Source organism: Ruditapes philippinarum, unplaced genomic scaffold (assembly GCF_026571515.1).
Source record: "Ruditapes philippinarum isolate M1 unplaced genomic scaffold, ASM2657151v2 ctg3835_1_1_1_1, whole genome shotgun sequence".
NCBI classification, from domain to species: Eukaryota; Metazoa; Mollusca; class Bivalvia; order Venerida; family Veneridae; genus Ruditapes; species Ruditapes philippinarum.
This window is the reverse complement of record NW_026853110.1, coordinates 188,355-260,443: the sequence shown is the minus strand read 5'-3', so window position 1 is coordinate 260,443 and position 72,089 is coordinate 188,355. Positions and strand designations below refer to the sequence as shown.

Sequence of the window (72,089 nt, the reverse complement as noted above, 5' to 3'; positions counted from 1 at the left end):
AATGTGAACTTGACCTTTGACCCCTTGACCCAAAAATCAAAAGGGGTCATCTGCTGGTCATGACCAATCATCATACCAAGTTTGAAGTTTCTAGGCCTAAGCGTTCTTAAGTTATTGATCGGAAACCCGTTTTTACCTACAAGGTCAATGTGATCTTGACCTTTTTACCTACAAGGTCAATGTGACCTTGACCTTTGACCCCTTGACCCAAAAATCAAAAGGGGTCATCTGCTGGTCATGACCAATCATCATACCAAGTTCCTAGGCCTAAGCATTCTTAAGTTATTGATCGGAAACCGTTTTTACCTACAAGGTCAATGTGACCTTGACCTTTGACCCCTTGACCGCAAAATCAATAGGGGTCATCTGCTGGTCATGACCAATCACCATACCAAGTTTGAAGTTCCTAGGCTTAAGCGTTCTTTAGTTATTGATCGGAAACCGTTTTTACTTAAAAGGTCAATGTGACCTTGACGTTTGACCCCTTGACCCCAAAATCAATAGGGGTCATCTACTGGTCATGACCAATCACCATACCAAGTTTGAAGTTCCTAGGCCTAAGGGTACTTTAGTTATCACTCGGAAACCATTTGGTCTACAGACCGACGGACCGACAGACCGACGGACCGACAAATGCAAAGCAATATACCCCCTCTTCTTTGAAGTTGGGGCATAATAAATGATTAAAATTCCAGTGATGCATCACATTTAAAACAAGCAATTATCATAGTATTGCAAGCAATCCATAAGTCCCCTACCGGTAAGAGCCCAAGCAACATTCTGAAGGGCCATTCACTGAGGTTCGTATTTTAAGTAAATTTGTTGAAAAAGTTCTTTAAAAGTGATCACAGGAAACAGTTTTTATGTACAGACAGACGGACTGAAGGACACTCTAAAGTAATTTTTTAAACATCCCTGTTATCAAAATATAACATTTTTAAAATCCTATCATGATTGCAGAAGTTGGAGTAAAAATTACCAATTTCTCAAAAAAAAGTCTAAGTTCAAAAGGGGCATAATTCTGGAAATAGTCTTGCTAGAGTATTGAACACTCACAAATGTTGAGTGACAATAAGAAACATTTATATGAAGTTTGAAGTAGATACATTCAGAAAAAGAAGTTATTAAAAAAAAACAATGTTTTTTTCATGAAAATTTTAAGTTCAAGGGAGGTAATTCTGATAAATTTTGTACTAGAGTTGTAAACCTTGCCACATATGATATGGTTGATGACAAGCAACTTATATTTAAAGTTTGAAGAAAATACCTTAAGAAATAAAGAACTTATAGTGAAAAAACTTAAAAACTAGAATAAGAAATCTTGAAATTCAGTCTATTTGTTGCCATATCAACCAGAATTTTCAACATAGGAAGATAAGAAAAGGATGTGCATAATTTCCATACTGTCATCTACCCATATGTCAAGTTTCATAAACATATTTTCAGTACTTTTTGTGTTACCACTGGATCCAGGTTATGTGTAAAATTTGCCATATTTTCAGTCTATTTGTTGCCATAGCAACCAGAATTTTCAACATAGGAAGAAAAGAAAAAGACGTGCATAATCTCCATACTGCCATCTATCCATATATCAAGTTTCATAAAAATATTTTCAGTACTTTTTGCGTTATCGCGGGATCCAGTTTATGTGTAAAATTTGTCATATTTTCAGTCTATTTGTTGCCATAGCAACCAGAATTTTCAACATAGGAAGAAAAGAAAAAGATGTGCATAATCTCCATACTGCCATCTATCCATATATCAAGTTTCATTAAAATATTTTCAGTACTTTTTGCGTTGTCGCGGGATCCAGTTTTGTGGACGGACGGACTGACGGACGGACAGACGGACGGACGGACAGACAGACAGACGGACGGAGGGTAAACCTAAAGTCCCCTCCGGTAAACCGGCGGGGGCAAGGCTCGGCTTTTTACTTTTTCTAAAAGCAAACAAAGAAACGTTTGAACAAATCTTAACGTTTCCTTTTTATAATTTTAATAAGTCTGTCTTAGAAAATATGATCAAAATTCAGTAGTATATATATAGGTAAAGGTCTATCTGGTTAATTTAAAGGGCTATCCTTGAAGATTATTATGTTCAAGTCTGAAGACAATTCATTCAAAAATAACAAAGTTGTAGCCAATTATAGCAAGAACAAGCAAAATTTGAACACTTGACCTTGAAGGTCAAGATAATTTATGGATGAAGGTCAAAGTTAGTCTGGTCTACTGAAAGGTCTTGTCTAAAGGGTTGTTGTGGCTAAGTATGAAGACAATACACCAAGAACTTAAAAAGTTATGATCCAGGTACAAGTTATGCTGACTGCAACGAGAACGCAGCCAGGACTATAACAATATCTCTACTTTTTTTTTTTCAAAAAAAAAAAGTAGAGCTAATAAAAATAAAAGTAGAAATTGCAATTAACTAGAACTCCACGAGTCGGATGTGTCGCCTTGTGAACAATGTAGTTTAGGAGAAATGGCCAGTACAAAAATGAAATATGAAAAATAACAAAGGGCAATAACTAAAAAATAATAAGTGCAGAGCAGCAGTTTCTGTGCACTGCACTTCTTATCAATAAGATCTATCATTCTATGATGTTTCAAGTCCATAGCTTTCATACTTGAGGAGAAATGACCAGGACAAAAATAAAGTAAGAAAATCAACAAAGGGCAATAACTCAAAAAATAAGAAATGCAGAGTATCAGTTCTTATGCACTGCACTTTTTCTTAATGAGATCTATCATCCTATGAAGTTTCAAGTCCATAACTTTTATACTTTCGGAGAAATGGCCTGGACAAAAATTAAGTATGAAAATTAACAAAGGGCCATAACTCAAAAATTAAGAAATGCAGAGTACTGATTCTTGTGCACTGCACTTCTTCTTGATGAGATCTATCATCCTATGAAGTTTCAAGTCCATAGCTTTTATACTTAAGGAGAAATAGCCCAATAACTCAAAAAATAAGAACTGCAGAGTACCGGTCCTTGTGCACTTATCTTTAAACAAAATAATTGAACTTGTTCCTTATTTACTGAAATTAACAATGTCTGGAAAAAGGTGACAATACCATTAATAAAACACAAGTGGTCTGAGAAAAATATATACAGTATGATTACTTGACAGATCTAGCCATTTGAGAAAATAGAATAGAATTAGTCTCAATACCAGTATTTCAGTGTTATTTGAAAATGCAATTTACACTGCAAGTATAGGTGTTTTGTTTGTAAAATCAATGATTACCACATTTTTTGATGACCACCTAAGTTTTTATTTACTGGTCCTGACTTGTCAGATTCTAAATGCACAAAGAAGGGAGGGGTGTAGCAAATCCATTTCTCATAACTATTGAATACAAGAACCGGTTGAACCGGGTGATGCTCCCCGAGAAGGTTCTGGACACAGGAAAGTATAAAAAAAATGAACAAAGGGCAAAAAACTCCAAAATTAGGCAAAGCGGAGTTATGTTTTTTTGCACTGCACTTCTATTCAATGAGATCTATCTATCTATAAAGTTTCCTGATGATATCAGAGTTATGTCCCAGGTAAAATTCAAAGTGTAAAAATGAACAAAGGGCAATAACTCCAAAATTAGACCAGGCTTTGTTTAGGTTCTTTAAGCATTGCAGTTCTATCCTATTATATCTAGCTACCTACAAAGTTTCATGTTGATATCTCTAATAGTTTTAAAGTTATGTCACGGACAAAAGTCAAAAAGTAAAAATAAACAAAGGGCAATTACTTCAAAATAAGGCAAGGCAGAGTAATGATTCTTAAGCAATGCACTTCCACCCAATGAGACCTATCTATCTACAAAGTTTCATGTTGATATCTCTTATAATTTTAGAGTAATGTCCCGGACAAAGTTCAAAGTGTCAAAATGAACAAAAAGCAATAACTCCAAAAGTAGGCAAGACAGTGTTACAGTTCTTGTTCACTGCAAACTTACTCAATGAGATCTATCTACCTACAAAGTTTCATGTTGATATCTCTTATACATTTAGAGTTAAGTCCCAGAAAAAGTTCAAAGTGTAAAAATAAACAAAGGGGGATAATTCAAAAATTAGGCAAGGCAGAGTTAAGGTTCTTGTTCACTGCACACCTACTCAATGAGATCTATCTCCCTACAAAGTTTCAGGTTGATACCTATTATAGTTTTAGAGTTATGTCCTGGACAAAGTTCAAAGTGTAAAATAAACAAAGGGGGATAATTCAAAAATTAGGCAAGGCAAAGTTTCGGTTCTTTAGCAATGCACACCTACTCAATGAGATCTATCTACCTACAAAGTTTCATGTTGATACCTCTTGTTGTTTCAAAGTTATGTCCCGGACAAATTTCAAAGTGTAAAATAAACAAAGGGGGATAATTCAAAAATTAGGCAAGGCAGAGTTACGGTTCTTGTGCACTGCACACCTACTCAATGAGATCTATCTACCTACAAAGTTTCATGTTGATACCTCTTGTTTTTTCAAAGTTATGTCCCGGACAAATTTCAAAGTGTAAAATAAACAAAGGAGAATAATTCAAGAATTAGGCAAGGCAGAGTTACGGTTCTTGTGCACTGCACACCTACTCTATGAGATCTATCTACCTACAAAGTTTCATGTTGATACCTCTTATACTTTTAGAGTTATGTCCCGGACAAACTTCAAAGTGTAAAAATAAATAAAGGGGAATAATTCAAAAATTAGGCAAGGCAGAGTTAAGGTTCTTGTGCATTGCACACCTACTCAATGAGATATATCTACCTACAAAGTTTCATGTTGATACCTCTTATACTTTTAGAGTTATGTCCTGGACAAACTTCAATGTGTAAAAATAAACAAAGGGGGATAATTCAAAAATTAGGCAAGGCAGAGTTACGGTTCTTGTGCACTGCACACCTACTCAATGAAATCTATCTACCTACAAAGTTTCATGTTGATACCTCTTATACTTTTAGAATTATGTCCCGGACAAATTTCAAAGTGTAAAAATAAACAAAGGGGAATAATTCAAAAATTGAGCAAGGCAGAGTTACGGTTCTTGTGCACTGCACACCTACTCAATGAGATCTATCTACCTACAAAGTTTCATGTTGATACCTCTTATACTTTTAGAGTTATGTCCTGGACAAACTTCAAAGTGTAAAAATAAACAAAGGGGAATAATTCAAAAATTAGGCAAGGCAGAGTTACAGTTCTTGTGCACTGCACACCTTCTGAATGAGATCTATCTACCTACAAAGTTTCATGTTGATACCTCTTATACTTTTAGAGTTATGTCCCGGACAAGAAAAGGGGACGGACGGACGGAAAGACAGACGGACGGACGGACAAGGCGGCGACTATATGCTCCCCCGAAATTTTTCGGGGAGCATAAAAAGGAATTATCCTGCAAATAATATTAATCTGGTTAGAATATAAATATTTGAAATTAAATGACTAACAGCAGAATTTTTCTAGCTTTGATTTTTTTTGTTATGTTTGTTTTTGTTTGTTTCTTTTTTTCTTTTTTGTTTGTTTGTTTTTTATTAGATTTTAGGGGTACACTTGAAAATTTAGATTACCTTGCCACTTAACCAACAAACCATACTGTATTAACCCAGTTAATTTACTCCATTCACTAGCCAGCATAATAATAGATCATTATGTATGTTACACCTGTCACACAGTCGTGTGTACTTACCATATATGGCAGTTTCACCGTATGGAACGTGTTACAGTATCGCGTTTTTCGGTTACAGTATAGAATTTTCAAGATGGAGGATTTTTTATGGAAAGAGAGGTAGGCGATTTTTATTCAGGTCCATACTACAAGTAGTTTAGTTTCTAAAAGATGTTTTTATGCTTTGCTTGTAAGGAACAGAATCCGATATCTAGTCATATATTTCTTCAGACCCTGCACCGCAGATTTATCTCTATATTGTCTCTTAAATGTGCAGATTTGACGGTTTGAAAATTTGAATCGAGAGACCAACGCATTTTTCTCCCATTCCGACATTATTTAAGCATGCCTTGATAAAGTAAATCTACAAAACGTTAGTCCTTTGTGTTTAGAAACGTTTATAAAAGTAAATGACCAGTTGAACCTATTTTCCTGTTGGTAAAATGCGTTTGAAAAAGTAAACAATGTTACAGTATAGAACGAGGTTAATTTTGAAGGGTTACAGCATAGACCTAGCGACTTTGATCCAATTTGTTACAGTTTATACCCAGATTTCCGTTACAGTTTAGATACTTGCCAAATTTCAAACAAAGTTAGTGTATCCATTATTTTTATGAAGTAACTCATACATTTCTATTTAATACATTCTTGAAAGGTTGTATAACTTTTTTTCTTCAGCAGAAAAGTTTTAATTTGCTTTTTTTCATCCTTTAAGTTTCAGATTGAGACTTTTTGCAGAATAAGTAATGTCCTAAGTAAGGACTGTTTTCACGACAACAACAGTAACTTTTATCGAATTGTATTGAGAGAAGAAAGATTATTGCTTGATTTCATTACACATTATAATGCCTATTTGTAATAAAATAGAGAAAAAATAATCCTAAATAGAAGTCCAACACGGAAAGCATGAAAATGTTGCAGGCTGAGTTTGATTAAACCTGTTCATGGACGGTAGTGGTAACTGCATGCTACCATCCACGCCTCCTAGCACCGGCTTCAGCAGAATTCACATTAAACATGAACTGGTACACTTTAGATTTTTTAACATCTGTGGATATGTTCATATGGCGGTTATCATGGAACCTTCAATGTGACACGTTATTGCCATTCTATGAAAAGCGGCATATTACCCCAATATTAAAAATTGCATGTGCCCTAAACGAGAATACAATGAGTGAAACTAAATAAAATGAATTTTGAGAGGGGATCGGAGGTTATGAAGCCTGCATACCATAGATAAGCTGTCAAGACACAATTAACAAGCAGGCAATACCCTAAGAATGATTAAACAGTATTTAAGTGAGCAATACTGCAACCTTGTATCATAGTTTGGGGACCTTTCTGTTGAAAATGTGTCCGAGTTAAATCGCATACATGCACTGTGAGTTAACTGCAGGTATTAGTTACCCGCACTCCAGAGCATGCCCATTGATTGGCTCATTTTTGCTGGGGTTTACTTATTGTGACAGCAGAGAAAGGGAAAGCGACAGCAATTTCATATCTAGATGCTCGTTCATTGGTTACTTTTCTCCGGGGTTTCATATTGTGACAACAGGGAACATGTTTTTGTGTTCGACTATGATACAAAAGAGAAAGAACATCAAAACAATCGGCAATCTGATTTATTCTCGGTGGCTGTGCCCCCTCGTATAAATCAGATAGCCTCGTGTTTCGATGCTCTTTCTATTACTTAATTACTTAAATCTTATTTTAAGCTGCAATTTCCATCTACCATAATGTATTTTATTAGTATTTAAAAGGGTTTGTTACGTTTGGCTTTCTTGGATTTTAAGTTTCAACGACACTGAGGTCATGTGAAAACATTCCTGCTTTAGTGTAAAGGAAGACCCCAGATACCCTTTGTGAAACATTTCAGACACGGGCACCTGGCTAGAACCACCGACCTTCCGTAAATTAGCTTGATAGATTCCTCACATACAAAGAATTGGATTTCAACTACAGCAGTAAAGGAAAGATGATTTGAAGTCGACGGCCTTATCCCGATTTTGGCACTATTATGTACCTCCATCAGACTCACTAGAGAAGATATTGTAGTTGTCTGACCTTAATTTATACTCTATAACTTTCAATAATCAATATTATTTTCTTTTGCAGAAACATGAAAACTGCTATACAGGATGTCTGAAATTAAAAGAAAACGACTTTTAATGTAATAATGATAAAATAATCGTTACTTCAACATAGAAGCATTCGAAATGACGCCATGATCATGATTTGATTTTTTTAATATGAATGCTTTTGGTTCGAGATGAGAAGGGTCTTTAAGCATTGCTTTTTTTCGAAATCTATGTTTTTGGTTTTCGTATTCCCGATTGCAACCGAAACCATTTGAAAATTAAATTGGTCATGTAAATATCATCACATTTAGTCAAGTACTGAGCAGATGAGATTGCACACATTTTTGTACGACAGACGGACGAATAGCCATCGGGCCAATAAGCTCACAGAGATTTAAAAGTCTATGTAACATTTATACATTATACATAGTATATATAGAAAATATCGAAGTCTAAACTGTAACCGAAATCTGGGTATAAACTGTAACAAAATCGGATAAAAATCGCTAGGTCTATGCTGTAACCCTGCACAAATCACCTCGCTCTATACTGTAACATTGTTTATTTTTTCAAACGCATTTAACCAACAGGAAAATAGGTTCAACTGGTCATTTACTTTTATAAACGTTTCATAACATAAAGGACTAACGTTTTGCAGATTTACTTTTTCTAGGCATTCATAAATAATGTCGAAATTGGAGAAAAATGCGTTGGTCTCTCGTTTCAAATTTTCAAACAGTCAAATCTGCATATTTATGAGACAATATAGCGATAAATCTGCGGTGTAGAATCTGAAGAAATATATGACTAGATACCGGATTATGTTCCTTACAAGCAAAGCACAAAAACTTCTTTTAGAAACTAAACTACTTGTAGTATGGATTGGAATAAAAATCACCTACCTGTCCTCCAAACAAATAATCCTCCATCTTGAAAATTCTATACTGTAACCGAAAAACGCGATACTGTAACATGTTCCCTACGGTGAGTTTAGTATGTAGAAAAATCTACGTCACCTGCTGTATACATGTATAGTGTGTAATCAACAGGCCCTGTAGCCTGGAGTTTGTTTTGAAAGTTGGATTAAAGAGAGCAACCATTAATAAACCCATTTGGGTGTTTAAAAGGGAATATAGTATGGACAATTACAAAGGAGAAAAAAGGAACAAAAACAAAAGAAAAAATAAACAGTGCATGACTTGTAAAATTGTTTGCATCAAAGATTAAAAAATATGGCTATTAAATTACAATTTAGGAAAAGGTAAAATTAATGAATAATTATCATTCTTATAAAGAAAACACAGGTATAACTTATACAAGAGGGCCATGATGGCCCTGAGGTCGCTCACCTGTATATAGGCCCCCCAAAACCCCCACAACCCCCCCCTCCCCAACGTTGCAGGGCCAATTTAACCAAGGGCTTTTATTTGCACAAACTTGGTAGACACCCATAAGAAGATGTTTCATGCTAAACATCTAAGCTCTAGCTCATTGGGCTTTTTTAAAAGAAGATTTTTTTTTAAGTTTTTTTACTATACACATATAGTTAAAAACAATGACACCCCTGGGGCCGGGCCAGTTTTGACCCCAGGGCTTTTATTTGAACAAACTTTGTAGACACTTACTAGAAGATGTTTCATGCTTAATATCTAAACTCTAGCTATTTGGGTTTTTTTCAAAAGAAGATTTAAAGTTTTGCTAAAACACATATAAAAGAAAATCAATGACCCCTGGGCGGGGCCAATTTTGACCCCAGGTCTTTTATTTGAACAAACTTTGTAGACACTCACTAAAAGATGTTTTCATGCTTAATATCTTAACTCTAGCTATTTGGGTTTTTTCAAAAGAAGATTTTTAAGTTTTTGCTATACACAAATAAGGAAAATCAATGACCCCCGGGGCAGTGCCAATTTTGACCCCAGGGCTTTTATTTGAACAAACTTGGTAGACACCTATTAGAACATGTTTGATGCCTCAATATCTTAGCCATAGCTCTTTGAGTTCTTTAAAAGAAGATTTTTTTAGGTTTTTTACTATATGCATATAGGGAAAATCAATGACCCCCGGGGCGGGGCCAATTATGACCCCAGGGCTTTTATTTGAACAAACTTGGTAGACACCCATTAGAACATGTTTCATGCTAAAATATCTTAGCTCTAGCTCTTTGGGTTCTTTAAAAGAAGATTTTTTAAGTTTTTACTATATGCATATAGGGAAATCAATGACCCCCTGGGGCCGGGCCAATTTTGACCCCAGGGCTTTTATTTGAACAAACTTGGTAGACACTCACTAGAAGATGTTTCATGCCAAATATCTAAGCTCTAGCTCTTTGAGTTCTTTAAAAGAAGATTTTTTAAGTTTTTACTATATGCATATAGGGAAAATCAATGACCCCCCGGGGCGGGGCCAATTTTGACCCCAGGGCTTTTATTTGAACAAACTTGGTAGACACCTATTAGAACATGTTTCATGCTAAATATCTTAGCTCTAGCTCTTTGGGTTCTTTAAAAGAAGATTTTTTAAGTTTTTACAATATGCATAATTATAGGGAAAAATCAATGACCCCCGGGGCGGGGCCAATTTTGACCCCAGGGCTTTTATTTGAACAAACTTGGTAGACACTCACTAGAAGATGTTTCATGCCAAATATCTAAGCTCTAGCTCTTATGGTTTTTTAAAAGAAGATATTTAAAGTTTTTTCTTTCGGTTGCCATGGCAACCAGAGTTCTGCATGGAATTAAATTCTTTGAACAATTTTTAAAGGTGACCACCAAAGGAACATTCCTGTGAAGTTTGGATGAAATTGGCTTAGTGGTTTATGAGAAGATGTCATTTAAAGTAAAAGTTTACGGACGGACGGACGACGGACGAACGACGGCCGGACGCCGGACGGACGGACGCCGTACGAAAAGCGATCACAAAAGCTCTCCCTGTCACTTTGTGACAGTTGAGGTAATAAAAGTATCGGGAAAAGACCCATTAATTTCCAGCGATTTTCACGCGAAAATTTTATCAATTAGCTTGTTTTTTCAACAAGTTTTAGTGAAACCTCATTTTCTGACAATCATGAATGGCAAAATGATTTAAAAATCTAAATTAATTTATGTCAACAATAAAGTTTTTCTGGTATTATTTTGTGTAAAAATATATGTATACAGTGGTGGCCTATGGTTACGGAGGATAATCCATTTTAACATTCAGTGATGTAAAAAAAAAAAAGGTAAAGGTCTTGTTTATTATAGTGTCACCCCTACTGAAAGGGCCAGCCATTTTGACTTATGAGACACCTTTTGCTTGCATACCATGTACCTCCCGATTCCTACCACTATGCCAGGCGCCAGGCGGATAGAAATCGGTAACCATTCATTTTAACTACCTCGTGGCTCACGAAGCGGCCATTTCGGAACGAGTCCCACGAGAAACATTCATCCTTCAATTAACGCTCCCCGTGGGGCTCGAACCTTCGACCTCCCGATCCGAAGGCGGACGCCTTAACCACTAGGCCAACGGTACCGGTTGATGTATGTATATTATCTTTGAAGCAAGGTTGCAATCTTTTTTTTTTTCACCTATAAACCAAAAAAAAAATCAAATTGTATTCAAGTTAGATATGTCAACTCATGTAAAAAAAAATTCATGAGGGTACCATTTCTGTCCATTTTCACATAACAAAGTTGCAATCGTTTTTTTCACTTTTATATCAAAAATAAATCGAATTTTAGTCTGGTTATATATGTCCAGACGAATACTTTATATTTGTGAGGGCATCATTTCCATAAACTGTACCGTGTACGTATATATATGCAGCATTTAGTGGAATGAATAGGAAAATCGAGTACAGCTTCACACAGTGTGTAAGAGATTCATCCAATCGGCAATTATTTTAGCTAATATCTTCAAAAGGGGATCAACTTTTATAAGAATTAATGTTAAATAATTAACAAAAGAACTATTCATTGACATATTTGGCTTGGAAACTGTGAATTTTTATGCCCTTTGCGAAATTTTAAGGTTTCTGGCAAATGTGAAATCGCCGATGTTCGGGGTCGAAGTTTGGAAAAGCGTGCGTTTATTTTGGAATAAAATTCTTTTACTCTTCTACTTCTCAGTTCAAAATTTGTCTGAAAAGTTATTGGAGAAAGATCTTTTTAACAGAATGGGTACATAATGATCTCAAAAAAAAAAAAAAAAAATTCATCGAAGGTGTAAAAAATTTTTAGAGTCGGGGCCATTTTCATGGGTTGGTCGGAGCACTACAAACAAACAATTTTTTATGGATGGCCTAAGTGCAAGATAGAATTATGGATCTTTGTCAGTGACCTACAATTCTGACCCTAAATGCATATGTGAAGTTTTAAATAAATATCTTTAATAGTTATTGAGATATGTAAAACTTGCAAGTAAACATTAACCAAGAGACTAAGTAGAAAAGGGGATATGAATCAGCCTTAATGCAAGATAGAGTTATGGAACTTGGTCAGTGACATACAATTATGACCCTCAAATTATGACCCTAAGTACATGTGTAAAGTTTCAAGTAAATATCTTTGAAGACCTTTAACCTTTAACCAAAATCTCTAAGTTTCAAAGGGGCAAATAATTCTGCAAATATTGCAGACAGAGTTATGCAATTTTGCAAAATGATGTACATTGTTACTATAAAAAAGTATTGTAAATTTCAATTGAATATCTCAAGCAACAATTGAGATATTTGACTTTACAAAAACTTTAACCAAAATTTCTAAGTTAACTAGAAATGTGTCCATAGGACACGGGTGCCCCCACCGCGCCACTGTTCTGTCAATCTTTTTACTAAGTCAAGGGAAATAACTCTACAAATACTTGATAAATCCACAAGCGAATCCCCAGGTGCAAATCTAAATATGCTGAGCAACCTGCCCATAAGGTTTAATGACTATGTCAAATCCTTTTGAGTAACTTGCGACACAAGTTGAAAATTGCAAAATTTTACTAAGTCAAGGACAATAACTCTGAAAATACTAAAAATATCCAGACGAAAATACCCTGGTGCACAACTGCACATGCTGATCAATATTCCTGTAAAGTTACATGACTCTAGGTCAAATACTTTTTGAGTTACGTGGGACACATGTTGAAAATTGCAAAATTTTACAAAGTCAAGGGCAATAACTCTGAAAATACTAAAAATATCCAGACGAAAATACCCAGGTGCGCAACTACACATGCTGATCAACATTCCTGTAAAGTTTCATGACTCTAGGTCAAATACTTTTTGAGTTACGTGCGACACAAGTTGAAAATTGCAAAATTTTACTATGTCAAGGGCAATAACTCTGAAAATACTAAATATATCCACACGAAAATACCCAGGTACACAACTAAACATGCTGATCAACATTCCTGTAAAGTTTCATGACTCTAGGTCAAATACTTTTTGAGTTACGTGCAACACAAAAGTGAACTGACGAACGGAAGGACGGACGGACGGACAAGGGTAAATCTAAATGCCCGCCACTAACGTGGGGGCACAAAAAGGGGCATAATTCTGTCAATATTGTAGGCAGAGTTATCCAACTTGTCAATCTGATGTACCTTGTTACTATAAATAAGTATTGTAAGTTTCAATTGAATATCTCAAGCAATAATTGAGATATTTGACTTTACAAAAAACTTTAACCAAGGCAGACGCCGACGCTGACCCGACGCCGACGCCGGGGCGACTACAATAGCTCTCATATTCTTCGAATAGTCGAGCTAAAAATCACTGGCACACAATACACGAATGACTTCACATACCCAAGGTATACTATTTTTCCATGATTGCTAAAAGAAGTACACAGTTTAATGGGCCAGTTACACAGACAGTCGTCCCAATCTTCTTTTAAATTTTTTAAATTAACGCGTTATAATCGGTTGTCATGTGTAAATTTTAAATTTCGGTTTTTTTGTGTAAACGGCCCCTTCCGGGGCTAAAAGAAATCCAAAACCCCGGGGTTGGATCGTAAAAATTTGCTAAAATACCCAACCCTTTTTTATGTTTAAAAATTTGGAAAGCAAAATCGGCGTAAGCTGATTAATCACTTTTTTGATACTGGGTAAATAAAGTGGTTTAAAAACCCCTTCCCGTCAATAGGGCCCGGGGGTTTCAAAATTTCTTTAAATTTTTGTTCAAAATCGGGCGATTTTAGGGATAAAAAGGGGCTCCAAAATTTTTGTTGATATGGGTTGGTGTGGGTTATTTGTAAATATTTTAAACCGTTCGGGGTTTTTAAAACCATGTTTAAAAATCCCAATTGGTTTTTTTTCCCCGGGGCCAAAATTGTTTTTCCCCCAAAAATACCCTTTGAAAAGGAAAAACCCCAGGTAAAATTAAAGGTTGGGAAAATCCGTAAAAATAAACGTTGTCATCGGTTCACCATAATTTGGCAAAAAAAACCTACTGATAAATTCCCCGAGGGGTTGTGTAACGGGGGTGTTTATATAAAATTTTCCCTTTTTTCTCAGTTTCTTGTTCCTGGTGTTTATCCTAGCTTAGACTGATAGGATGTAATTTAACCCCTTTCATTGTCTGAGTTATAAAACTCTCACTGATCACACGGGAAATACACGGGCATGCTTTAAAAATTTTATAAAAAATCTTTACTTTACAACATTACACTTTGAAACTTTCTAAATCCAGCACTTTTTTCCAATTTTTATTTCCCAAATTTGGGAAAATCATCAATATGACATCCAGAAGCCAAATATACAATATCTAACTTATGACTTGTAAAAATGTGACTCCAATATGTGTAATGTTCAATATGTGATATCCAATATACTATCTCTAAAATGTGACTTTTAATATCATCCCAATATTTATATATGTACTCTCTTATATGTGTTCTACCATATGCTCTCTCTAACATGTGCTCTCCAACATGTTCCCTATTAATATGAAAGTTCTCCATTATGAATACTTTAAAATATGTGATCTCCAGTATGTGTTCATGTATAAATTTACTTAAAATAGCTTTAAGAATAAACATACTTCATAGTGATATTTGTAAACTTTTATCAATATCATAACTGTAATATTATTCAATTTAATAGTAAACTCCCAGTAGTAAGACTTCTTATTACAAGATTGCAGAATCAATTTGATCAATTTAATTTTCAATTTAAACATTTCCTTAAGTTCTGACTATATAACTGTATTTTAAAGCCCCCCCCCCCCCCGAAGTAAGATTAAATTTTTTTTGGGAATGTTGGTCGGTCTGGCGTCGGGAGACCACAAAGGTTTTCCCTGATTAATTTTAAAAAAAATTTACCAAAAATCTTCAAAATTTCAAATTGATCATAACTAAAAAAATACCCCTATTGATTTTTACCTTTTTAGGTCAAGGGTTTTTGGAGCCTTAAAAGTCAGAAGGTTTTTTGCTGAATTTTTTTGGAAACTACAAAACTCATACCACTTCTATTATAAAAGTGATATGCCATAACACCCATGAGTCGCTATTTTCTTTTTTGGTCACTAGGGCTAAGGGATAGGTACAGGGGGTTTAAATTTTCAAAATGGTTTTCCCAAAAATTTTCTTTGGAAAATATTTATTCCCGAGTCCCCAAATATTTCACATATTGATTGATCATAACTAGTAGATGACCCCTATTGATTTTGGGGTCACTGTGTCATGGTCATGGTCACATGGGCATTAAATGTCAGAATTGTTTCTGCTGATTATCTTGAAAACTATTGATCATAAAGTTTGTATATGTCACATAGTGATTTGTCATAAATAGTAGATAACCCCTATTGATTTTGGGATCTATTGGTCAAAGGTCAAGATCTCAGGGGCCTTAAATGTGAGAATGGTTTCCGCTGATTATCTTGAAAATTATTCATTACAACATCTTCATATTTCACATACTGCTTGGTCATAACTTGTAGATGACCATTATTGATTTTGGGGTCACTAGATCAAAGGTCAAAGTCACAAGGGTCTCAAATGTTAAAATTGTTTCTGCTCAATATCTTGGAAACTGTTCTTCATATTTCACATACTGATTGTGCAGCAACTCCTTGAAGGGCGTTTCCCAGCACTCCATTCTCCATTCGAGCCAGGTCTAACAAAGCTTGTCCATAACAGAAGTAGGCATCTGCATACACTATTAATTTTAGGCTCACTAGGTCAAAGGTCAAGGTCACTGGGGCCTTGATTTGTAGTAAGGCTTCCACTCATTATCGTAAAAGCAATTTATCATGTTTCACATAGTGATTGGTCATGACTAGTAGAAGACTTCTATTGGTATTAGGGTCACAAGGTCAAAGGTCAAGATCAGAGGGGCTTTAAATGTCAGAATGGTTACAGCATATTACCTCAAACATTGTTCGTTACAAACTTTTCTAATTTTTCATACTGACTGCTCATAACTAGTACATGACCCCTAGAGATTTTAGGGTCACTAGGTCAAAGTCAAGGTTACTGGGGTTTAAAATGTCAGATTGGTTTCCCCTTATTATCTTGAAAACAATTTATCACAAAATCTTCATATTTCACATATTGATTTGTCATAACCATTAGATGACCCTTATTGACTTTGGGTTAACTAAGTAAGAAAAAGGTCAAGGTCACAGGTCCCTTAAATGTCAGACTGGTTTCCACTTATTATCTTGAAAACCATTGATCAATTTATCACAAAGTCTTCATATTTCACATATTGATTAGTCAGATCTAGATGATGTCCCCTATTGATATTGGGATAACTATAGCAAAGGTCAAGGTCACAGGGGCCTTAAATGTCAGAATGGTATTTTCTTATCCTCATGAAAACTATCATTAAATCTTCATATTTCACATATTGAATAGTCATATGTAGCAGATGACCCCTATTGATTTTGGGATCACTAGTTAAAAGGTCAAGGTCACAGGGGCATGTAAATATGGTTTCTGCTTATGACTGTAGCAGATGTGAATTTTAACAAGTTATTAAATTCTAACTTTTCACTATTTATCATTTTTTAAACATGATGGGTCTCTAAATCATTTATTGAATCCCATGTGGTGGGTCTTTAAAGTTCGTAAAGGTGAACTGTAATCAATATTTCCCACAGACTTTCCTTATTGTTGATTGGATCTTTCGTTTCATCTCGTCTAGTCGGAACTTGTGTTTCAATTGCTTGTGGTCACATGGTTTAACATGTTTAACTTGAATTGAGTTGTTGTAAATGGTGTTGATTAATTTAAGTTTGTAAGGATTTGATATAAATTTAATAGGTTGGATATAGGATTGAGGTTGGTATAAGCACAGTAGTTATCCACAGTGTGACAGTTGACAGTGGAGTGTTTTTGTCAGGGTACTTGTTTTACAAACAAGATCCAGACATTATGACAGTATTATATCATATTGTACAGTCTTATACAGTGATATACTGACCTGTGTATAAATATTTGTATTAGTCTTTGAGTGGACCCACTGGTAAATAAAGCAGAAATATATGTGAACCATATCAAGCCTTGGTTTTATGTAAACCCCCAATCTGCTAGATTACCTTGAAAACTTTTTATCATAAAGTCTTCTTCATACTTTACATATTTATTAGTCATAACAGGGTCACTTGTTCAAAGGTCAAGGTCTTTACATTTCACATATTGATTGGTTATAACCAGTAGGTCATTATTTTTCTTTTTTTCCATAACTGAACTCTTCCATTTACCCATTTATGGCAAGTTGCTATAACAAAATTACCAATAATGGAAATCCAGGGTTGGAAAGGGGAGCATAGGTGTTGTTCTACATTTCTTGTTTCCAGTATGAAGTCATACGGGCAAACAAGGAATAACCTTGACCTTTAAACTAGTGACCCCATTATGACTAATAAATATGTGAAATAAGAAGACTTTGTAATAAAAAAATTTGCAAGATACAGTGTTCGAAATTAGCAGTAGTCCGATAGCCCCTGACTACTAAATTTCTCCTTGGGCTACCAACTTTTCACAGTAACAAGCCCGACAAGGCTTCTGTATTTTTAGAGGCAATATAGACAACTGTTTTGAACAAATGAAACGTGCTAGTGAAATGTCTTTTGGGCTAGTGAATATTCCAATCTGGTAGTCCGACCAGCCTAGTTGATTCAAATCCTAATTTCTTACACTGAAGATAATAAGCGGAAACAGTATTTACATTTAAAGTTACATTTAATAAATTTCATGAAAACAGAAATAGCGACATTTCATTAATAAATTGGGTTTCATATCGACTCCAGATCTTATTTTGGTGTCCAGACGACCAAAATGAGTTTTATGTGCATAAAATGTGCAACCTCATTTTGGCGAATTCGGAAGTACAATATCAGTTTGCATGAGAAACTCCGCCTTCAGATCATCCGTATATCAATGTTAAATCAACAAACATGACTATAGGTAGCAGTCCTAATTTAACGGTATATTTCCGCATTGTAACGGATGTTTTCATACAAATTTAATCTTTTTTATGGGATGATTATTTTTTCTAAAACCCAGGTCTAGTGCACCGTGAAGCTTAAACGGTTAAAGTGTGTTTGCACAAGATAATCATATATTTTCTGTGTTCCGAATAGCAACCATAACAACACTGTGACGTAGCGCATACACAAGCTAATTATAGTCTTCATTTGCATGTTAAAATTCGTATACGAACTTTAGTGTTACCGTGGGGTTTTCCATTTAAAACCATAATTTATGAACAATATTTGATGAGATTTACAACGATACTGTTTCAAAGGTTAATGAAACTATAGAATGCTTGGTTTTTAGGCCGACGGCAAAAATATGTTTGCATATTTATTTAATGTAGCTTTAAGGCCCCTGTGACCTTGATTTTTTAACTAGTGATCCTAAAATCAATATTGGACATCTACTACTTATGACCAATCAATATGTTGGGCGTCCTTGGCTGAGTGTTTAAGCTCGTTGACTTCAAACCACTTGCCCCTTACCGCTGTGGGTTCAAATTCCCACAGGAACTTTTGGATTCTTTCATGTGAGGAAGCTATGTGAAAGTATGTGAAATATGAAGACTTTGTGATAAATAGCTTTCAAGATAATAAGCAGAAACCATTCTAACATTTAGAGCCTGTGTAACCTTGACCTTTGACCCAGTGACCCCAAAATCAATAGGGGTCATCTACTAGTAATGTCAACCAGTATGTGAAATATGAAGATTTTGTGAGAAATAGTTTCCAACATAATCAGAGGAAACCATTCTGACATTCAAGGCCCGTTAAACCTTGACTTTTGACCGAGTCAACCAAAATCAAAAGGGGTCATCTACAAATCATGACAAATCAGTATGTGAAATGTGAAGATTTTGTGATAAGAAGTTTCCTAGATAATCAGCAAAAAATGTTTTGACATTTATGGCCCCTTAAACCTTGACCTCTGTTCTAGTGGCCCCAAAATCAATAGGGGTCATCTAATAGGTATGACCAATCAGTATGTGAATTTTAAAACTTTCTGATGAATAAATTTGAAGATAATCAGCAGAAAACATTATGACATTTAAGGCACCAGTGACCTTGACATGTAGGGTTGATTTTGGAGTCATCTTAATGAGTTATCACCAATCAATATGTGAAATATGAAGACTTTGTGATAGTTTTCAAGGTAGTAATAAGAGGAAACCATTCTGACATTTAACGCCCCTGTAACCTTGACCTTTGACCTAGTGACCCTAAATAGGAATCATCTATTAGTTATGACTAATCACTATGCAAAATATGAAGACTTTGTGATAAATATTTTTTCAAGATAATAAGGGTAAACCATACTACAATAATGGAGAAAGGTCAAGGTCTTAGGGGCCTTGAATTGTGATCATGATCTTTCTCCAAGTGACCCCAAAATCAATATGGGTCATCTACTAGTTATGACCAATCAGTATGTAAAAATATGAAGATTTTGTGATAAATAGTTTGCAAGATAATCAGCTGAAACTGTTCTGACTTTCTGTGACCTTGACTTTGACCTAGTGACCCAAAAATCAATAGGGGTCATCTACTACCTATTTCTGATCACCGTGTGACATATGAAGACTTTGTAATGGTTTTCAAGATAATCATTGAAAACCATTTTGACATTTAAGGCCCCTGTGACCTTGACCTTTAACATATTGACCCCAAAGTCAACAGGGGTCATCTACTAGAAATGACCATTAACTAAATGGTCATTAAGTGAAATATGAAAACTTTATGAGGAAGAGTTTTCAAGATAATCAGCGGAACCCATTCCATATTTAAGGCCCCTCTCACCTCAAGCTGTGACCTAGTGACCTCAAAATCAAAAGGGGTCATCTACTAGTTTTGACCAATAACTATGTGAGATATGAAGACTTTGTGATGAATAGTTTTCAAGATAATCAGGGGAAACCATTCTGATTTTTAAGGCCCCTGTGACCCCCAAACTTTGACTTAGTGACCCCAAAATCAATAGGGGTCATCTACTAGTTATGACCAATCCCTATGTGAAATATAAAGACTTTGTGATGAATAGTTTTCAAGATAATCAGCGGAAACAATTCTGACATTTAAGGCCCGTTACCTTGACCTTTGACCTAGTGATCCAAAAATCATTAGGGGTCATCTACTAGTTATGACCAATCACTATGCAAAATATAAAGACTTTGCGATGAATAGTTTTCAAGATAATCAGTAGAACCTATTCTGACATTTGACCTTTACCTTTGATCCCAAAATCAATAGGGGTCATCAACTAGTTATGACCAATCACTTTGTGGAATATGAAGACTTTGTGATGAATAGTTTTCAAGATAATCAGCAAAACCATGTGGTCTACCGATGGACAGACCGACCAACTGACCAATCCTCATTAGCAAAACAATATACCCCCTCATCTTCGAAGGGGGGCATAAAAATGTGTTCACATTAAAACTGTTATTATAACAACTTTAAAACAATTTTATTACCCTCCTTTCTCCAGCATAACTTTTCTCTCATAGTCTTTTAGAAACATAGGCTTTTCTTTGGACTTTTTATTCTTCTGCCCTCCCTCATAATCACCGTCATCTGAAACAATTTCAATACTAGAACTCCTTGAGTCGGATGTGTCGCTTTGTGAACAGTATAGCTGTCACTTAGGCATTTTCTTCTTAAATATAAGTTATTTATAAACACCGCTCTATTTTCTTCTTAAATATAGGTTATTTATAAACACCGCTCTATTTTCTTCTTAAATATAGGTTATTTATAAACACCGCTCTTACAATATACATGAACCTTGAATTTTAGTGGCATTTGAATTGATTGTAACAATGTTACATCAGGATATAGTAGAAATGTGTCCATAGGACAAGGGTGCCCCCACACTCCACCTATTTGTCAATCTTATGTCTCTAGGTCAAATTTTTTTTTCGCTACATGTGCTTAAGTTGAAAACTAAAAATCTTTTATTAAGTAAAGGGCAAATACTACAAATACTGAATAAATCTGCAAGAAAACCCCAAGGTGCATAAGTACACATGCTGACCAACATTCTTGTAAACTTTCAGGACTACAGGTCATAAAGTTTTTTAGTTACATGCGACACAAGTTGAAAATTGGAAATTTTTACTAATTCAAGGGCAATAACTCTAAAAATACAAATACTAAATATAGCCACAAAAAAATACCCAGGTTCACAACTACACATGCTGATTAACATTCCTGTAAGGTTTCATGACTCTAGGTCAAATATTTTTTGAGTAACATGCGACACAAGTTGAAAATTGCAAATTTTTACTAAGTCAAGGGCAATAACTCTAAAAATACTAAGAATATCCATACGAGAATACACAGGTGCACAACTACACATGCTGAGCAACATTCTTGTAAGGTTTCATGACTCTAGGTCAAATATTTTTTTAGTAACGTGCGACACAAGTTGAAAATTGAAATTTTTACTAAGTCAAGGGCAATAACTCTAAAAATACTAAATATATCCACATGAAAATACACAGGTGCACTACTTCACATGCTGATCAACATTCCTGTAAGGTTTCATGACTCTAGGTCAATTACTTTGTGCGACACGAAAGGGGAACGGAAGGACGGAAGGATGGTACTTATGTGACTTTTCCTTTGATCTTTTTGGCCATTTATAGTCGCACAAGGCTTGAAAAAAGACACACAAGTAAAAACGGAATGAATAGGATCAAAGAGAATTTACCTTTACTATTGTTCTCCAAGTCACATTTATTTGAACAAACTTGGTAGACACTGACTAGATGATGTTTCATGCCAAATATTTAAGCTCTAGCTCTTTCGGTTTTCTAAAAGAAGGTAATTAAAGTTTTTTCTTTTGGTTGCCATGGCAACCAGAGTTCTGCTTAGAACAATTTTTTTAAGTTGACTATCAAAGGACCATAACTGTGAAGTTTGGATGAATTTGCTTAGCGGTTTATGAGGAGATGTTTTTTAAAGTAAAAGTTTACAGACGGACAGAAGCAAGTTCTTATAAATTGGTACTTAAGTGACTACTATCCCATTTTATTCTCTATTGTTCTAAATAGCCACATAAGCCCAATAAGCCACATAAACCCAAAACGGAATGAATGACATCAAAAGAAATTTACTGTTACCTATTGTTCTCATAGCCTCCTAAGTACCTATTTTTCAGTACGGATGAACTGACGAAGGACAGACGCCAGATGAAAAGCGATCACAAAAGCTCACCATGTCACTTTGTGACAGTTGAGCTAAAAATCATGGAGTAACGGTTTTTGTGCACTGCACTTCTCAATGAGATCTATCATCCTAAGAAGTTTGGAAGACACTCACTAGAAAATGCTTAATATCTAAGCTCTAGCTCTGGGTTTTTTAAAAGAAGATTTTTTTTAAGTTTTAACATTATATACATATAAGGAAAATCAATAACCCCCTTGGGCAGGGCAGAATTGACCCAGGGCTTTTATTTGTACAAACTTGGTAAAAACCCATTACAAGATGTTCCAAGCCTTATATCTAAGCTCTAGCTCTTTGGGTTTATTAAAAGAAGTTTTTTAAATATACATATAAAGACTAGAAATGTGTCATCATGCCACGGATGCCCCCGCATGCAGCCAAAATTTCAAATGTTATAATATTTAGTTCCAAATTTGTTTGCACAAATTATTTTTTTCATTCTAAGTTCAAAGCCCTTAAAACTTTTCAATGTTAACACAAACCATTTTTATACAATGTTCAGGGCTGCCAACAGCAAATTGCAAAATCAGCGGAAAATACGCCGGGGGTTAAGGGGGCTGCGCAAGCCCCCTTTGCAGGTCCAGGGCAGAGCCCTGGTGGGGGACCAGGGGGGCAGCCCCCGGAAGCTCCTGGATTCTGATAATTTGGTATGCCCTAAAATCAATTTCCTGGACTCTAAATTTGACAAATATCCAACATTTTGACGCATTTTGACAACAGACAAGAGCGACAATGTAAACTGTAATTTGATTGGTTATTCTAAAATAGAATACCGGAAAAGACTCGATATGACTGTGGAAGTGGTTTCGTATATTGGAAGTAATAATACAAAGGCGTTGTGTAGGTTCGATCTGTATTGACTCTCGATTCGATGTGTACAAAATCTCAACAGTAATATATAAACAATAACAACATACGTCAGAAGTGACGTTGACGTCAAATAGCGCGGTAAGACGTAACGTAGATAATAGCGTACATATATGTAGTTATCTTGCGGACATACTGGGGGCCGCGAAATGTTTAACACTTATTACACAAAGATTTAAGAATATTTAAGCAGTATGTTCAGAAATAACTTATCAGCAATATCAAAGAGTAATTTAAATAAGTAAGTATCGTCTCTAAGCATTCATTTGGCAAAAATATTATGGTTATTAATCTTTAAAATACAGTTTTTTAAAGAGTCACTTTGTATGAATATAATTTCATAGTTAAAGTTCTGTAACTTCCAAAGGAAAAAGTTTCACTATCGGTCTATTGGTAACACCACTGTCTGTTCTAATTTTCGCCGACCGAACGAGTCCATCTCTCCCGAACACGAGTTGTTCAACGACCGCCAATTTCCATTGTGCACGTGGTACGTCATCGTGAACTTGTACTACGTCACCAACTGATATGGATTGTTTATTTTTTCCGGATGTACGATGTTGTTCACGAAGAGCAGTTAGGTAATCATGTCTCCATCTCTTACGGAAGTCTTCTATGATTTTAATCTGAACTCTGGCACGTTGTGTAATGTTCTGTTGTTTCCCAAGGCTCAAACTTAGGTCCGTTTCATCAACAGTGTCATGATACGGTAATGTAGTAATGCGTCTACCATATAAAAGATGGGCTGGTGTTAATGGTTCTGGTTCTGGGCGATTGCCGGACGAGACATATGTTAACGGACGGTCATTCATAACGGCTTCTATCTCGGTTATGACAGTCTGCAAAGAGTCGTATGTAACGTAGGTACGGCCTAGGGTTTTCTTGAGTGCTGTCTTTGTGAGTCCAATCAACCTTTCCCACCATCCTCCATACCAAGGTGCACGCTTAGGAATGAATTTCCATGTGGTACCATGACTGGTAAGTGTGTGATGTACATGTCGGGACTCGAACAAACGTGTTATATGGTTGGATGCAGCCATAAATGTTGAAGCATTATCAGAGATCATGACATGTGGTAAAGATTTTCGGCTGCTGAATCTTCTAAATGCTTGTAGAAAGGAGTCTTCTGTCAAATCTGGCACGAGTTCTAAGTGCACCGCTCGTGTGGAGGCACACGTAAATAAACAAATATATGCTTTTGTTTCAATTCCGTCTTTAGTTCTGACATAAAGTGCGCCTGTAAAGTCTACACCTGTCACTGTAAATGGCACTGTATCTTCTACTCGATATCTGGGTAATGGAGGAGGATCTGGGGATGAGTATGCTTGGCCAACTACCTTCCGGCAAGTGACACATTTGCGAAGAATTGTCTTTATACATTGACGAATAGCAGGTATCCAAAACTTCTGTCGTATATAAGTAATTGTAGAATTTACTCCAGCATGTAGTATTTTTTGATGGCAATGAAGTACAATCAAACGGGTCAACTTATGTTTTGATGGTAACAGGTAAGGGAATTTCGAACTCTCGACCAGTGGGGCATTGTGAATTCGACCTCCGCAACGGATTCCGCCATCGTTATCTAAAAATAGTCGAAGTTGTTTGACAAGCTGTGAGCGGGATTTACTTGATCTCATGTTGCTGATCTCTGCTGGATAAGTACTGGACTGACAGTCTATTAGCCATAATTTCTCAGCTTGAAGTAATTCATTGGGGGACAGGGGTTCGAGTCTCTTTTTAGAACGTTTGCTGTTTTGTATGAATCTCATCACATATGCAGTAACACGTAATAGTTTCTGGTATGAACCGAATCTGTCAATATCAATAACTCTATGAATGCCTTGCTCGCTAGTTGTGGTAACAGTACTGATAGTGCTAGGGTCTGGACTGGAAGTGTTGGTTTCATGACCGGAAGTGTCATATAAGGAAGCTGTAAGTACTGTTGCATCTTTTGGATTCCATGTAGGCCATTTTGATTGATTGTTGATCCAGGATGGTCCATATTGCCAAAGGCTGTTATTGACAAACTGGGTCGCTGTTATACCACGGGTAAGTAAATCTGCTGGGTTAAAGTTGGTTGGACAGTATTTCCATTTCCGGTCCCCGGTCAGTTTTTGTATTTCTTCGACTCTGTTCCTCACGAAGCGGGGTAAAGTTTTAACTGTTTCTAACCAATGTAAAACAATCTGACTGTCTGACCAAAGATAGAAATTTGTGTGTTTTAATGTCTTCTTTATGTGGCTTAAAAGTCGAGCACCTATTACAGCTGCCATTAATTCTAGTCGGGGTAACGTAAGTTTTTTAAGAGGTGCCACACGATTCTTTGCCATAATTAGTGATGAATTTTGACCATTGGAAAGGTAAGCTGCAGCTCCATATGATGACTGACTAGCATCTACAAACACGTGTAAGGTAGTATGTGAATGGTCGTCTGCTTGTCTAATTTTCTCGTCTGCTCCGGGAAAATAGCAACGTCTGTATTGTGTGGTGGATAGTGTAGTCAAATATGAAGCAAGATTTTTCCACATCTTTTGTATATTTGCTGGAAGTGGAGTATCCCAATCAAACTTTTCTTCCCAAATTTGTTGCAATATAATCTTAGCACGTACCGTAACCGGACTAAGTAGACCAAGAGGATCGAACATTTTTGACGTCTGTCGCAAGATTTCTCGTTTCGTTGTAGTATCTGTGACTGGTATATAGGTTTGTTGGAAAGTCAACATATCTGTTTCTGTATTCCATCGCATTCCAAGTATCTTTGTGATTTTATCTCTATCTTGTAAGTCGTAGTTTAAGGCTAAATTTCGTAGTTTCTGGCTATTTGAATTCCAAGAGCGTAAGTTAAAGTTTGCAAACGACATAAGCTTTCGTGAATCATGGAAGTAAGCAAGTGCCTGGTTTCCATCTTCAAAGCTTGACAAAACGTTGTCCACGTACAAATCTCTTCTTAAAATACTACTGACCCATACATCACTGTTACTTGCTAGATGTTTTAAAATTGTTGCATTAAGAATGAACGGGGAACATGTTGCACCAAACAGAACTGCTTTAAACCTGTAGGTGATCAAAGTACTGTCGGGATTTTTGGGGTCACTTAACCAAAGAAATCTTGTTACATCTCTGTCTTCTTCTGCCAGCTGTATTTGTAGAAAAGCCTTCTCTATGTCGGTAGTAACAGCATATCTATGTAACCGAAAACGGATAAGAATTTGAGTAAGATCGTTAAGCTCTGGTGGCGTAGACTTCAAACAGTCATTTAAGCTTGGTTGGTTACGTGACTGATGACAACTACAATCATATACGATGCGTATCGGTGTTGTGACTGAGTCTTTCTTGACGCCGTGGTGGGGAATGTAATGTATCTTGTGTTGGGGTGTGATACCTTCGTCTACCTTCTCAATAAAACCTCTCTTTTCTTGATCATTGATTATTTCTCCATACGTTTGTAGACTACTAGGATCTTGACGTAAACGTCTGATTACGTTTTCAGTGCGTTTCTTGGTGATGTCATAATTAGTTGGTAAGATAGCGTGATCTTCTTTCCAAGGCAGTTTGGCTGTGTAACGTCCGTTATTGTAGGTGATTGAATAACGCTGGTAGTTTTCTAGGTATGTAGATTCAGGGTTCTCTTTTTCTTGAGATATACCCAGGGACTCGAGCTTCCAAAATCTCTCAATATCAAAGGAATCTGGGGAGGACGTTAGAATGTTCAATAAATGGGTGGACGTTTCTTGTGTGGGTACTGGAGCCTGTTGGAATGTGGACGCTGTAAGTGTAGAAATCGGAAGTTGGTGTTGTCCTGACGCTGGAAAGTTGGAAACCGGAAGTGGACCGGATAAAAGATATCCAAGTCTCGACTGCACTGCTGTTGGACCATTCCCTCGGACTACCTTATCTTGAACAATTTTCCAATATGAATCTGCTCCAATCAGTAACGATATCTCAAAATCTCTGTCATTTGTAACTGGATGAGCTAGCTTTAAACCATGCAAGTATGGGAGGGCTAATATATTCTGATTAATATTTCGCAGCGGTACGGCTATCTTTGGAACAATCAAAACATCAATGCATATTTTCTCATTGTCGTCTGTAATAAGTTGTATACAACATTTCCTCATGTGTCGTACTCTTTGGCTAGTATCACCAAACGATGCTAAATGAACGACTTCACTTCCGGTCTGCTCAATTTGTAGTTTCTCCGCTAATTCTTCAGTGATAAAAGAACGCTGAGCTCCCTCATCAAAAAGAATATTTGTTTCCATTGAAACGCTGTTAAAACATATCTTTGCAACGGCTGTCTTCAGAAGAACGTCATGTCTTAGCTGAGTGGTAGAGTGTAGAATTGCAGCTTCGGGTTGATTTGAAACACCGGAAGTAGCTGGTATGGTGAAACTTGCGGCATTGGGATTGAGCTTTGAGTTTGATTGCTTGGCAGATTTGTCACAGATACTTGAATGATGTTTGCGCTGACAGTGACGACATCTATTTGTGGAACGACATGCCGATACTTGATGTTTCCGTAAACAGTTAAAACACAAATGTTCTCTTTTTACAATATCTATACGCGATTCATATGATGTAACCTTTCTGCACTCGTTTGGGGAATGTTCATCATTACAAAAGGGACAAACTTTCTTGAAAATTTTCCGAAAATTGACGTCTTTCTTACGTTCATTTTTACGTTCATTTGTACTTTGTCTGGTTCCAGTAAAGAATGACGCTGTGGGAATATGAACATCAGGTTCACGGTTGATAATATCACTAGTAGAAATACCTGCTTCCATGAAAGAAATTTCTTTACAGATAGCTGACCTTAACTCTTGTAATTCCCAGTTTACACTGCGATGTTCACGTGCCATATTTTGCTTCATTATGCCTGGTAACTTCTCTAAGATTATTGGTATTAATAAGCTACCGTAAGATTCCTGTGACTGCCCAAGTGATTCTAAACCTCTGATAAAAGTTTCCATTTTATCATAAAAACATTGTAAACTTACTACATTGTTGCTAGGTCTTGGAAGTTCAAGCAAGGACTGCATGTATCTATGAATTATCTTCTGTGGTTGTCCGAAGCGCTCCCTTAGTAGACTCACTGCCTTTAAATAGTTCGCATTCGTCAAAGGAAACCCGTCTATACACCGTGCTGCTATACCTTGAACCAGAGATCGCAAGTAGTTGAACTTCTGAACGTCCGATAACGTAGAATTCAGATGAATAGATGACTCATAAGAGTCCCAGAAAGTCTGCCAGTTGGTAAGATCTCCGTCAAAATTAGGTATGGTAAGTTTTGGAAGTTTATGTTGCGCAAATGTACTCGAACTCGTATGTCGCGGTACCATAGGGTTTTCTTCTTGATCAACGGAACTATTGTTTGTAAAGTCTTGAGTATGTTTCCGGTAAGTCTCACTTAACTTTTGAATCCTCAGATCCAAATCGTATGAATATTCTTCACTTTCCACGATTTCTGTTTCAATATCGTCACACTGATTTATGATTTTTTCATTCAATCCTTTGATTATCGTAGCTTTCTCTGTCAGATAATCTATGAGTGATGAAATTTCTAGAGATGACATTTCCTCATTTTGATCAATTGCGGCTAATTTTCTCTGCACAATTCTGCGATGACCTTCTCTTGTTGAAATAAGCTTCTGTAGATTCATGATTAGTCAATAACTATACAAACGGCACCAATGTGGAAGTGGTTTCGTATATTGGAAGTAATAATACAAAGGCGTTGTGTAGGTTCGATCTGTATTGACTCTCGATTCGATGTGTACAAAATCTCAACAGTAATATATAAACAATAACAACATACGTCAGAAGTGACGTTGACGTCAAATAGCGCGGTAAGACGTAACGTAGATAATAGCGTACATATATGTAGTTATCTTGAGGACAATGACCAATGAGAAAAGCGCTTACAGACGTACCATAGGCGGCTAGCGTAACGATAAAAGCCGAAGCGTGCCGGTTTTTGGGTACTGTATAAAATATGACGAATGAATTTATTGTCTTTGTCGAATTTACATCGATCTAAAAAATGACCCAGGAGCTCACGAAATCCGCGGATTTTCGCGGATCCGCGGAAAATCGGCAGCCCTGAATGTTCAAGGCACTGAAATTATTCAGTCTTAACCATTTTTATACAATATTCAAGGCACTGAAATTATTCAGTCTTAACCTTTTAAAAACAGCATATTGCATATTTGTAGCCAACATAATGGCTATATACATTGCCATAAAAGTATGAGTGCTGAAACTGAAAGTTCAAATTTTTTCCAACATTCAGGAAAGATAAGTTTGTCTAAAATCATTGAACCACGACCAAATTCAAACTTAAACTGCTTATTCCTAAGATGTATCTATATTATTTTCAAAGTGAAAGGGACATAACTCTGCCAAAAAATCATCGAACCATGACCAAATTCCAACTTGACCTGCGCATTCCTTTGACATATCCATTTGTCAATTTTGAGTTGAATATGTAACACTGTTGGGTTGATAATGAACAGAAACTGTAAATTTCATATCATTTTCAAAGTGAAAGGGGCATTACTCTGCCAAAAATCATTGAACCATGACCAGACTCGAACTTGGTCTGCGCATTCCAAAAACATATCCATATGTCAAATTTGAGTTGAATGTGTAATATTGTTGGGGAGATAATAAACGGAAACTGAAAATTTCATATTATTTTTAAAGTGAAAGGGGCATAACTCTGCCAAAAATCATCGAACCATGACCAAATTTGAAATTGACCTGCGCATTCCTTTGACGTATCAATATGTCAAATTTGAGTTGAATGTTTAATACTGTTGGGGAGATAATAAACAGAAACTGAAAATTTCATATTATTTTCAAAGTAAAAGGGGCATAACTCTGCAAAAAATCATCGAACCATGACCAAATTTGAACTTGACCTGCGCATTCCTTTGACGTATCGATATGTCAAGTTTGAGCTAAATGTGTTGTACCATTGGGGAGATAATGAACGGAAACTGAAAATTTCATATTATTTTCAAAGTGAAAGGGGCATAACTCTGCCAAAAATCATTGAACCATATCCAAATTTGAACTTGACCTGCGCATTCCTTTGACGTATCCATATGTCAAGTTTGAGTTGAATGTGTTGTACCATCGGGGAGTTAATGAATGGAAACTGAAAATTTCATATTATTTTCAAAGTAAAAGGGGCATAACTCTGCCAAAAATCATTGAACCATGACCAAATTTGAACTTGACCTGTATTTTCTCATGACATATCAAAATGTCAAGTTTGAGTTAATTGTGTTGTACCGTTGGGGAGATAATGAACGGAAACTGAAAATTTCATATTATTTTCAAAGTAAAAGGGGCATAACTCTGCCAAAAATCATCGAACCATGACCAATTTCGAACTTGACCTGTATTTTCTCAAGACATATCCATATGTCAATTTTGAATTGAATGTTTTGAACCGTTGGGGAGATAATGAACGGAAACTGAAAATTTCATATTATTTTCAAAGTAAAAGGGGCATAACTCTGCCAAAAATCATCGAACCATGACCAATTTCGAACTTGACCTGTATTTTCTCAAGACATATCCATATGTCAATTTTGAATTGAATGTTTTGAACCGTTTGGGAGATAATGAACGGAAACTGAAAATTTCATATTATTTTCAATGTAAAAGGGGCATAACTCTGCCAAAAATCATCGAACCATGACCAATTTCGAACTTGACCTGTATTTTCTCATGACATATCCATATGTCAAATTTGAGTTCAATATGTGCAAGGGTTATTAAGATAATGAACGGAAACTGATGATGACGGAAGGACGGAATGACGGAACAGGGTAACACTATATGCCCCTGCCATTATATGGCGGGGTCATAAAAATCAATGAACCCCCGGGGCAAGGCCAATTTTGACCTCAGGGCTTTTATTTTAACAAACTTGGTAGACACTTAGTAGAAGATGTTTCATGCCAAATATCTAAGCTCTAGCTCTATGTGTTTTTTTTAAGAAGATTTTTTCAGTTTTTTCTTTCGGTTGCCATGGCAACCAGAGTTATACATGGAATTAAATTCTTTTAACAATTTTTAAAGGTGACCACCAAAGGACATTCCTGTGAAGTTTGGATGAAATTGGCTTAGTGGTTTATGAGGAGATGTTGTTTAAAGTAAAAGTTTACGGTTAGACAGACGAACGAACGAATACCGGACAAATTGTGATCATAAAAGCTCAGCTTTTCACTTTATGACAAGTGAGCTAAAAACAAGAATATTACATACTTTCCCTTATGAAATAATAAACTGTATCAATTTAGATCAGTGATACTCAAAATATGCTGACCCTTGAATATTTTGGTTTGATCCTTAAAAAATTTGTGTGGGTGATCTTTGACACTTCAGTTTCAGATGGATATTAAGAAATTAATGAAAATTCAGATTTCAATTCACAAACACCATATTTCATGTTTTATGAACATGGAATTGCACAGACATCACCTACTATGCTTATGTTTAAGCCAAACATTTCAAATTGAACTGTTTCACATTTCTTCAATACAGTAAATAATGATTTTAAGAAGTTTCACACTAATAACAAACAAAGTTCAGTCACTTACCATCATGAAAAAATTTTGCATTTTTCTGATAGATTTTTGGATCTTTGCTTTTCAATGCAGATAGTGTTCTGAGCCAATCTCTCTCTACTTGCTCTGTTAAAGCCTGAAAAAAATTTTTTTTAAATAAAACATGAAAAGTAATCAAGTATTCATTCAAAATACATGTATGAGTACATTTAACATATGAAACAAGCAATGCTCATAGTATTGCAAGCAATCCATAAGTCCCCTAACGGTTAGAACCCCAGGAACATTCTGACGGGCCATTGGCCATTCAATTGAGCCATCTAATGAATGAACCAGAAGCACCGCAATGCGACGAAAGCCAGGTTTTCAACCACCAAGTATTGATGTGACAGGAATTAGGAAATCCGTGAAGAAACAAGAAAGTTAAAGAATGAACAAGATAAATTTAAAGTTTAAAGAGGAGATTATTCTGGAAATATGGGACAAGGGGGACAAAATTCTGGAAATAGTCTTGTTTGAGTATTGAACCTTCTCACCAATGATTTGAGTGATAATAACAAACATATATATGAAGTTTGAAGTAGATACATTAAGAAATAAAGAAGTTAATAAAACTAGAAATGTGTCCATAGGACACGGGTGCCCCCACTCTCAACTCTTTTTTCAATCTTATGACTCTAGGTCAAGCATTTTTTGGGCTACATGTGCCACTAATGGAAAAATAATAATCTTTTACTAAGTCAAGCGCAATAACTCTAGAAATACTGGATAAATCCATAAGCGAAACCCCAGGTGCAAAACTACATATGCTGATCAACATTCCTGTTAAGTTTCATGACTCCAGGTTAAATACTTTTGAGCTACGCATGACACAAATTGAAAATTGCAAATCTTCACTAAGTCAAAGGGCAATAACTTTAACAAAAGGGCAATGATGGCCCTGAGTCACTCACCAGAAACAACTGCTTTTCAGTGTTAGAATGTCAATATATTCTAATATTAAATTTGAGCATAGAATATGTTTAAACAATAATTTGAAAAAATGCAATGACCTGGGGTATTTAATCTTTAGCTTAAACCAAGCTAATCAAATTAATATGAGCAAACTTGATAAAAGACTACCAAAGAATGCTACAAAGTTTGGTGGTCATCTTTCAATTATTTCAGTAGGAAATGATGTTTGAAGGTTTTTTCTATTTTTAGCTTTAGTGGCCCCTAAAAGGGGCTAATCAAATAAATATAGGCAAACTTGATAAAAGACTACCCAAGAATGCTACAGACAAAGTTTGGTGATCATCCATCAATTGGTTCTGAAGTAGAAGATGTTTAAAGGTTTTTCTATTTTTAGCTTTAGCGGCCCCTAAAAGGGGCCAATCAAATGAATATGAGCAAACTTGATAAAAGATTACCCAAAAATGCTACAGACAAAGTTTGGTGATCATCCATTAATTAGTTCTGTAGGAGAAGATGTTTAAACGTATTTCTATTTTTAATTTTAGCGGCCCCTAAAAGGGGCTAATCAAATTAATATGAGCAAACTAAATTAAAGACAACCCAATAATGCTACAGACAAAGTTTGGTGATCATCCATCAATTAGTTCTGTAGCAATAAATGTTTAAATGTATATATACATTTTTAATTTAAGCGGCCCCTAAAAGGGGCCAATCACAATAATATGAGCAAACTTGATAAAAGACTACCCAACAATGCTTCAGGCAAAGTTTGGTGATCATCCATCCATTAGTTCTGTAGAAAAAGACATTTAAAGGTATTTCTATTTTTAGCTTAAGCGGCCCCTAAAAGGGGCTAATTTAATTAATATGAGCAAACTTGATAAAAGACTACCCAAGAATGCTACAGACAAAGTTTGGTGATCATCCATCAATTAGTTCTCTAGAAATAGACATTTAAAGGTATTTCTATTTTTAGCTTTTGCCGCCCCTAAAAGGGGCCAATCAAATAAATATGAGCAAACTTGATAAAACACTACCCGAGCATGCTACATACTAAGTTTGGTGATCATCCATCAATTAGTTCTATAGGAGAAGATGTTTAAAGGTTTTTCTATTTTAAGCCCTAGAAACACCTAAAAGGTGCCAATCAAAATAATATTAGCAAACTTGATAAAAGACTACCCAAGAATGCTACAGACAAAGTTTGGTGATCATCATTCAATTAGTTCTCTAGAAATAGACTTTTAACAGTATTTCTATTTTTAGCTTTAGCGGCCCCTAAATCAAATTAATATGAGCAAACTTGATAAAAGACTACCCAAGAATGCTACTTACAAAATTTGGTGATCATCCATCAATTAGTTCTGTAGGAGAAGATGTTTAAAGGTTTTTCTATTTTTAGTCCTAGAGACCCCTAGAAGGGGCCAATCAAAATAATATTAGCAAACTTTATAAAACACTACCTAAGAATGCTACAGACAAAGTTTGGTGATCATCCATCAATTAGTTCTCTAGAAATAGGCATTTAGAGGTATTTCTATTTTTAGGCTTTTGCGCCCCTAAAAGGGGCCAATCAAATTAAAATGAGCAAACTTGATAAAACACTACCCAAGAATGCTACAGACAAAGTTTGGTGATCATCCATCCATTATTTCTGTAGAAGAAGATGTTTAAAGGTTTTTCTATTTTTAGCTCTGCTGACCCCTAAAAGGGGCCAATTGGAATGACATGAGCAAATTCAAGTGTGACTGTTACAGGGATGCTACAGACCAAATTTGAGGTAAATCTGCCCAGTAGTTTCAGAGAAGAAGACGATTGTTGACGCATGACGACGGACGCCGGAGCATCCCCCTTTGATACTAATAGCTCACCCTGAGCCTTCGGCTCTGGTGAGCTAACAAAGCAGAACAAGATTGCATTTGAGAAAAATGCTATGCCACCGCATTAATACAACACTAAATAGTAGCGTAGGAACAGATTTTTTTTGTTTCTATACAATTTTGAAGATTGTCATAATGCAAAGATCCCTGACCTATCTAATTCTTATTATCAGATTAGTGGTTAAATCTGTTGTTAACTCAATAAAAGATCAGAGTAGGAATATATCAATGCACTCGAGTCTATTTGGTGTGAATTTGGTGGTGAAGGTCATATTTCACACAGCCTAAATTTCATGACTACATCAAAGGACAACACAGTAAGACACTTTGTCAAAATCTAGGTCAGCTGAAATCAAAGTTCACTTTACAACTAAAACTGTGCACATGGTCAAAATTTCATTGCTGTACATCAAAGGACAAGAAAGTAGGTCACTGTCCCCTTGGGCAAGGCAAAATTTTGGACCCAAAGGTTTAATTCAAAACACTCTTGATACAGGTCCACCAAACAACATTTCAAGTCAAATATCTAAGCTGTAGCTTTCTCACATTCAGAAAACATTTGTTTTATTTTCCTTTTTACTATGTGTACATAAAGAGAATCACTGCCCCCGGGCAGGGCCAATTTTGACACCAGGGAAAAATTTGAACAACTTTGGTAGAGGACCTATAGATGATATTATATAGCAAACATTAAAGGTCTATGCCTTGTACCTTCAGACAAAAATATTTTTTATTTTTTTACCATATGTACATAATGAAAATCAATGACCCCCCGGGGCGGAACCAATTTTGACCCTAGGGCTATAATTTGAACAATCTTGGTAAAGGTTCACTTCGCAAAGTCTCATGCCATATATTTAACCTCTAGCCTTTGACAATTCAGAGAAGAAGGTTTTTCAATTCAGAGAAGAAGATTTTTCAAGTTCTAACTTTATACATATAAGGAAAACTATCGCCTCTGGGGCAGGGCAATTTTAACACTAGGGGCATAGTTAAAACAACTTAAGTAGAGGACCCATAGATGATATCATATACCAAATATCAAAGCTCTAAGCCTTGTACATTCAGACAAGAAGATTTTTTAAAAAATTTTACTATATGTACATAGTGAAAATCAATGACCCCCGGGGGTGGGGCAAATTTTGACCCCAGGACTATAATTTGTACAATCTTGCTAGAGGTTCACTACATAATGTTTCATGCAAAATATATTAACTCTAGCCTTGGTCAATTTAGAGAAGATGATTTTTTAAGTTTTTACTATATACGTATAAGAAAAACCTATGGCCCCCGGGGCGGGGCTAATTTTGACACTAGAGGCAAATTTGAACAACTTTGGTAGAGTACCTATAGATAATATCGTTTAACAAATATTAAAGCTCTAAGCCTTGTACCTTCAGACAATAAGAGTTTTTGATTTTTTACTATATGTATATATTGAAAATCAATGACCCCAAGGGCGGGGGCAATTTTGACCCCAGGGCTATAATTTGAACAATCTTGCTAGAAGTTCACTTCACAATGTTTCATGCAAAATATCTAACCTATAGCCTTTGTCAATTGCTAGAAGAAATTTTTTAAAGTTTTTACTATAAGTTTTTACTATATACATATAAGGAAAACCAATGACCCCCGGGGCGGGGCCGATTTTGACCCCAGGGCTATAATTGAACAATCTGGGTAGAGGTCTACCAGACAATGCCTTATGAAAAATATCTAAGCTCTTGGCCTTTTGGGTCTTTACAAGAAGGTATTTTAAGTTTTTACTATATGTACATATAGTGAAAATCAATGACCCCCAGGGCTATAATATGAACAATCTTGGTAAGGGTCTACCAGACAATGCCTTATGCAAAATATCTAAGCTCTAGGCCTTTTGGGTCTTTACAAGAAGGTATTTTAAGTTTTTCCTATATGTAAAAAATAACATAGTGAAAATCAATGACCCCCAGGGCGGGGCAGATTTTGACCCCAGGGCTATAATTTTAACAATCTTGGTAGAGGTCTACCAGACAATGCCTTATGCAAAATATCAAAACTCTAGGCCTTTTGGGTCTTTACAAGAAGATTTTTTAAAATTATTCTTATAATGGCAACCAAATTTCTGCATGGAATGAAATTCTTTGAACAACTTTAGAAGCCCTTCGCCCAAGGATCAATCCTGCCAAGTTTGGTTGAAATTGGACAAGTGGTTTTTCACAAGAAGATTTTTTAAGTTCACTAAAATTAATAATCTATATAATAGGGCTGTGCATTGCCATTTTTTTCTGTCACGATACATATCACGATATTTGTTTTTCAAAACGATGCGATTCACAATATGTATTGCATACTTTGAAGAAATGCGATGCATATTGCGATTCTTATGTTGCGATGCGATACGTATCACGATACTGACTTTTAGACTTAGTATATAAAAAATTGGCCAAATGCATTAGCATAATTACGAATATAATATAAAACTATTACAATAACAAAAAAATAAACTCTTTAACTTGTTGTTATAACTTGGTTTCCGATTTTGATCTTTTAACAATTTACTTTTCTGATTACTTGAGGATTAAAGGTATTTTTAATTAAACCATAACAGCAAATTGATATCTACTTGCTATTCTAACGCTAAAGTCCACTACTGTAAATATGGCAGTTTAACAATTTCAGTCTTACAATACACCAATAAAGATTTTTTTTGTGAAAAAAAAAAATAGTAACAAGTGATCTACAATTAGGTCAACAACTGTGAAAATGACAGTTTATAAGTTTCAGTCTCAGTTTTCTCGAAAGATTTGTGCTCAACCCCAGAGTAATTTTGCAAACACTCCACGTCCTGTCTTCCACATTATACAACACTGTCTGATGGTTCCCCAAAAACTACAATGTTCCCAAAACTGTGACTGATATGACCAGGGAGGATTGACTGTAATTTCCCCGTTTACATATTTTGCAGTCTTCATGTTTTCTGTTTGTTTGTTTGTTTGCTTTGTTGTTTTTTTATGGGAAAATGATGTCAACGGAAATGAAAGTATAAATACGTGACGAATATCACATGGGGATGTTGTCATCATCACTATTTTAATCCGACATTTAAGTGCTACAAAATAAAATTACAAATTCATGTTTGTAGGTTGTTTTTTCTTGAAATCGCACAGATCTCTAATTATGTTTTTATTATAAACAAGTTCAAAGGACACCAGCCCATTTACATGGAATTGATAAAACTTGGTTAGTAACCGTTAAATGAGTGCGGACATGGGGAAACGAGATGACAACGATGGTATGATAATAGTCGCGCTCGTTTATTGTTTTTTCATCCGAGCTATTTTTCTTTCTTCGGTCTTTCAAAAAATACGTTTGTCCTTATATTTCTGGAAGATATTGTTAGTGTATTGCGATACATTCCCGCTGTATCGATACATCGGAGGTGAAATATGTATTGCATCGCAATATATTGGAATTTGTTAATTTCATTACGATGCATACATCGGGGACAAGGCAGATCGCGATGAATCGATGCATCGATGAAATCGTTACACCTCTACTATATAACACACACACAAACACACACACAGGTGAATCGCTATATGCCACCGCATCGCAGATCCCATCCCAAGTGCACAACTTCACATGCTGAGCAACATTCCTGTAAAGTTTAAGCTAAATGCAAATTTTTCCTCAGTCAAGGGCAATAACTCTACAAGTACTAAAAACATCCACACAAAAATGCACAGGTGCACAACTTTACATGCTAATTAACATTCCTGTAAAGTTTCATGACTCTAGGTCAAATACTTTTATACCTACGTGCGACTCAAGTTGAAAATTTCAAATTTTTACTAAGTTAAGGGCAATAACTCTACAAGTACTAAACACATCAACATAAAATATCAAGGTGCACAACTACACATGCTGTGCCACATTCCTGTAAAGTTTTATGACTCTAGGTCAAATACTTTGTGAGCTACGTGCGACTCAAGTTGAAAATTGCAAATTTTTACTCAGGCAAGGGCAATAACTCTACAAGTACTAAAAACATCCACATGAAATACCCAGGTGCACAACTACACATGCTGAGCAACATTCCTGTAAAGTTTAATGACTCTAGGTCAAATACTTTGTGAGCGACTCAAGTTGAAAATTGCAAATTTTTACTAAGTCAAGGGCAATAACTCTACAAGTACTAAAAACATCCAAATGAAATACCCAAGTACCCAACTACACATGTTGAGCAACATTCCTGTAAATGTTTCATGACTCTAGGTCAAACACTTTGTGAGCTACGTGCGTCACAAAAGGAGAAGCGACAGGTGGACGGACAAACAAGGGTAAATCTAAATGCCACAAAAGAAACTTTTTTTTAATTAAAATTCTAAGTTCAAGGCAGGTAATTCTAATAATTTTTGTGCTAGAGTTCTGACCCTTGTCACATATGATGTGGTTGATGACCAGAAACTTATATTTGAAGTTTTATGTAAATACCTTGACAAGGGGTTGCCAATGTTTGGTAAGAATGGTAGCTCTCAATATACTCCCTAAAGTGTATAATCTCCATACTGCCATCTATCCATATTTTAAGTTTCATAAAAATATTTTCAGTACTTTTTGCAATAACACTACATCCAGTTTATATGTTAAATTTGCCATATTTTCCGTCTATTTGTGGCCATAGCAACCAGAATTTTCAACATAGGAAGAAAAGAAAAAGACATGCATAATCTCCATACTGCCATCCTAAATATATCAAGTTTCAATATATTCAATATATATTCAAAATATTTTCAGTACTTTTTGCATTATCGCGGGATCCAATTTTGTGGATGGATGGACTGACCGACGTTATATCGATGGACTGACAGACGGATGGACAGAAGGATGGAGGGTTAACCTAAAGTCCCCTCAGGTTAAACTGGAAGGAACTAATCAAGTGAATTACAGAATAGTGAATAGCATCACTCTCATCTACTCAATTACCCACTAAGTATCCCAACCAACTCTACACCAACAAGAGGGGTATGATGGCTCTGATATCGCTCATCTGATTATTAAGGTTCTAAATTAATTTTGTTAGAAAAGAAAGAAAAGCAGATAAAATGTCTTAATCTTAAACTTGTATCATCATGTTCATGAGCAACTCAGGTGAGCTAAAAAAAAAACCAGGATGAAAGAATCCAAGTATCGCTGAATGCAATTCATATCCCCACCAATGTCCTTGACAGAAGACGACTTGGAAAGGTGCTTAAGGGAATATCTTTAGTGGCACAAATACATATACATATAAAGAAATTATCTCTGGTGAAACAAGAGCGATCAGTGATCACATGTGTCACCTCATGATGGCCAATTTCATGTTGGGACAAGTTTTGTGACAGACAGACAGACAGACGGACAGTGCAGAACTAGACATGGTACTGATCATTCCTGTAAAGTTTGGATAAAATTGCACCAGTAGTTTATGAGGAGTAGTCCGGACAAGTTTTGACGGACGGACAGACGGACGTACAGACAGACGACGGAGAAGTGATCCATATATGTCGCCACTACTCCGTAGAGGCGACACAAAAAGACGCATTGTACAGGTAATAGTATAAATATATATTGTCAAATCATGTTCGAAACAGTTACCTTTCATTTTCCCAATGTACTAAAACAAACAAAAGCAGTGAAGTTAAGAAAATAGCATAATTATGTCAAAATGTAATTAAGAGAGGAAAAACTTTGCTTACTGAGCTTACTTACGACCCTTCATATATTATATAGTTTCAAGTGAATATCTGTTCTAGTTTCAGAAACATTTAAGTATTATCAGAACATTTCTTTGCCTAAAAGGGGCATAACTTGTGTCTTAATTCAATTGAATTGTAGAATTTTCGTCATCTGAGCTTGCTTATAACCATTCATATAAATTTTAAGTTTCAAGTAAATTTCTGTTCTGGTTTAAGAAATATTATAGTAAATAAATTTAAAGACATAAAAATGGACTTTACTTTGTCCCCCCCCCCACTTTTTTAGTAATGAAACTTGACCTGCATATCTTACTAAATACTTGCGCCACTTGGTATATATATGAAGTTTCAAATGATTATTTGTTCTAGTTTTAGAAATATTCAAGTACATGTTAAAATTTAAGACTTTGACCTTAAGCCGGCAAAAGGGCAACATGGGTTCTGCACATCCCCTTGTTGAGGTGAACATTTGTGCCAAGTTTGAAGAAAATCATTCATTTGTGTAGGACTTACAGAGCTGACACGACACTGTCTAATATTTGATTGTTTGATATTTGACCTTCAACTGTGACCTTGACCTTGAGCTGACACATAGGCAACATGGGTTCTGCACATCCCCTTGTTGAGGTGAACATTTGAGCCAAGTTTGAAGAAAATCCTTCAATTGGTATAGGATTTATAGAGCGGACACGATAATGGAGATGGACGGATGCGACAAAGCGAATCCATTATAACACCCCCCACATTTTGTGGTGGGGGTATAAAATAAAAGGAGGTATTTCCCATTGGCAGAAATGTGAACTGTTTCTTTTCAGAGCAATAATGTTACAAGAAGCGCCACAATGCGGCGAAAACCAGGTTTTCAATGACCAAGTTTTGATGTGACAGCAATCAATAGTTCAAAGTGCACTGAAGTTATAGAGTAGAAGCTGAAAATTCTATTGTAAGCAAATGACCTTGACCTTGAGTGCAGATATCTAAGTGGCAATCCAAAGCTGCCACGCAGCAAGTTTTGTGTCAAAGCAAACTCAAGTTATAACATAAAACTAAAACTAGAAATGTGTCATCATGCCACGGATGCCCCCGCATGCAGCCAAAATTTCAGATGTTATAATATTTAGTTCCAAATTTGTTTGCACAAATTATTTTTTTCATTTGCAGTTCAAAGCCCTTAAAACTTTTCAATGTTAACACAAACCATTTTCATACAATGTTCAAAGCACTGAAATTATTCAGTCTTAACCTTTTGAAAATAGCATATTTCATATTTGTAGCCAAAATAATGGCTACATACATTTCCACAAAAGTATGAGTGCTGAAACTGAAAGTTCAAAATTTTTCCAACATTCAAGAAAGATAAGTTTGTCCAAAATCATTGAACCACGACCAAATTCAAACTTTCCACAAAAGTATGAGTGCTGAAACTGAAAGTTCAAAATTTTTTCAACATTCAAGAAAGATAAGTTTGTCCAAAATCATTGAACCACGACCAAATTCAAACTTAAACTGCTTATTCCTAAGATGTATCTATATTATTTTCAAAGTGAAAGGGACATAACTCTGCCAAAAAATCATCGAACCATGACCAAATTCCAACTTGACCTGCACATTCCTTTGACATATCCATATGTCAAATTTGAGTTGAATATGTAACACTGTTGGGTAGATAATGAACAGAAACTGAAAATTTCATATTATTTTCAAAGTAAAAGGGGCATTACTCTGCCAAAAATCATTGAACCATGACCAAATTCTAACTTGGCCTGGGCATTCCAAAAAACATATCCATATGTCTAATTTGAGTTGAATGTGTTGTACTGTTGGGGAGATAATAAACAGAAACTGAAAATTTCATATTATTTTCAAAGTGAAAGGGGCATAACTCTGCCAAAAATCATGAACCACGACCAAATTTGAACTTGACCTGCGCATTCCTTTGATGTATCCATATGTCAAGTTTGAGTTTAAATGGGTTGTATGGTTGGGGAGATAATGAATGGAAACTGAAAGAAACTGAAATTTTCATATATTATTTTCAAAGTGAAAGGGGCATAACTCTGCCAAAAATCATCGAACCATGACCAAATTCGAACTTGACCTGTATTTTCTCAAGACATATCCATATGTCAAATTTGAGTTGAATGTGTTGTACCTTTGGGGAGATAATGAACGGAAACTGAAAATTTCATATTATTTTTCAAAGTAAAAGGGGCATAACTCTGCCAAAAATCATCGAACCATGACCAAATTTGAAACTTGACCTGTATTTTCCCATGACATATCCATATGTCAAGTTTGAGTTGAATGTGTTGTATCGTTTGGGAGATAATGAACGGAAACTGAAAATTTCATATTATTTTAAAGTAAAAGGGGCATAACTCTGCCAAAAATCATCGAACCATGACCAAATTCAAACTTGACCTGTATTTTCTCATGACATATCCATATGTCAAATTTGAGTTGAATGTGTGCAACCGTTACTAAGATAATGAACGGAAACTGATGATGACGGAATGACAGAATGACGGAATGACGGAAGGACGGAATGACGGAAGGACGGAATGACGGAAGGACGGAAGGACGGAACAGGGTAACACTATATGCCCCGGCCATTACATGGCGGGGGCATAAACATTAACCCTGATCAAAGACACCTGAGTAGCAATCCAAAGCTGCCTCTTGATATAAGCTACCCATTCATAAAGTTTGGTGTCAAAGCAAGCTCAAGTTATTGAGCAGAAACTGAATTTCTATTTTTGTATCAGTGACCTTGACCTTGACCACTGACACCTGGGTAGCAATCCCAAGCTGCCTCTTGATATAACAAACCCATACACCAAGTTTGATGTGAATTAGGCAAAAGCAAACTCAATTTGGTGTCAAAGCAAGCTCAAGTTATTGAGCTGAAACTGAATTTCTCTTTTAGTAACAGTGACCTTGACCTTGATGACAGACACCTAGGTAACAATCCCATGCTGCCTCTTGATATAAGTTATCCATACACCAAGTTTGGTGTCAATAGGCCAAAGCAACTCAACTTATTGAGCTTAAACTGAATTTCTTTTTTTAGTAACAGTGACCTTGACCTTGATCACAGACACCTGGGTAGCAATCCAACGCTGCCTCTTGATATAAGCTACATACACACCAAATTAGGTGTCAATAGGCCAAAGCAAACTCAAGTTAATGAGCAGAAACTGAATTTCTATTTTTAGTAACAGTGACCTTGACCTTGATCAGACACCTAGGTAGCAATCCAACGCTGCCTCTTGATATAAGCTACCTACACACCAAATTAGGCATCAATAGGCCAAAGCAAACTCAAGTTATTGAGCAGAAACTGAGTTTCTATTTTTAGTAACAGTGACCTTGACCTTGATCACAGACACCTGGGTAGCAATACAAAGCTGCCTCTTGATATAAGCTATCTATACACCAAGTTTGGTGTCAATAGGCCAAAGCAAACTCAAGTTATTCAACTTATTGAGCAGAAACTGAATTTCTATTTTTAGTAACAGTGACCTTGACCTTGATCACAGACACCTGGGTAGCAATTCCAAGCTGCCTCTTGATATAAGCTACCTACACACCAAGTTTGGTGTCAATTGGCCAAAGCAAAGGTTATTGAGGGGAAACCAAAAGTTCTCGCCCGCCCGCCTACTTCGGCATTACAATAACCCGGTTTTCGTTGAAAACCTGGTTAAAAATTTGAACAATTTGTGTCATTTCGAATTCTTTCAACTATATTATGTTTTTGAAGAGAGATTTTGAAATATTTGTAAAACTAGTTTTTCTATTATCTTCTAGAGGTTAGCTTCTTTAAACCAGAAAGTAAAATGTTTTTTTTAATTTTATATATTATTTTTTGGTATTCTAATGATTTAATAGAATAAAAAAAAAATTTATCTTTGAGTCGACAGTCGGATTTGGTGCATTTTAAAGGTGTGCGATGACATTCCTACCATTGTGAAAAGACTTTGATGCATCTTGCTAACATGAAATTATTAAAAGTAGTCATTCTTTAGGCTTAAAAAAAAAATTGATGTGTTTCTGGTGGCGAGACCAAAAAAAGTAGGGTCGGTAGGTTGGAATTTTTTTTTTTTCCTGTCAATCAACGATTGTAGATATGATACGGATTATATGGACTGTAAATTATATTCTATAGCATAAAAGTATTTAGAAATGTTAGACTAACAAACCTAGACTTCAATCTTATATTTTGAAATAAATTTTACCAATGGCATGACTCGACTTTCGTTTTCATTTTTTTTTTATTATTACCGAACAACTGGCTTCAATTGTAATATTCTCACTCTTAACATGACCATGCACATCCAAAAAAATGTTTTGAGCTGTTTTGCTGTGGTCAATTAATTTAGTTTAAACATATTTATTTCAATATTTTACATAGATTACATTTTATATATATATAATTGTTACATAAATTGAAAGGGATTAGAACGAAAGAAAACTTATATAGTTCCTCTCCCTATTATTAATTTGATTTCCTGTTTTGTCACACTGTGACCGCATTTTTTAAGGAAATCGCCAGCAGTGACACTTCGGCTGCTTGTTGTGCCGCCATATTTGCCAGTGCGCGTTAATGCGTAATTGGAACACGAATTGTCTGTGCCTGACATCATTGTCGACTCGCGATACTAAAACCCGTCTTCGGTACGGTCGGTACGGGCGCCTTATTTTTTTTGTACATCGATAAAAAACTTTGGGTCGGCGCTAAAAAATAGGGTCGGTCGGGCCACCGGAAACACAACATTTATTTTTTTCAGGCCTTATCTATTTTTGAACTTTTTTCTCTTACCTCCGCATCTTCATCTTCAGACTCTGAAGAACTTGAACCTTTACTTTCATCTCCATCACCATATTTGTCTTTCACTGCAATAAATATGAAATATAGATAAAAGTATATGCACAGGGCAAGAAATTATGGTGTTGAAATTTGGTACAATTCCCTCTTAAATTAGAAATGTGTCCATAGGACATGTGTCGGGTTCCCCAACATGCCACTGTTTTGTCAATCTTATGACTCTAGGTCAAATGTTTTGAAAACTAAAAATCTTTTACTAAGTAAAGGGCAAGAACTTTACAAATACTGAATAAACAAGCGAACCCCAAGGTGCTTAAGTACATGTGCTGACCAACATTCTTGTAAACTTTCAGGCCGACAGGTCAAATAATTTTTGACCTATGCATGAACAAGTTGAAAATTGCAAATTTATTTTTTGTAAAGGGAAATATCTCTAGAAATAAATCCACACTCACAAGCGAAACTCCCGGTGTACAACTTCAAATGCTGTCCAATATTCCTTTAAAGTTTCATGACTCTAGGTCAAATACTTTTCGAGTTATCTGCGACAATTTGAAAATTGCAAATTTTTACTAAGTCAAGGGCAATAACTCTAACAAAACTGTATAAATCCACAAGGGCCCAGGTGCACAACTTCAAATGCTGAGCAACAATCCTGTAAAGTATTATGACTCTAGGTCAAATACTTGCGTGCAACACAAAATGAGAACAGGAAGTGGATGAGCGACTGACCTGAAATCAAATCCCACTGTTTGGGACCATGTGTCAATACTGTATGCCAAATATCAACAGGCTGTGATAAGTAGTTGCTGATGAAACAGTTATAAAAATTTCCTACCATTGACTATTAATGTGGAAGTCAGTAAACAGGAACTGGATGAAAGACAGACCTGAAATCTAATCCCATGGTATGGGACCACTTGTCAATGCTGTATGCCACATATCAAGTAGTTGCTAAGAAAACTTTTACAAAAATTTCCTACCATTGACCATTAATGTGGAAAATTCAACTAAGTTGGTTAACAGGTAGTGGATGAACGACTGACTTGAAATCAATTCCCACAGTATGGGACCATGTGTCAATGTTGTATGCCAAATATTCAGAGGCTGTGATTAGTAGTTACTGAGAAAACTGTTACGAAAATTTCCTACCATTGACCATTAATCAAAAATTTTACTAATACGGTAAATAGGAAGTGGATGAGCCACAGACCTGAAATTGAATCCCAAGGTATGGGACCATGTGTAAATGTTGTATGCCAAATATCAAGAGGCTGTGATAAGTAGTTGCTGAGAAATCTGTTAAGAAAGTTTTTTCCCTGCCCGCTGCCCGACATTCACAATACTATAACCTGGGTTTGCACCTGTGCAACCCGGCCAAAAAATCAATGACCACCCCCCCCCCCCCCCTGGGAGGGGCCCCAGTGCTTTTATTTGAACAAGCAAATTCGTTGAATTTATATCCCCCGCCGAGTACTTGGGTTAATAAAACTACAACACCAACAACTGAAGAACATAAAGGGCTTTTATTTATTTTAATTAATCCATGGCAAAAACAGTAATATATTCTTTGAAACTTGGATAAATTTTAATTCCAGGGCAATAACAGAGCCATAACTTTGTGTTAAATAGTAAAATCTGGAAATGCCAATGAGATGTATGCATACTACATAACTAATCAAGGGCCATAAATCTGAGTTATAAGTATCCGACTGGAACAAGGCGACTATATGCACATCTCCTCTTAGTAAGGCCCCCACGGTTACACGTTTAAACGGATTCGTTTCGATTTTCATTCACTTACGATATTTTTTACCGTTTAAACGAAATGACCATATTGTCTTATCATTGCCTGTAATCATGGATTTTATCAATTCTAGTGGTTTATTCCAAAGTAAAAAACGAAAAATGGGTGTTTACAACCCTCCACACAGCTTTACCGTGCAAAAAATGCTCGTGACATAATACATTTTTGGTAACAAAAATGGGGTACAATGCAGAAAATGTGTGCTGAGTCAATCTTGATGAGCCCTGAACATTCTTTATTTGTACATGTATTAAAAATGGAAAGTAAGTTATCATTTGGCGACCTATATACATGGTGTATATAGTACTTAGAGGTAACACCGTTTAAACGGTATCATTTCGGTTCTTAGCAATCATGTAAACGTTTACAAAAAATTGTAAACGTGGGAGCCTTACCTCTTAGTATCTGAATTAGGCAGCGAGGAAGAAAATATTTTTCTATATGGATACTGCATAACTAATCAAGGGCCGTAACTCTGAGTTAAAGTGTCTGACCAGAACAAGCCGAAAATATGCGCATCTCCTCTTGGTATTGAAGGTTCCCATAAAGTTTCTTTGAATTCCAGCCAGTAGTTGCAGAGAAGTAGTGCGGAAACCAGTTTTTGCTCTATTGCATACTACATAACTAATCAAGGGCCGTAACTCTGAGTTAAAGTGTCTGACCGGAACAAGCCGACAATATGCGCATCTCCTCTTGATATTGATGATTCCCATAAAGTTTCGTTGAATTCCAGCCAGTAGTTGCAGAGAACTACTCCGGAAACGAAATTCCGACGGACGGACGGACAACGCCAAAACTATATCCCCCTCCCGATTCCATCGGCGGGGGATAACAAACTTTGTAGACACCCTATAGAAGATGTTTTATGCTAAATATCAAAGCTCTAGCCCTAGAAGTTTTTAATATATACATACATGTATAAGGAAAAATATTTCGTTATAATCTAACTACCGCTGGAAATTGACCCACATACTTCAATGTCAAGTCAATTAAAGCACAGCCTCAGGAACTTGAAATTCTATCAAATAACTACATGTATATAGTGGGTATAATAATTTTTGTGTATTATCGTTAATATTGGTTATTTGATAGAATTTCAAATTCCTGTGAATAAACTTTTAAGTCCGTGATAGACCCAAAGTGTGCTTATGCGAGTGAAGGACAAAAGACCCCCCATCTAAAAATGACATGGTGGACAAAAGCCCCCCATGAAATATACAAGTAGGACAAAAGCCTCTAGCAGTACTATAAAACCTGTTTAGCTAAATCCTTTTGTTTATCGACATCATAGATATTATAGATATCATTCTCCACAATGATGGTCAATTTTAAATTTCAACATTAATATAAACAAGCAATTATCATAGTATTGCAAGCAATCCTTAAGTCCCCTACCGGTAAGAGCCAAAGCAACATTCTGAAGGGCCATTCACTTATGTTTCTATTTTAAGTAAATTTATTGAAAAAGTTCTTTTAAAGTGATCACAGTGAACAGTTTTTATGTACAGACAGACAGACGGACTGAAGGACACTCTAAAGTTATTTTTTAAACATCCCTGTTATCAAAATATAACATTTTTAAAAGCAAAATTTTAAAAAAAGGAGATAACAATGTCATACATGATGTGAGTGTAACAAAGAACAATTAGTAATGAAGGTATGAATATTGAATGTTTATTTTGAATTTGAAATAAATGAAAGTTAAAAGAACGAATAGGAAAAATTAAAAGTTCAAGGAGGAGATAATTCTGGAAATATGGATGCTAGATTTATAAACCTTGTCATATTATTATGATGTGGGAGTTTGAAGAAAATCCTATCATGATTGAAGAAGTTGGAGTAAAAATTACCAATTTCTCAAAAAAAAAGTCTAAGTTCAAAAGGGGCATAATTCTGGAAATAGTCTTGCTAGAGTATTGAACACTCACAAATGTTGAGTGATAATAAGAAACATTTATATGAAGTAGATTGTGACGTTCAGAAGAAAAGAAGTTATTAAAAAAAAACAATGTTTTTTTCATGAAAATTTTAAGTTCAAGGGAGGTAATTCTGATAAATTTTGTGTTAGAGTTGTAAACTTTGTCACATATGATGTGGTTGATGACTAGCAACTTATATTTAAAGTTTGAAGAAAATACCTTAAGAAATAAAGAACTTATAGTGAAAAAACTTAAAAACTAGAATCAGAAATCTTGATATTCAGTCAATTTGTTGCCATAGCAACCAGAATTTTCAATACAGGAAGATAAGAAAAGAATATGCATAATTTCCATACTGCCATCTACCCATATGTCAAGTTTCATAAAAATATTTTCAGTACTTTTTGAGTTATCGCTGGATCCAGGTTATGTGTAAAATTTGCCATATTTTCAGTCTATTTGTTGCCATAGCAACCAGAATTTTCAGCATAGGAAAAAAAGAAAAAGACGTGCATAATCTCCATACTACCATCTATCCATGTATCAAGTTTCATAAAAATATTTTCAGTACTTTTTGCGGTATTGCGGGATCCAGGTTATGTGTAAAATTTGCCATATTTTCAGTCTATTTGTTGCCATAGCAACCAGAATTTTCAACATGGGAAGAAAAGAAAAAGACGTGCATAATCTCCATACTGCCATCTATCCATATATCAAGTTTCATTAAAATATTTTCAGTACTTTTTGCGATATCGCGGGATCCAGTTTTGTGGACGGACAGACTGACGGACGGACAGACGGACGGACTGAAGGACGGACGGACAGACGGACGGAGGGTAAACCTAAAGTCCCCTCCGGTAAACCGGTAGGGGACTAACAATGCAACAGGCGAAATAAACAAAAAAATTATCGCTGTTTTACTCTATTTACAAAATCTTTTGACAAATTCAAAATTGGCTCCCTGAGCTTTGCCATATTCAAATGCCCTATAGTCGGAGCCATTCAGTAATATGTTCATTGTTGGTTTCCATATAATATGAGAAGTATATGTTCTGGGATTGACAAATGTACATTTCATTTGGAATTTAAATGCATTTTGAGCTTCACACCCCAATTGTGTGGGTCCGCCGCACTAATACCTGTTAGTAATTTTGTTTAGTTGGACAGGTATTAGGCCCTATGTACAACTCTATAGTAAATTGTAGGGATGGCAACGAGTAATCGGTTAACCGAGTACTCGATCGAACGTCCGAATATCGGTTAACAAAATTGATATTCGATTACTCGAAAAAAAAAAAAAAATTTCTATTTATTTTAGATTTAATGAGATTGGTGTCCAATTAGTTTAGAAATTCGGAGATATACATGTATCTTCATAAATACCTGTAAAATGCAATAAAAACATCCTTGAAGAGGTGCGAAAATTATATCGTAAACATAACGAGTGATCAACAGTTTGACACGCGCATGGGATTGAACACCTGTGTCGCTTACATCATTCGGCCTCTTATGATATTTAATGACCTTTAATTGTGTAACAGTTTGTAGCCGAAACTTGTTTTAAGGTAACCGTTTTGAAAACAGTAAAGGGCCGGATTGTTATTATGAATGTTAGATTAAAGGTTGTAATTAGACCCAATTATACGTTGTTTTTCTTTACTCAATAAAGGAGAGTAACTCCCTTTTCTTCCTTAAGCATATAAATCCAGAAATATCATTTCTTTTTTATATCTTGATAAAGTTTTTGCTTAGAATAAGATATTAAAATTTCCATAAGAGTCAAAATGCCGCCTGCAAAATCTAATGCCTGGAAATATTTCAAACGCTGTGCTGATAGCAAGACTGTTAAATGTACATTATGTAGCTGTGAAATGACGTATACTGGTGGTACTACAAACATGCTAAATCATTTACACTTAAAGCATCCTTCTGAAAACAAAAACTCTGACGCACAGAAACAACACTCAATGGACATATTTGTGAACACGAAAAATAAAATAACTGAAACGCAAAGTGAAAAAATCACGCAGGCTATAGCAAACATGATTGTAAAGGACTATATACCTTTAAGTATAGTAGAAAGTGAAGGATTTCTTAATCTGATGCAGATAGTAGTGCCAGAGTACAAAGTGCCGAGTAGAAACACAGTAAAATCGCGTATTGAGAAGAGATACGATGACGAAAGAGTCTCTTGTCAAAAACCTAGAAAGTGTTCAATCAGTTTCGCTCACCACTGATACATGGACATCTAATGCTACTGACAGTTACATGACTATTACTGAACATCATCTTACTGATGACTGGGTGATGGAATCTAACGTGTTGATGACTCGCGAAATGCAAGAGAGACACACTGGTGAAAATCTCGCAAATAAACTGAAGGATTGTGTATCTGAATTCGGATTAAAAACAAAATTGGGTCAATTGTACATGATAACGCGAGAAATATGCAAAGTGCTAGTGAAAAGTGCGAGGATTGGGGTGATGTAGGCTGCTTTGGACATACGCTTCAGTTGTGCGTAAAACCCGCACTTGAATTACCAAATGTAAGCAAAATAGTGGCTAAAAGTAGAAAACTCGTTGGACACTTTAAACATTCCACGACCTTAACAGCAGAGATGAGAAATAGACAGAAAGTGTTCAAAGTGCCTGAACATGAACTTATTCAAGATGTGCCAACGAGATGGAACTCAACGCATCTCATGTTAGAGAGACTGTGTGAACAAAGACGTGTTATCACGGATATTATGTTAGACGATAAGTTCACTAAGAAAAGTGATAGCAATTTGTTACTCAAAGATCACGAGTGGGATAATATTTTGGATCTCAAAGACGTGTTGAAGGACTTTACCGCGGTAACCACTTACATTTCAACAGAGACAAATGTCTCTTGTTCTCAGATTTATCCAATCGTTTGTGGACTTATGAATACCAGTGTGAAAGTAAATGACAGTGATTCGCATTTAGTGCAAAAAGTGAAACAAACTATCGCGGGAGAATTTGAACGACGCTACCAGCCAAAATCTACCGAGATTTTTGATTCTACAGCCGCACTTTCCACCATTCTTGACCCGCGTTATAAACGTTTACCTTTCTTTAATAGTGAGCAAAGAAAAGTAGCTATTGAAGCTCTTGAATCGCGCTTGGATGAAATTCCACTCAAATTACCTTCTCGCGCCCAGAGTGAAAGTGATAGTGTGCCATCAAAGCGGCAAAAAAAGGAGAGTGCTTTGGATTTTTTAATGTGTTATTCACCAGAAAAATGTGACAAAACCGACGATGAACTTGAACGCTATCTTTCAAGCAAATGTGATTCAGAACCACTAAACTGGTGGAAAGAAAATGAAAAGAACTTTCCGAGAATCGCCGTAATCGCGAAACAGGTGCTAGCGGTGCCCGCAACATCAGTGCCGTCAGAGCGTATCTTTTCGGCTGCTGGGTTACTTGTGAATAAACTGAGAAACAGACTTTCATGTGAACTTGTTGACAAGATTATTTTCCTCAATAAAAACAGAGTCAGTGTTGTTAAATATTGACATGAAATACATTTAAAAGAAACTGATGTGTAGACTAAAGTACAGCGTCACGAGTGCTGTAACACGTACGCTTGTATAAACTGTATAAAAGATGATAAGATGAACTCAAAGAAAAGTGTTTAATTTTCGTTGAATAAAGACACTGTATTAAGAGAAAAATACGAGAATATTGTTCTTGAATTGTTAAATTTATAAAACATATACACTACCCTCCATAAGTAAGTATACAGTGTGATATTTCATAAAAAAGGCAAAAACAAACAGCTCTTAAACTTAAACAAATACTTTATTTGGCATTTAATTCATTTAATATCAAATTTGTTTATTATTCATTGACAAATAAAAGTCTGCATAACAAGAACTTTGTCATTAAAGAACATTAAGAACTTTTTTAAAAGTATGTATACAAAGTACCAATTCACGACATGAAGCAGCATTGCCAATAATTCATTTTCAATAACGTGTATAGCCTCCTTTGGAAGCAATAACAGCCACCATTCTCTCTGACATGCTTCTTATAAGTCTTTGACACCTCTCTACAGGTATTTTGTCTCAAGCATCCCTTAAATTGGCTTCTAACTCGGTTAGGTTTCTTGACCTGTAGTCGCGAACACTGCATTTTAAATCATACCACAGATTTTCAAATGGATTAAAGTCAGGGCTTTGTGGTCATGCTCCTGCTTCCAGACATTGACTATTCTGGCCCTGTGACATGGAGCCCCATCATCTTGGAAGAAGTAGGAGTCCCCATATCCAAGGTAGTGGGCAGAGGGGATTACAACATTGCTCAAAATGTCAATGTGTCAATGTGCATTCAAGTTACCATGAATAGTATGGAGAAAACCTGGGCCTCTGTATGACATTGCACCCCACACAGTCACTCCACCACCCCCAAACTTCACTGTTGGCACAACACGGTCATTGTGAAGCCTTTCAAAACTTCGCCCCGGACAAACACATTTCCATCATTTTGGAACAGAGTGAATCTGGACTCATCTGTCCAAAGAACAGCACTCCAGTCAACCCAAGTCCAATCAACATGCTCCTGAGAAAGGTAATGCGCTTCTGGCAGTGAACCGGGGTCAACAGAGGCTTCCTGACTGCCTTCCGTCCATGTAAACCAGCATCCTGTAATCTACGCCTTTCTGTGGTGAGGCTGGCTGAGACTCCGTAGCTCTCCCATGAAGCTCTGAGGAAAGGCACAGTCTCCCAACGATCTCTGAGACTGAGTCTAATGATGGTTCTATCATCTCTCATATTTGAAAGTCTAGGGCGCCCTGAACGAGGTCTTTAAGCCAGTCATCCTGTCTCTTCCTTGCGCTCCAATGTCTTGTAAACTGTCTTCCTGCAAGAAATATTAAGACAAATATCAGGTCCATTTCTATAAAATTTGGTCAAGACATACATTTTAATTGGTAAAGACATAAAAAGAGTAAAAATTTAAGAAAAGACGCTTACCTGGTGACTCCAAGGACACTTGCGATGGCAGTGACGCTCTCTCCATGTTGGTGACGGTCCAGACATTCTACCCGTTGTTCTTCTGTCAAACGAACCATTGTATTGTTGTGTTTTATTGATGATTTTTGTCCAAAAATGTTATACTATTGTCATTTCACGCATTGATCATGTTGATTGTATGATTTGGATTGAATTTTTTTGACAAATCTCACTTTAAAAAAACTTGGTGAATTGAAAAGAATTGCCTCAAATTTAAATCAACGCATAATTTGTCTAAAAACGGTGGAACGGTGTGTTTTTATTCTATCCCTTTTAATAAAGATTACTTGCATTACAGAATGAAGACACAACAATTGAAATAATGTTAGCTATTAGCCCAAAATTTGACAAAAAGCATATTATTCATAAGTGTATACTTAATTATGGAGGGTAGTGTATACATTCTGTCATTGACGATCTCTTATGATGTTTATGATGTTTATATTCATTACGTATTTGCTAGATATATTCATTGCCGACGATCAGGCTATATTATTTCTAGAAGGTAAAATGATATATGAACTGTTACACATGATTTAAACTTGATATGTATTAAATAAAGTTAATAAACATATTATGCTGTTTATTGGTTTTTTTTCTAAGTTACCTCCCTTGCAGTCCTATTTATAGATACGAATTCTGTGAATTGAAATAGAAACCGAAAGTAGCCTGCAGACGGTGTTGATATTGTGTGAGATTGTTGGAAATCATCCGAGTAACCGAGTACTCGAGCGGAAAATTAACCGAGTACTCGAGTATTGATTTTGGTACTCGTTGCCATCCCTAGTAAATTGTATCCTGAACACTTTTGTTTAATGTCAGTTTGAAAGGTCCAACTTTGTACCTAAATGGCAAAAGTAAGTTTCCAAGCAATTTTTTTGTTTTTAAAGAGTCTTTACCTTTACCTTCAATCTCATTAAAATCAGATCATCGTTTTTGCTCCGTTACTCTTCGCTACGTAGCGTACGTAGCTACGAGCGTAGGGTAGCAGTGTTTTTTTTTCACCAAAATATTCGGCGAAATTCGGCCCCATTCCCCCCTCAAAATAGTATGGTTTTTCCCCCTCTCAAAGCCGAAATTTCCCCCCATATGGCAGCCAAAATTTGCCTGCAATGAATACCATTTTTTTTTGCATATAACTGCCGAAAAATGTTTTATTTTAAGCCTGTAAGACTTACTGTTAAGCAAAGTTGTTTACAAATTGTTCCCGGGTATGTAAGGGGAGCTACTCACGGCGTCCCAACAAGTTTAACATGCGACGCTTTAAATTCTGCTGTCAATATTTTAGATCCGTATATTAAGAAAAAGCGACGTATTTTAAACTTGTGTTGCAAGAGTTGCTCCCCTTTTCTACTCACCGGAAAGAAAACAATGTCAAACAAAAGTAAATCTTACAGTCATTGTATACACACCGGTCTCTTAAATATCAGTGTACACAATGATCTTACATTGTTAAGTGGTGTATTAAAATATGCATTGGATTCGTTTTTGTTTCTCCTCATTTGTGAAGAAATAAAATTCCCCCTCCTATTGCATTTTTCCCCTTCAAACGGCACCGACCCCCTTCCCCCAAAAGTGAAAAAAAACACTGGGTAGTGAAGCGACAGTTAGGATATGATTTTAATGAGATTGCCTTTACCTTCACCTTCTTCTTATGAGCATTTAAGCCAAGATGGCTTGTAAGCTCCTCCTATACTTTATTATCAAAGATAACCTCAACAAGAATTTGTAACAGAGCTACTAACTTCCCCACCTTAGGGAAGTATTATATGAAGCATTAAATTGTGCTATTTAAAAAGATTGAGGAATGGATCAGGACTTTTAGTCCAAAATTTTTATAATGCTAGATCTGCAAATGGAACCATAAATTTATTTAATAATGAAATAAAATGAAATAACTCCCATGTTAACCATATGTGTCAAATTTAATATGTGGTTATCAATATTTCAAAACAACACAAGAGCTGTCGTTAAGACAGCAACGCTCGACTATTCTAAGTGCTTGATAGTAAAAAAAGCCTTGATAATGTAAAATTTTCTAAGTTAACAAAAGGGCAATTTTTTTCACAGTTATAGGCCTGAAAGAGAGTCCTTTTATACTCTCAAAGAAGAGTATAAAATTTCAAGCCACATGTCAATAGAATATCTGAGGTGGTATGCAAACTTAAATGTAAATTCTAAGTGGAAAAGGGGGCATTATTCTGCCAAATGCTTGATACAGTTACCTCCTCCTGTCTACAGTTTGGGGTCATGATGTTGAACAAGTTCAAAGTTTCAAAGCCATATGTCAATGGACTTTGAAAATATTTGAGGTATTACAAAAACTAACTTTAATTCTAAGTCGAAAATGGGGCATAATTCTGTCAAAATGCTTGATACAGTTACCTCCTCCTGTCTACAGGTTGGGGTCATGATGGTGAACAAGACTTAGTGTGCAAATATTCAAAGCCATATGTCAATGGACTATGAAAATATTTGAGGTATTACAAAAACTTTAACGTAAATTCTAAGTCGAAAAAGGGGCATAATTCTGTTAAAATGCTTAGTACAGTTACCTCCTCCTGTCTACAGGTTGGGGTCATGATGGTAAATAAGTGTGCAAAGTTTCAAAGCCATATGTCAATGGACTTTGAAAATATTTGAGGTAATTACAAAAACTTTAATGTAAAATTCTGAGTCGAAAAAGGGGCATAATTCTGTCAAAATGCTTGATACAGTTATCTCCTCCTGTCTTCAGGTTGGGGTCATGATGGTGAACAAGTGTGCAAAGTTTCAAAGCCATATGTCAATGGACTTTGAAAATATTTGAGGTATTACAAAAACTTTAACATAAGTGGTTCGCAGACGCCGACGCAGACACTCGGGTGACTACAATAGCTCTACTTATTCTTATCGAATAGTCGGGCTAAAAATAACATTTTTCTAGTAAAAAATCTAAGTTTATGGGGAGATAATTCTTGCAATATTGGTACTAGAGTTATGAACCTTGTCACATAAGATGGGGATGATGATAAGGTACATATATTTGTAGTATGAAGTTGATCCCTTTAGAAATAAATAAGTAACAGTAAACAATAATTTTTTTAAGGAAAATTTTAAGTTCAAGAGGAGATAAATCTTTTGTAAATATTTGGTAGCTAGAGTTATGAACCTTGTCACATAAGATGGGGATGATGATAAGGTACATATATTTGAAGTATGAGGTTGATCCCTTATGAAATAAAGAAGTTACAGTAAAAAATAGTATTTTTAAGGAAAATTTTAAGTTCAAGGGGAGATAAATCTGAAAATATTGGTGCTAGAGTTATGAACCTTGTCACATAAGATGGGAATGATGTTAAGGTACATATATTTAAAGTATGAGGTTGTCCATTAAGAAATAAAGAAGTTACAGTAAAAAATAGTATTTTTTAAGGAAAATTCTAAGTTCAAGGGGAGATAAATCTAAAAATATTGGTGCTAGAGTTATGACCCTTGTTACATAAGATGTGGTCGATGATAAGGAACATATATTTGAAGTTTGAAGTTGATACCTTAAGAAATGACAAAGTTATAGTGAAAAATATTTTACTGCACCAAAATTTTAACGCGGACGCCGTCCATATACTTCGTATAGTCGAACTAAAAATGATACAAACCATTTTAAATCAAAGCGATGCAAGCACTGAGGTATACATTGCTTGACAATATTTGTGTTATGAAGACCATGTGATTTTAATCTACTGAACTCAATAGAAGTCATCTTCTGGTTATAGTCAATTCCGAACACAAATCTAGGCTTATTTCTTCTCAAGTTATTAATAGGACAAGAAAGAGGTGTTGTTCCTACAGACTAGTGCTGTGTTTTTCCAGGCAAGACTATATTGTTTGCGAAACTGGAGAGCAATACAGAAATCAGTTTGCAAAGACCTGTTTATTATCTACAGTATACAATACTGAAATAGTAAAATAGAGTCTTCAGTGTTTTTATCTATTACTTTAAAAACAAGACCAACATGCGGGTTTGTAGTCTATAAAAATGTGGTATTGAATCATTCAGCAAGACTTAAAAGTTAGGTGAACATTTTTGTTTACATGCAAAACACATTCACTGGAAAAAATGCACTCCATAGTGCAATTATTGATTCAAAATAAAAGCATTTGTACGTGACAAAATTTAGGCATCAAAGCCCTAAGCTCTAGCCTTGTACATTCTTAAATTTTTACTACAAGTACATAACGAAAATTAATGACTCCCTCCCCCAATCCTCGCACAAGGCAAATTTTATCCCAGGGCTAAAATTAAAACAATCTTGGTAGAGGTCGACTACACAATGTTTCATGCCAAATATCTTACCTCTAGTCTTTGTCAATTCAGAGGAGAATATTGTTTAAGTTTTTTTCTATACATGTATATACATTTAAGGAAAACCGAAGACACCCTGGTGCCTGGTAAACCTTGTACCTTCAGACAAGATTTTTTTAAAGTTTTTACTATATACATACCATATAAGGAAAACCTAAGAAGACTCCTTGGCAGAGCCAATTTTGACCCAAGGGCTTAATTTGAACAATAGTGATAGAGGTCTACTACAAAGGTTTCATGCCAAATATCAAACATCTAGCCTTTGTCAATCCAGAGGAGAATATTTTTTAAGTTTTTTTTTGTCTATACATGTTTATACATTTAAGGAAAACCTATGACACCCTATTGCTATTTCACTAGGGGCAGCATTTGAACAACTTTGGTAAAGGACGTACTGATGATATTATTTACCAAGTATCTAAGCTCTAAGCCTTAAACCTTCTGATAAAAAGATTTTTTAAAAAGGTTTTTGCTATATACATATAAGGAAAACCTTAATATATGACCCCAGGGGTGAGGCTAATTTTGACCCTTGGGCTGTAACGTGAATAATCTTGGTAGAGGTTCACTACCAAATGTTTCATGACAAATATCTAACCTCTAGCCTTTGTCAATTCAGAGGAGAAGATTTTAAGTTTTAACTACATACATATCAGGAAAATCTATGTACCCTAGCGCATGGATAATTTGACCCCCGGGGTAAAATGTGAAAATCTTGTGAATGTCTACCAGACAATGCCTTATGCAAAATATCTATGCTCTAGGCCTTATTTAAGTCTTTGAACAACTTTGGAAGCCCTTCACTCATGGAACAACCCTGTCAAGTTTGGTTGAAATTGGACAAGATGTTTTCAAAAGATGTTTACATATTATGTATAAAACACACAAACATGCACGCATGCATGCACACACACACAAAGAGGGGAATCGCTATATGCCAACGCAGCATCTACATGCATCAGACCAGCAGTCCAACACATTTTCAAAAAATAAAATGACAATTACATTGTTGATGTGTTGAAAGCCTTGTGAAATTTAATAAAAGCTTTATAATATTTAGAATAAACTTTTATTTTTTCATTCCAAACTGTAATCAAACAATATGAGGTATGGTACATGGTATGGTCAACCAAGTGGATCTCATTGGAGCTAGGTGGGGAGGAGTGTGGGAATCCAAAGATTAGTAAATCATGTTTAAAGCATGTGGATTTACTGAGTGCATCAGAAAGTATTTAAGCACTAAGTTGAAATTTATATGGCATAATGCACTTTATATGTGTTAATATGCTATATATCAAAATTAAATACTCAATATCTTTTTTTTATGTTAACTATAAACTTAAAGAATTAATAAAACCAGAGACACTCAGAATACCATACCTCACCACTACCAAAAAACCCAGAACCCTTGGAATACCATACAGAAGCTCTACAGCTTAAACATTTTCAGTCTCATAGTTCTATGCATTGACATAATCCCCAGCATATTGAAATTTGTCCTTTTTCATTGGAACACTTAAGTAACAAAGTGAATTGACTTATGATTCAGTTATGTACCATCATAAACATATATTGGACCCTAAAAGTAACAGGGTGAAAATATCACAGGGTGAGAAAAAATGTGCAGTTTGACCGGAATCAAACCTGAATCAGAATATTATACATGTATGTGGGCTGTACTGACTCACTCAGCTGAGCTGTCTAGCTGGCAATGTCAATAATCTATTATACATGGGCATAGAAGTCAAAGAAACATTCATTGATAATGACCCATTATTAAAAGTAAATCATATCAGAAACATCCCTTGAAAATGATATCATTTAATTTTTGACCCACAGTTATTACCACTACCTCCTAATGGGCCTAATCAAACTGAGCCTGCAGAATTTTATAATTTTGCTGTCTGTCAGACATGGCAATTTCTTATGGGTTTCATCTTTATCTCCATTTGAAGGGATGTTACTCATGCTTACTAAATAGTTTTTTCTTATCTGTCTATCTTAGTCATAATAGACTATTCTAGCTGTATATAAACATAACAAATGTCTTTTATATTAACAAACAGAACATAAAAAGATGAAAAATTTACCAGTTGGAGAAATTCATCAAATGGATGGAGGTCCAGGAATGATGAATATGGATAGAAATATTTTTTTTTTACTGGCTTTATGTACCTTCTAGTTATTGTGGCAAGGAATTTTATAATTATTCAGTTACACCTGGTTTTTCAGTTTTGATTCAGGACTCTAAATAAATTCATATTTGTGGTATCAGGGGAAATTAAATTACTATTTGTGCTAAATCTGATCATAAACACCAATCTAAATATTTAGAATGTACCTGTAAGTTGTTGAGTGTCATATTTTCACTCTTCACTTGGTTTATCCCACAGGTAAAAACGTTGCGGTGGCATGACTTACAGCTATATACCCCGTTCCCCCTCTACAACCCAAAAACCCTATAAAAAATTATGAAAAAAAAAAAAAATTTATGACTAAAATATTATATAAAGGTATTTTACTCTACTTTCATTTGCATAGAAATATCACTAGCATCTCAATTATCAGCGCATATATTCATCAATTTTCACCAATCTTAACAATCTTGGTCTCAAATCTTAGATAATAAATACTCTTTAAGAAAACAACACTGGCACCTTCGCTGATTATACGTAGCAAAGAAATATCCAAGCCCAAACTGTCAACAAATGAAACTCGAGAGATCTGATTGCACCGTTTCGGTAAAACTCATCACGAGTAAAACACACTAAATTCCACCGTGAAAGAATATTTCTTTGTATTGCGTATTTAAATATGATAAAATTAAGTTATTATTTGTAATAATTGTTCAATCAAAGCATCATATGAAACTATAACGTACCTTTTTTCCTATATGTCAAATTCTCAATCCAAAATGAAAGTAAATTGGCACAGCAGAGTTGTTTCCCTTTAAGTATTTTCATTGGTCCGAGGTTTTCCTGTGACCAATGAAAATACTCCATTTGAAAACAATCTGCAGGCCCATTTTACTTTCATTTTGGAATGAGAATTTGACATATAGAGAACGGTATTCCGAGATTCAGCTAGGTGTTCGAGTCCCTTACATGCTGAGACATTTCAATATTAATATGTTAATATATGTTAATATTATACATGTAGAATTGGAAGTGACTGTCTGCATGTATGCAATTACAGATAAGCATTTTTCTGCATATACATGTAAATTAAATGTATTCAATTGTTTTAACATGTAGATACATGTATACTGATTTACAGTAAGTTGATACCACCTTGGTATACTTCACCAAGTGAACTTACTGTTGACCCATTCCACATTTTAAGTTTAGAGAAAATTGTCTTTCTTTGACTTTTCTTTACATATTTTCTGTTGATTGTATTGATCTCTGCACCTGTATCAATTTGAAAATCAACTTCACAATCATTTTTGCTCTTTTTTGATTTTTGGCCTATTTTGACACATTGTAACCAAAATTTTGTGTATTTTTTTACATCTTTGTTATAAAATGATGTCTGCCTCCACTGTATGATCCCTCACATAATTTACCCCATGCCGGACAATTTCTCTTTTCTAAAATCATGATTGTATCCACAATATTTACATTGTGATCGATTCTGATGTGGATGTTGTTGTTTCTTTACCACTGATGGTTTATACTGGCGCGGGTGCCGGAATGAGAATTAGATGAATATGTCTTCTCAACTTTGTGGATTGGTTGATCATTTGCATTGCAAACTTCTTTCACATGCTTATTTGATTGTTCGTAAGCTCGGCATATTTTGATTGCCTTTTCAAAGTTCAGATTTTCTTCTCTTAACAGCAGTTCTTGTTGTTTTCCGTTGCTGCTAAACACAATTTTATCTCTAAGCATTCTTTCTTTCTGTGTATCAAAATTACAAGACTCAACATGCTTTCAAAACTCTGTAAGAAAACTGTCAAATGATGTATATTCATCTGGATTTGTTACCCAAAATCTGTGTGATTCTAGCACTTCATTTTTTCTAGGATTGCAATAGCTTTCTATTTTGTCAAATAATTGTTTCACTCTCAGTTTATGTTCTGCATTTGCCCATGTAAATTGATCATAAATCTCTATAACTTTAGGTCCAGCACAGTGTAATAGGATATTTACTTGTATCTTTTCATCTTTCTCAGCATTTCTAATGGCAGTCAACACTGGTCAAGTAAATTTCCATTGGCGCTTCGATTTGAAAAAGTTATGTGATATGTTACCATTTTCAACATCTAAATGTCCTGGGGGTCTAAACGTATTTGCCATGATTGTCATTACGAAGGCTAAGTTCGAATAATATTGAGTACGAATCCTTAGTTCGAATAATATTGAGTACGTTTTCCAAATCGAATAATATTGAGTACGAATCTTCCCCTTCCTGAAAATGGCTTTTGGGCGATATATTTCACATTAGTGGCTGAAATACCTCACACTGCAGGTGTGCAACAAATAATTGCATACTCCTCCGATGCCACCATGTTGATAGGGTTCTATTATATTCAATTATATGACAATACGTTTTCTTATTCCATTCATACAGCAGTCTTTACGAAAAACTTTTAAAAGCACAGGACATTCAGGCCAGTAAAATTTCAAATCTTACTGGACCTGGTGATTTTTAACCGGACCAAATGCATAGATAGGTAATGAATTGATGGGTAAAGGAAAACACTTTATCATGCTTCCCTTGATAACTTTGAAAGAAGCATAATACTTCTTGTATTCTGGGCCATATGTTGACAGCTTTGAAAAATCTATAAGGACCAAATGTTTAGACAAAACTGTCTAGAATTGAACATGAACAACACAATTTGCTTCAAACAAATCACTTTCACACAAAATATTTACTAAACTCAATAATCACAAAATCATAGCTATATAATGACCATAATAAACAATGGTTTAATTTCCGTAACTATACGGTGCAGTACGTAAAATATCAAAGAAAAAATGGCGGCTTCCAATACTCAATACAACTTAGACATCTCTCGCTGTGTTTTGAACATTAAGGACAGAATTGATGGGTTTCATTTGCAAAAAAAGGCAAAAAGATCAATCTTTTATAGAACCCTGCTTCATTATTTTGATGAATTTTTCTTATAATATTTTTTCATGGCCAAAAATCTACTGGCCCATCGGACCACCAACCTTGCAATAATCACCGGACCAATGCTAAATTTAGTGGCCTCGGGCCTCGGACTGGCGTTAATTTCGAAGACTGATACAGACGCTTACAATGTTACCAGTGATTTTTCTCACTTGATTGGGAAGAGGCCTTAGCCTCTTGATTTTGGGAAAAATTATCTCTTAAATTGCTGATTTGGGAAGTAAAAAAGCTGGTTTAAGTTGGTATTTTTGGGAAAACTGCATGATTTTAAAGAAAATTTCAATTGGGAAGAGGCCTTTTTTCGGAGTCTGTTATATAAATAGAAAAATCACTGGTTACATACCACTAAATAAGACATATATATCTGTATATGCTCGTTTTCTAAAACAGTTTGAAAAAGAAAAAAATATGCAAGTGTATATTTAAAAGTAAATAAGGTTTACTTGTTTGATTTAATATTTATTTTGGATGTTTGACATATTTTTATACAGTCTCTGTCGTAATTCATTCGTTCTTGCACGCGCATGCGTGGATACGAAGTTTGAAGGGTAGGTTTACACAATGCTTTTATGAATGAAATAGTAATTTTCATATTTTTTGCTTTCATGTTTAGAAATGTTTCTTTAAACTGAAAGTGCATAGTTTTGAACTTTCAAAGCTTATTGACCACTATGCAAACAATATTTTAATAAAAAGTGATCTTAATGTGACAATCCTGCAAAATGAGGATCTACTTTTATCGAGGTTTCATCCGAAGGTGGATGTTGTTCAGCAAAACAGTGAAACCGTATTGATTTCTGAAATGCAGCTATAACTCTGTATACATTGCAAGCAATGTATACAAAAAGCAGATAAAATCACGTTTGAGATAGGGAACAGTTGCGTAAGACAGAACTTTTTTAGCTAAGTCATGGGGGGTGGAACCCCATATGTATCTAAAAATGAGCATCGGTAAAAATTATATGTGAATTTCCGCTGCACCAGATGTGAAGCATTACACCAGCTGTGACTGTAAAGATAGGTCAATCGCAGGGTAAGTTTTCATCTTTTTAAACGTTTATCTAAAATTCAATCCTTTTTTTAAGAAAATTGAAATGTGATTCTACCCTCCTCAATAGGGGTCATCTACTAGTTATGACCAATCAATATGTGAAAAATGAAGACTTTGTGATAAATAGTAACCAAGATAATAAGAGGAAATCATATTACCATTCAAGATAATCAGCGGAAACAATTCTGACATTATATTGTTTGGCGTAAATTATGTTGGGGTGGGGAAAAGGCGTGTCATTCCTTGTGTTTATTTATACTGTATAGGGGGTATATTTTGGATATTATCAATAATATTGAAAGAATTTCATTATTAATTATAATTTCATGTTCTGACAAGTGAATGTTGTCTGCTGAAACTGTAGTGACATCATATTCTGTTACAAAAAATAATATTGAAGCCAAAAAGGGCCATCAATTAACATACGACGGTACCATAGTGCTCTCCGTTTAAGCTCCCATTCAAAACATGGCTGAATGACCATAGATGTTTCTAATTTAAATCATTGAGTATGAATGACATGTGTATTTTAAAGTCAAGATGCGACAGCTAATTACAATTCAATAAAATAGTAAATACAAGTTCTTTTTATTTGAACAATTTGCTGGAAATACTAAAGGACAGTGGTACTGGTCGGAGACCATCAACCGGACACTTTTGGAACATTTTTCCGTACAGATTTCATAATTTTTAACCTAGAGATAAAAAAATTTGACACAGTTTAGCTAGGTTCTTCTCTTAACTAACAAACTAGTTTGTTTATTTCTGATTGTATTGACACTTATATCATATGCTCGACAAGGAGGGTATCAAAATTACCTACATTGTCTACACTACAGTACCATGTGTCAGGACAGATATGTACATGATGTGATTTAATTCAGATAAAAGCTTGGCTGTTTTGATTTTTGATTTGTAACATGCTATTCAATATGTCAGCAACAAATGCTGAAGTTTTGGATATTCTATTATTCACTCTGCAAATGATTATAGCTGGTATATGAGGTCAGGCATTGCTTTCATGACCCCCGAATTTCAACGTCAACATTCTTGAAATAGACATTAAAATATTACCATTTACGGAGGCTGAAATAAATTTATTTACTTAATTTTAAAAGAAACATGCACTTATTGTTGATAAAAAAGTGACTGACAACCACTGAACAAAGAAAATATTAAATTAAGCATTTTCGGGGCTGTCCGGATTTGGTGGTTGTCCGGTTTTGGTGGTCCCCAACCAGTACCGATAGGGGACCATCCCTCATGAGCTGAAAATCGAGATGCTAGTGATTTTTCTATACAAAATGAAAGTACTGGTTGGAGACCAACAAAACCGGACAACCATCAAACCCGGACGGCCCAGAAAATGCTTAATTTTGTATTTTCTTTGTTCAGTGAATGACAGTCACTTTTTTACCAACAATAAATGCATGTTTCTTCTTTAATTAAGTAAATAAATTTATTCAACCTCCATAACTGGTAATATTTTAATGTCTATTTCAAGAATGTTGACGTTGAAATTTGGGGGCCAGGAAAGCAATGCCTGACCTCATATACCAGCTATAATCATTTGCAGAGTAAACAATTATATCCAAAACTTCAGCATTTGTTGCTGACATATTGTATATCATGTTAAAAATCAAAACACCCAAGCTTTTATCTGAATTAAATCACGTCATGTACATATCTGTCCGGACACATGGTACTGTAGTGTAGACAATTTAGGTAATTTTGATACCCTCCTTGTCGGGCCTCAGATATAAGTGTCAATACATTCAGAAATAAACAAACTAGTTTGTAAGTTAGGGGAAGAACCTAGCTGAACTGTGTCAAATTTTTAGGTCTCTATGTTAAAAATTATGAAATCTGTACGGAAAAATGTTCAAAAAGTGTCCGGTTGATGGTTCCCGACCAGTAGAGTGTTTTTTTTAGAGTCATAAAAAATTTTTTTCATAAAATTTATTTTTGTCAATACTTATGATGTTTGGGTTTTGTGTAGAGGGGGAATGGGGGTATAGTGTATGTGGAAAAGAGTCAACTCGGCCCTATACCAACTCGGCACGGGTCAACTCGGCACGGGTCAAATCGGCCCACTTAACAAAAATACATAAAACGTATAAACTTTGCTTTGCATGTTGTTAAGGTAAATGAATGACAAGAAATATCTTATTATTATATAATTATACATTGTTCTCCTGCTGAAATAAAGTATATTTAGAAAAAAAAATGTTTTTTATTTGTCTTGCAGATTCGATAAGATTATTATAAATGTGTTTCCTTAGATGCATTTTGTTTGTAAAGTAACGTTATTATCGCTAGTTTGGGGCGATTAAAAGTCCGATTTTAAAATTTATTACATCAATTATAGGCTGTTAATCTTAGCTTTCTCTCAGTATATATTTCAACACATTCTTTGACACTGAAGGTATTTAAGTTTACAGTTAAACCTACCACGAGTCATAAATACAGAGAGAGATACGCTATCAGTTATCTTTACTTGTAATTTTACTGATAAGAAAAGCCTTTCTGCTGCTAGTTCGGAAACTGTCAGTCCATGTATTATAAATAATTACCATAATTACAATAAATAATGAATATTTATAACACAAACCTAAATATTTATAATTGAAAAGTGGGCCGAGTTGACCCGTGCCGAGTTGGAATAGGGCCGAGCTGACTCGGGGGCCGAGTACGTTTTAGGGCCGAGCTGACCCGGATTCGTGTATGTCATGGCCACGAGACGTTCACCTGTGTATGCAAATAAATAGAGATTAGATCATTATAACGATTATTTTAATAGTAAATATGATTAGTTTCTAATAATATACGTCTATAAACTGCAAATTTATTGTAAAATTCTATTAAATCGCTATAGTTCATATTTTTACAGCCACTTTCGTCAAAAAAGTCACTTTCGTAGTTTTAGACAACCCGTTTCGCACTGGTCAGGTGACTCTAATTCGTACCCTGATCAAAGAATATGAGTTATGTCAAAGGAAATAACAGGGATAAAATTACACTTTTGTAGTTCCTCTTTTTGTCTCCATGTATTATACTTTTCTGCATAAGCTCTGTTTATTTTGAACCCGTCTGCCATTCCGATTTCATACATGTGGAGATTGTAAGAACGCTTACAACATTAAGATTAAATTTTGATTCTAACCTAAAGAAGAAATTTACCGAAAGACCGAGGATGTACTATTTCTTGCTTTATTTTGCAGCAATAAGCAAATTGGCATGTCCCTAACGGCATTCAATAGTATAATGTTGTATCATTAGTCTCCTAGACATTTTGTTATTGAAGCATAATTTCCGGTTATTATTGAGAATCTATAGTCTTATGGGTACTATTAAATTCTTCTTGGAATTTATTAAGATTTTACATTATATTTTTGTTACATAGTTACATTTTTCTCTTTCTTACATCTATTTAATTCACATAATATCGTTTTCTTATTTACTGATATTTTTTGTTTCCAAATTTAACGTTAACGTTTGGCGCGGCTTAAGACGCCGCGTTACGTCATATTTTTATCTAAGCGGAAATGCAATGATCATAACAAATTTAAAAACGTTCATACAGTTTATCAAACTCCTCACAGTGATTACCTCGGTTTACAGACACTTCACCCCCCAGACACTTCACCCTAGGCCCTTTTTTGCAGACACCTCACCCCTTAGACAGTTCACCCCTCATTTTAAGAAATTTGATTAAGACACTTCACCCCCCATTTTTTTATTTTGTGTTCAACAATAATTTATGTTCAAAAATGTCAAATGTATTCAATACAGTAGTGATTGAGTATGTTTATTGTCTTAACAAATGTTATATATTATTTTATCATGTAATTGACCAAAGACAATGGTTATATTGTTGTTTTTGCACTACAAAAAAGGCTCATATCACAAAGTTGATTGTAAGTAAATTTTTGTTCTTTATTTTTATATATTTAATACTAATTTCAATTTATGTGTAAGGGATATAACTAAATGAATAATCTTTCTATTGAAGTGTGTGAACTTTTGTGTGATTTTTCCTTTGATATATTTTAAGTATATAATCTTTTTCACACTTCCTTTGTGTTTTTAATTGACAGTGTCTTGTTTAATGGACTGAAAGCAAAACATGAATACAAAGCTGTTAATTAGCTGAACTGATTATTGTAGAGAAAGTGGGTGAAATCTATGGACGGCTATAATATTGTGGTTTTTCGAACCAGTAATAGATACTGGAAATATGTGCTGAAAGTTCTGGTGCTAACAGGATATCCAGTGTTTAACACTGTTGCAGAATAGAAAATGTCTGTGAAGGTCTCCTCTGACTGAAACTGTAAATAAATATATATATACATGTACATGTGTCTATATGTGTGTGTTCTCTCAATGTTATGTTTCAATGATATAATATATATAATTGTTTTTCAGCTGTAAATTGTTGTTCATGTTAAATGTTTTACTCAAAAATAATAAAAATAAACATATCAAGGCATTATGTTGTTGACTTATTTACTTTATATAAAAAAATGGATGAGGGGTGAAGTGTCTTAGGGTATTTTGGGGGGTGAAGTGTCTTGAGGGGTGAAGTGTCTTCAAAATTTGAGGGGTGAAGTGTCTGGGGGGTGAAGTGTCTTGCTACCATTACCTCCCTTGGCAGAATTGTAATCACTGCCTTCAAAGACGTCACATGATGATGAAAGTCACATGACGTAACGTCGAAATTCAAATGTAAATATCGACCGTTACATAGAAAATCTAACGTCATTTTTCTCTTTCTGTTTTATTTTTAACTTTTAGTGCCTACGATCGATATAGTTCATCAAAAAATTATCAAAAGTATACAAAATAACGAAAAATAAATTCAAAAGCTATAAAATATAAAATATCAAAATATTGTCTCGGTAGAAAATATTCTCATATTTTTTAGAATTATTTTTAAATATTCATATTATTTATTTATTTATCCATAAACATTGTTTAATCAATAAGAAAAAACTTAAGTGATAAATAAAAGCAGTAAATAAAACAATTTTTGAAAAAATATAGTAGATCAGAAATTCTGATATATTGGGACCTTGGTGGCAGAGATTTACGCCGAAGAATTAAGGGGAGATCACTGTGTGGAGATTGACAGTTTATAAGCATCACGACGATACATTTAAACACGCATTCTCAATACCATTTACAAATATTGAATCACGGAATGTGAAAAAAATAATGTTCAGAGAGCATAAAAATAATGTTTGAATATGGAAAAAGAATATCTCCCGGACATAAATCTGAATTCTTGCAAACAAGATACGAACCATGTTCTCTCAGTTCCATATTAAATTGAGCAGGTCATTCTTATAAAAACAGGCACAGAAATGTACGTTACTTTGAGTGACCCTTAAATTAGCAGCTCATAATCATGTAACTGTTGACCTAGTCAGTAATTTTGTTTTCACAATTCCCTTCTCAAAAGATGTAGGATGGAAATAAACACATTTTTTGTTAAATCATACCAATATATTCAGGTTTTTGAAATGTTAAAACAATTACAAATTTTACTGATGAATGATACATATTTTACTATTTCAATGCATACTTCGAAGTTCTTTACAGATTTATCAATGAAAAGCAGTTCGACATTACAATGTTATTTGTTATTTATGGTACATTCAAACTCCTCGTTGTAAACTAATTCATGCATGTAGCGGTTGTTTTTTCACCCCAAATGCCTTAAAAGTAATGTAATAATATTGTAACGTACATTTCAGTTTAATACAAAAAAATATCAACAGTGAATTCATTAAGAAAATCTGACAGGAATGGGAAAACTTAAATATTTCTGTTTGGTATTTATCCCTTTTCTAAACATTTGAACAGTTAACTACAAAAATCATCAACGCTTGGTCAGAATAAGATATTGTATATGCATACAAAATAAGATGTATTTTAATTGATGATTCTGTTCATATAAGGTAAAAAGTACATGTAAACAACATTATATGTGCATATTTAACCCTTTATGACAACATACGTGTGTAATAAAATGCTTTAAAATAGCAATCTTTATCATTTTTGAAGACTTTCTTAAAAACTTTATTAAAAACTGTTGTAAACTCTCATTGGTAACGTACATTTCAGTTTTCTGGCATGGGTGTTGTACATAAAAAGACACCAATTAATATTTAACATTATAAACAAAATGTTTCCTATTTTAAATTTTTAAAACAACAAACATTTTTACTTTATAAAATAATCTAAAAGCAAATTTGATCATCCTTGTATGCTACGTTATTCATTGTTAATGAGGGTAATTTAACAGCAATGTCCAGAAATGTTTTGAGCCCCATTATGGTGTAATTGATAAAATTTGTTGCATTTTTATGTAAAAAAATAAATAAAATAAAAACATGTTTTACTATCGCAAACTTCAAGTTCAATTTTATGTGCAACTTTGCAAGTAACATACATTTTAAGATGATTCATCGAAAGTCCTGTTAATATCTTTCATTAGAAGTTTGCATGTTTTAAGACATTATGATTACCAAAATCACATTTGTGAAATGCATGTAAAAATAAATGCTTTAGAAGTGTGACGCATTTACTTGATTATTTTGTTGCTTTACAATATATTCCAGTGTTCTGTACACAATATGGTAAATTCTGGAAAAAAAATCATTTACTTTATACGAAACATTGCCTATATGAAACATTGTTTGCTTTTGTAAATTGTTTGATAAAACATTGTTTCTTTCATTTCTCGCTTTGTTAGTCAAATATTTAGGATTCTGTAATAAGTAATTCTAAAATAACGCTCTTTCAAAAGATAACTTTCGGTATCTTCCAGCTCTTGTTCTCTACCTGTAGCCTTTTTGAATCTAAGCCCTTAATTTCGGTCTCTGAAATGTACGTTACTACAATTGAAATGTACGTTACTTGTTGTTGATGTTAATGTAAGTAAGAAATCATTGTTTTGTGGACCTTTATAGTTCATACACAATGCACATTTGAGTGTGCAGATGCTAGAGAAAAGATTAAAAATGTTCAATATCATCACAACTGTTCAACTTAAACAATTACATATTGTAATAGTCCCAACTTTTGTAGATAGAAAAAATACCTGAATAAAATTGATATGCAACTGATGCAAATACAATTATTTTTAATTTGTTTTCATATCTAATCATCCTATTCTTACTTGTTATTAGATGAAAAACATATTCATGAAGTAACTTTTAAGAATTCAGGAGATACTCTTCATTGAAATTACTAATACTAGTTTTGAAATGTACGTTACCAACAGTAACGTACATTTCATGGTACTTTTAAGCAGAAATATACTTTCCGCTACTACCTTTTGTTTACATTGCGTAAAAATCATGCTATCACATCTCAAAATCCAGCAGAATGTTTTCAGTAGATATATGTTTATACACATAAAATGTTTTCTAATATATATTGTGATATCGTATATCAATCATGAATTTACCTTAAATTATATCCACAGTGACAAAATGCAATATTTATTTAGGCTTTGATGTAACAAAACTCTTCTCTCCATATAAATTTTCTTACCTAAGGTAT

The 72,089-nt window shown here is 35.0% G+C and overlaps 1 protein-coding gene across 1 annotated transcript; it reads right to left on the bottom strand.

Moving 5' to 3' along the window:
* Positions 1-14,235: 14,235 nt before the first annotated feature.
* On the bottom strand, positions 14,236-67,675 carry LOC132734182 (protein KRI1 homolog). Its single transcript, XM_060720886.1, has 5 exons — positions 67,539-67,675; positions 45,221-45,294; positions 31,881-31,983; positions 20,650-20,748; positions 14,236-14,306 (listed from the first exon to the last, which is right to left on the bottom strand). Exons 1-5 carry the CDS (start codon positions 67,630-67,632, stop codon positions 14,236-14,238), a joined length of 441 nt encoding a protein of 146 aa, XP_060576869.1. The 5' UTR covers positions 67,633-67,675.
* Between the last annotated feature and the right edge of the window lie 4,414 nt (positions 67,676-72,089).

Coding starts and splice junctions, on each gene's coding strand:
- LOC132734182 (XM_060720886.1), bottom strand. CDS start 67,632: ATGTATGAAATCGGAATGGCAGACGGGTTCAAAATAAACAGAGCTTAT. Junction 45,295..67,538: donor AAAAGAGGAACTACAAAAGT/GTAATTTTATCC, acceptor TATTTATTGCAG/TGAAAGACAAATATGGTGAT. Junction 14,307..20,649: donor AGTTATGCTGGAGAAAGGAG/GGTAATAAAATT, acceptor CGTGTATTTCCC/GTGTGATCAGTGAGAGTTTT.